We start from the raw sequence: 71,235 nt of genomic DNA, 5'->3' as shown, positions 1-71,235 counted from the left end.
TCAGTATCATTATAGGAGGGAAGCGAAGATATGACAACTAAGCTAATCTTAGCTGCACTGCTTTAAAGACATTATTATCGACCGTGTCTTCAGTATTTATGGACTCATGTCATAAAGTAGTAGTGTCCACTGTATGATTCTATAATCATATCCAAATCTCGTTATTAAAGCAAACAGATATAAACAAATTAATACATGTTTTCTAATTCAAACAACATCTTCTTTGATATTGAACTTCCTTTTAATTATGTGGTTCAAAAGTAAAATTTTTTTCCAATATTGAACTTCATTTTGCTTGTGATTCAATTCTTATTTTGAAAAACTTCATAAACATTATAGTTTTTTGCATGTTGCACTAAACAAAATTATTAAGTCCATAATTGTGTTGATTATCATATGGGGGTACTTAATTATGCTTACCCATATCAGATTTGGATGTGCTAGCTAGTATATATGGCCAAAACACAGGGAAAGAAATTTGGTCCACAAATCGTGAACACTGAATCAGAACCAGATAAGAGTAGCAGGTAGTTAGTCCCTACTAGTCCACCACCATATTAATGAAAGTGTGTCTTAGGCCACAATGTTCTTCCAACCTAGCTCCACGTATCTTGGGTTGGGATTGATCCAAATTAAAGTATCTCAATCACCTTTATTATTACTATCTTCATTGATTGTATTTAATTGAGCAGCATGGAAGGCGAACTGTTCCATATATATCAATCACTATATGATGTGGGGAACCTATAAGGTAGGTGGGGATATAAACTAAAATTAGCAAAGTCCAAAGAATAGTTTTAGTAACCCTGATATACAAAATCATGAATTTATTGATCATCTGGAATCTTCTTGCAACCTCATCACTTTAATATGCAGATACACATGTTGAAACTCTTACTTTAATGCATTATTAATAACTCTACATCAGTATTTTTTTTTTCTTAACTTTGTCGATTTATGAAATGAATCCTAATTAATCTAAAATTTAATCAAAATTAAATAAAATTTAATCAATAATTATTTTCGTCACGTATAAATATAAAAGATATGATTGTATTCGTGCTATATCGTTGTACAAAAGCAATGTACACTATAACTTGAGTGCAGTATCATATGAGTAAAAACTGTTATATGACTAGATTCCCATATTTTTGTGAACAATGGTAGGTAACACATGTTTTACTATCAATTTACTGGTTAAATTGATTATAAAAAAAACAAACATTATTTATTGCAAAATCTATTTCAAAAGTGTATATAATTAACATATTAGTTCATTTGGTTATTTTAGGACAGAACATAATTAGTTACTTATAAATTTACAAATCCATTTAAAATCAATTATAATAGTGATTTATTAGGAGACCAATTGACTTTTTCTATTAATTTTTTAAGATAATGTGCTATTAGAATTTATCTTTTTTTCAAAATTAATTGTTTAGCAATCAAATAAATTTTGTTTTTAATATAGAAATCCCTAAATCAACAAGGTTTTAAAGTATGTTTGACAAGATATTTTAATTAATTTTTAGTTTTTTTTGCTAGCTAAAACATTATATAATTATTTGATAAACAAATTTTTTTAATAGTTTTTAGTATTTTTAAAACACTACTTGAAGTAAAATTTTTTAAACTGTTAGCTTCTAGCTTTTATATTTATTCTCCTTTTGTGCTTGAAAATTTATTAGATTTTATTTTTAATATTTTCTATTTAAGGTTACATTTTATGTCTACTTATGTAATTTTATATTTTTTTTTTAACTATTTTAATAAATAATTTTATCAAACATTTATGATTTAATAAGATGAATTTTCAATTTTCAACTATCTTTAGCTACCTGGTAGCTTCTCAATTTTTAGTTAATTTTTTAACTAATTTGGTCAAATATAGTTTTATTATAGCCTTATGTCTCTCTCTCTCGTGTTTTATGTAACTTGTATTAAATAATTTTTTATAAATTTATTATTATTATATTATAAGACTTAAGTAAGATTTGGTCCCTATAATTTAACATTTTTTCAATTTTTATACGTTAATTTTTTTCTCAAAATTGTTCCAATAAGTTCAAATGTTCTATTTTTAGAACCTATTCTGTTACCATTAAATTGCTAACATCATCATGCACCGCATAAAAAAAATGATGCCATGATAATTTCAGCATATGTCATATAAACATAATGTCAAATCATCAAGGTCACATCACTATTAGAAAAAAGACATTTAATATCGATTTTTGATAAAATCGATGTTAACGAAAGGACGGTAACATAATTGTAAATAAAATGAGTTTGTTAATATTGATTTTTTCAAAAATCGATGTTAACATCGTTTCATTAACATCAGTTTTTTGAAAACCAATGTTAACGTGGTGACATTAACATCGATTTTTGAAAAACTAATGTTAACGAAGTGATGTTAACATCGATTTTAAAAGAAAACTAATGTTAATGAAAGCCGTTAACATCGGTTTTTGTAAAATCGATGTTAACGTGGAGATTTTAACATCGGTTTTTTCAATAAACTGATGTTAATGCTTTTATGTTAACATTTGTTTTTATGAATAACCGACATTGTTTTTCTTATATATAAATACCCTCCTCTTACATCCACTGTAACGATCCGCCTCGTCGATACGATATCACTACTCTAAATTGTGTAAATTTAAATTTTTAAATGAAAACTCTATTAATTTGCTTATGAAAAATGAGAGAATTTTTTTTTTGCGATAAACATTCACCAAACAACGCACAATTACTTACAAGTGAAACATGGAAGAAGAACATTATACACTTAGTGTCAATGTTTTCTGAAACCTTATCACCTTTACCGACGATTAAAAAAAGCTTTTAATGGAAGTCAAGAGCATGAAAGTGAGTTGATACCATTAACTGGTCAGCAGGTTCTTGAGCGGATTGAGGACATTAATACTATATTTGGAAAGACCCAAAAGAAGAAAAAAAAAGTAAAACTTACATATGGAAGAAGAGGTCGATATTGTTTGATCTTCCATACTAGTTTGATCTAGATGTCAGACATTGTATTGATGTTATGCATGTGGAGGAAAATTTGTGTGATAGTGTCATAGACACACTTCTTAAGATTCAAGACAAGACAAATGATGGTTTGAATACTCGTCAAGATCTAACTGAGATGGGTATACGAGACCAATTACATCCAAGGTCTAATGGTAAGAAAATATACTTGCCTCTAGCTTGTCATACTTTGTCCAGAAAGGAGAAGTTAAGTTTTTGTTAATCTCTACATCGTGTCAAAGTGCCACAAGGATACTTTTCAAACATTAAGAGTCTTATGTAGTTCAAAGATCTAAGTTAGTTGGCTTAAAGTCTCATGATTTCCATGTCTTGATGCAACAACTGTTAGTCGTGGCGATACAAGACATTTTGCCTAACAAAGTGAGGCATGCCATAACTCGTCTGTGCTTTTTCCTCAATGCCATATGTAGCAAAGTCATTGATCCTGTCAAGTTAGATGAACTGGAAAATGAGGCTACTATTATCTTGTGTCAATTGGAGATGTATTTTCCTCCTTCATTTTCCGACATCATGGTTCACTTAATTGTTCATCTGGTAAGGGAAATTAAATTATGTGGTACCCAGTTGAGCGATACATGAAGATCTTAAAAAGATATACAAAGAATCTACACTGTCCTGAAGCATATATTGTTGAAAAGTATATTGCAGAAAAAACTATTGAGTTTTTTTTAGAGTACATTGAAAAGGCAAAACTTGTTGGCCTTCCCGAGTCTCGGCATAACAAAACAGTGGGAGGTAAGGGTTCAAGAGGACTGCATGTTATCACTCTAAGTCTAGAAGATTTGCAACAAGCTCATTTGTATATACTAAATAACCGTAATGAAGTTCTATCATACATAGTTCTTCACGAAGCTTTAGTTAAGGAAAGTAACCCAAAAATGACCAAGAATAGGGTGTTAAAAGAGCATAACAAGACTTTCCTAAATTGGTTTAAAGATACAATCTTTGGTGGCAATAATGATTCTGAAACATTAAGGAAGTTAGCAGATGGACTTAAAAGAAATGTTATAACTTGGCAAGAGTATTTGTTCTACATGAAATTACAAGATGACAAGAGTACAATGCAAAATAGTAAGGTTCGTCTAAGGGTTGAATCTCAACACTTTGCTATTGTACATGATGACAATCTTCGTCTAGCTTCCATGCCTTACTTTGGAGTCATTGAAGAAATATGAGAGCTTAATTATGTCAAATTCATTGTCTATGTTTTCAAGTTTAAGTGGGTTGATATCAATATCGATGTGCAAACCAATGATTTCAGATTTATTTTGGTTGATCTGCAAAAGCTCGCATATCAAAATGAGTCTTTCCTCATGACAGAACAAGCTAAACAGGTGTTTTATGTTCAAGATCCTTGTGATGAAAGGTGACCAGTGATTTTACATGGAAAAACAATTGGTGTCAATGTTGAAGATGATGACTCAACCGTTGACACTTGTCTCAGTCCTTTCTCCACACAAATGCTGACTAACGTCAATAGAGAAGAAGTGGACGACGTCCATGCAAATCATAATGATCATGATGAAGGAGAATTAATTAACATCGTATTATGTAATTTATTTTATATTTGCTTGCTTTCATAATTTTAATTACATAACTTAATATAGTTTTCATACATTGTTTAATTAATGTTGTTTTTTAACAGGCACATGGCTACACCACCCAGCTCCCCTCCTCCTCATCCTGAGTCAGCAAAACCTTCGTCGTCTACGTCGAAGAAGACAAGAAAAGAAACACGGCTTAAATCATTGGCTACTAGACTAGTTGGGGCAGAGAGACCAATGGTTCATGTGGATCCTGCCATTGGGAAAGTTGATGGTCCCCACAGAAAGAAATTAAGAACATATATGGGGATCGTCGCTCGGCGGATGTTACATATGATAATTGGAAACAAGTCCATGTAGCTCAAAAGGATTTGATATGTGAGGATATTTAGGTATTTCAATAAAATTTTGCATGTTGTTGTAATTGGTTGTACTAAAAATCTTAAATTGTAATTGACTAACTATAAAATGTATTTATTGTATCACAGACTGAATTTGATATTCTTGAAGCATCCAATTTGTGGATAAAGAAAAAAATACTTTAAACGATTGAAAAGCGGTGGAGGTAGTTTAGGTCAGATTTGACCTTCAAATGGGCTCTGGCAGACGACAAAGAGGACGAGGACGATAAAGTATGTGAAAAGTATGACATAAGTAGGGAGAAGTGGAACTAATTTTGTTAGAGCCATAGAAACCCTTCATGGGAGGTTAGTTGATTTTCATTGTTTTAAACTTTATATTTATGCATTATTGTCAAATGTATTAAGTTAGGCTAATGTGTAATTGTTATAGGATGTTTGAAAGAAGGTGCAAGCCATTTAGAAACAAAACATTGCCCCTCACGTGTTGTCTTGTGGAGGTTATGATTATCTAGAAGAAAAGTTGATGGAGGACAAGAAAAAGAAACGACTGGAGGAAGCAACCCGATCTGGCAGCACTCACACAATCGTTGATCCTCCATCTCTCATTAGACAACATGTGAAGTGGATGGCCCGCACGAAAAAATCTGGTCAAATGACGACTGAGGCAACAAAGAAAATTGCATATAAAATTGTAAGTGACTCTTATTTTTCCGTGATCATTTTTAATAATAATTGTTGGATGAGTAAACCAAATTTGTTTCATCTGTTGACTACAGGATTCCCGAAAGAGTAGGCCTCAAAGGGAAGCTTTGTCGCTCAAGGACGTCAGGATGTACTGACGGTTGCCATTGGGTGACCAGAACACACTGGTCGTGTTCGTATTATTGGAGTTGATGTCACGATCAAACAATACTTTGAACTGGCATCAAGGAGCTCTCACACATCTACTTCCATGGCTCTCGAAGACCTAGAGCAGTTGACACAAAAAATCAGGGACCAGCTAGAGAAGTCGGTCATAGAAAAAGTGACTCGACAACTAATGTTATCCTTCAGCCAAATTTAGTCCCAATTGTAGTCATAGATGCAATCACAGGGACTCACACTACCTCCTGAGTCTGAGGTTGGTCCTTCTACTAATGTGTTAGCACAAAGGAAAGTTTTGTCGATTCCTTGGAATAAGACCAGACATGGGTGACTCAGAGAAATGTGGGTTGTATGTCGATGAAAATTCTCCCCGCCTAATGAGTTTTTCAAAACAAGTATTTCATTTTGTTGTTTTTAAGAATTATTAATAAGGGATTTGTTACAAATAAAGTGTTGATTGTCATTCACTTATGTTTATTAACTGTGTAGGATAAATAGGGAGCTGAGGGACCAGCGAAACCTGCAGATAGGACAGATCCTGATGTCGATCCTCTATACCTAATGACATTGACCATCCCGCAGCTTTTCCTCAAGCCTTTGCAAGTGTTGTGGGATGCTATCGTGTTTGGGGTCTGTAAAGAAAACTTTCTCTTGTATATAATATTAGCAATTTTCGGTCATACATACATACATACATACATATATATATATATATATATATATATATATATATATATATATATATATATATATATATATATATATATATATATCACATAATTGAATGAGTTAGGGACATTATTTTATTAGCCAAAATATTAAAGTGGTCTAATCAATATAAAATTATGGCTAAGGACATATATGTCATGAAAGGCTAATTGTATAGATATCATTAGTGATATTATAATTTGATGAGGGACCAAATTATAATTATCAAATTTGGGATAACTGATGGTAGTTACCAATATAAGAGGTTATGGTCCCCATTTGTAGAGAGAAGCAACAAAACGTACAATTTTGCTTTCTTTTCTCTTTATCCCCATCAAAAGAGAAAATTAAGATAAGAACATAAAGCTCTCTACATTTGGAAAATCATAAAACCAATCTTGATCCTCATCAACCTTTCATCATTCCATTATGGCTAATCCAGGTAAGCTTTCGCATTTAGTCTTTATCATGATTTTGAGTATAGGAACACAATGGGGTTTTATTCATCTTTATGCAATAATTTCTCTCTATATGGATAGAAAGCATGTGACTAGGATTGATGATTGTCTGTTAGAATTAAATCAGGTTGATTGATTGAATCCCTACAATTTGGTATCAGAGCCACTCATACTTGATTCATGTATGATTTTAGAAATTTTATTTATTCAGGCTACTGACATATTCTAAATTTTAAATGAATTTAGATATTTTACACATTGTTTCTTGATCTTACCTTATATTCTAAACTTTGTGTTTGTTCTTACTTTTAGAGGTCGCTGCGTAAATTAAAGTAACAATCACAGGCTTCTAAAATTTAAAATAAATAAATAAAGTTAAAATAATTTACTCTAGAAATATTTTAATTTTGGATTTGGTGCATCAATGTTCAAAATTTAGCTATGGTATATCATTTTAATTGTTTAGCATTTAAATGAGCTAATTGAATCAATATATCACCAAAGTGACATCTCTTGAGTAGATTGTTTATGAGAAATGTTAACATGTGTGATTATTTATATGAATGGTGATTGACCCAAAGGAAAGTTACCATTTAACTAATTTACATACACACCTTTGACGCTAAACGTATGATAATTATAAGGTTTTGCATGTGAATGATAAATCACATCAAAAGATGGGTTTGTTATTTGATATGCTTTTACTATCAATGTTTGAACATTACAACAAGAATATCCCTAGCAATTAATACCAATGTCCAAAGACTTGATATTAATGGTACTCTAGATATCTTGAGATGGATTATACCATTATTTAAATGCATTGATGACTGTTTTGTGAGCTTATTGTATTATTTGTTTTGATCTTTCAAGTTGTTGCTTCTATATCTGCTAATCTGAATTCGGTTTCGGTTCTTAATGCTACAAATTTTAAGGACTGGAAAGAGAACATGTAAATTGTTCTTGGCTGCATGGATCTATACCTTGCATTAAGGATTGAGAAATCCCTTTCTCCTACGAATTCCAGTACCTCTGAACAAAGTAAACTTCATGAGAAGTAGGATCACTCAAATCACATAAGTCTTATAATCATTAAGTGTGGCATTCCTAAGGTCTTTAATGATACTATTTCAGATGATATAACTAGTACCAAAGAATTCCTTGCTGAAATGGAAAAGCGATTTGCAAAAAGTGATAAGGCGAAAAACAAGTACTCTTCTTCAGAACTTAATTTCCGTGAAGTATCAAGGCAAAGGAAATGTTAGGGAATACATTATGGGAATGTCAAATATTGCTTCAAAATTAAGGGCACTAAAGCTTGAGCTATCAGAAGACATGCTTATTCATTTAGTGCTAATTTCTCTACCTTCACAATTTAGTTAGTTTAAGATCTCTTATAACTGTCAGAATGAAAAATGGTCATGATTTCATTTCATACTGTGTGCAAGAAGAGGAAAGGCTAAAGCAAGAAAGAACTGGAAGTGCTTATGTTGTAAGTAACTCTAAAGAAAAGAAAAGGGCAAAAGAAAAAGAACTGAGGAGCCCAAGAATAAAGTTGCTAAAGGTCCAACACAAAAAAAAAAAACAAAATCAAGGTGACAATTGTTTCTTTTGTAGTAAGCTTGGACATGTAAAGAAGAAATGTACCAAATATCATGCTTGGCGTGCAAAGAAAGGTATGTTTATTACTTTAGTCTATTCTGAGGTTAATTTAGCTTCAGTACCTAGAAACACTTGGTGGAGATTCTAGTGTCAATACTAACGTCAGTGTTTCAATAAGGGTAGCCTAAGCTACCGGAAGCCAATTGATTCTGAAAGATGGATATATGTTGGAGATGGTAAATCGATAGAGGTGGAAGCTATAGGGCACTTTAGATTATTATTATTATGCACTGGTTTTTATTTGGATTTGAAAGACACTTTTGTTGTACCATCATTTAGACAAAATTTGGTTTCAATTTCTTATTTGGACAAATTAGGTTATTTGTGTTCATTTGGAAACAATGTAATTAGGTTGTCTTTCAATTCAGATATTGTTGGAACTGGGTCACTCATGGCTTATGATAATCTATATTTACTTGATATTGTAGCTTCTTATGGTGAATCCTTTAATGCAGAACTGCATGGTCCTAAGCGTAGAATTGATAATACAAACTCATGAGCATTATGGCATAAGCGCTTAGGTTACATTTCTAAGAACATAATTGAATGACTTGTGTCAAACAAAATCTTGGATACCATTGATTTCACAAGCTTTGATGTTTGTGTTGAATGCATTAAAGGTAAACAAACCAAAAGTAAGAAATTAGGTGCATATAGAGCTACAGACGTCTTGGAATTGATACATACGGACATTTGTGGGCCATTTCATACACCTTCATGGAATGGTCAGCAATATTTTATATCATTCATAAACGATTACTCCAGATATGCATATCTGTTTCTTATACATGAAAAGTCGCAACCTCTGGATATGTACAAAACATTTAAAGTTAAAGTTGAAAATCAACTCAACAAAAGAATCAAGAGTGTCAGATCTAACCATGGTGGTGAATCCTATGGTAGATATGACGGTTCAGGTGAACAACACCCAGGGCCTTTTGCTAGGCACCTAGAGGAATGTGGAATCATCCCATAGTACACCATGCCGAGGTCACCTAGCATGAATGGTGTGGCTGAAAGATGAAACAAAACTCTTAAGGATATAGTAAGGATCATGATTTGTCATTCTAACTTACTAGAGTCACTTTGGGGAGAGACACTAAAGACTGTGTTGGATCGAGTGGCCTCAGAATAATTAAGAAGGGGGGGGGTTGAATTAATTATTCCTAAACCTTTACTAATTAAAAATTACTCTTCTAAGGCTTTTACTAAATTGTTAAGAGAATGAGGAGTAGAAGAGAAACTTAACAGAAAGTAAAAGCAGAAATTAAATGCACAGCGGGAAGTAAAAGAGTAGGGAAGAAGGAAACAAATACACAAGAGTTTTTATACTGGTTCGGCACCAACCCGTGCCTACATCCAGTCCCCAAGCGACCTGCGGTCCTTGAGATTTCTTTCAACCTTGTAAAAATCCTTTTACAAGCAAAGATCCACAAGGGATATACCCTCCATTGTTCTCTTTGAACCTAGTGGATGTACCCTCCACTAGAACTGATCCACAAGAGATGTACCCTCTCTTGTTCTCAGTCAAACCCAAGTAGATGTACCCTCTACTTGTACCACAAAGGATGTACCCTCCAATATGTTGAGACAAAGATCTCAGGCTGTTAAACCTTTGATACTTTGTGAATGGGGATACAAAAGAATTCTCAGGCGGTTATTCCTTTGAACACTTATGTATTAGGGAAAGAGAAGAATCAAAAGAATTCTCAGACTGTGTCATTTTGAATTCTTTGACAAGGGAGAAGAGAGACATAAAAGAATTCAGGCGGTTAGTCCTTCGTTCTTTTGGAAAAGGGAGAAGAGAGACACAAAAAGAATTCAGGCGGTTAGTCCTTGGAGAATTCTTTTTCGCAGAGGGAGAAGAGAATGAAAAGATGAATAGCACAAGTTTTCAAGGTTTGGAAAACCATAAAACTTCATAAAGCTTTTGGTACAAAGAAGAAGAAGAAATTCAAAGAGATTCAAGGCTTGTAGAGGATTGATTGAATGAATGTGAAAAGTGTAAGTGTGAAAGAATGAATTGATTCAAAATGCAAAACAAAACCTTGCTTTTATAGACTCTTCATGTCTGGTCAAGAAGACCATTTAGAAGAGTTATAACTTTTAGAAAAACTTAAAACCAATTTTGAAAAAGTCAAAACCTTTTTGAAGAGTTACATCTTTTGATTTATCAGAAACAGTCACTGTTAATCGATTACCAAATAAGTGTAATCGATTACACTAAGCTTTTGTGTGAAAGGATGTGACTCTTCACATTTGAATTTGAATTTCAACGTTCAAAGGCACTGGTAATCGATTACCAAAACATTGTAATCGATTACCGCTTTTTAAAAATAATTGGAACATTGTAAATTCAATTTGAAAACTTTTTCAAAACAATTTTGCTACTGGTAATCGATTACATCAATATGGTAATCGATTACCAGAGAGTAAAAAGTAAAGGGCTTTGTCAAAAACTCATGTGATATTCAAAGTTTTGAAAAACTTTTTAATACTTATCTTGATTGAGTCTTCTCTTCATTCTTGAATCTTGAGTCTTGAATCTTGATCTTGATTCTTGAGATCTTGAACCTTGAATCTTGATTCTTGACTCTAGACTTTCTTCTTGAGTCTTGAATTCTTCTTGATTCTTATCTTGAATTCTTGAATTGTTCTTGATTCACTTGAGTTGTTCTTTGATTGATCTTTGAGCTTTTTGTCATCACCTTTGTCATCATCTTTTGTTATCATCATTGTTATCATCAAAACACCTTTGAATCACCTTTGATTCACCATGAAGTTTTGCTTCTACAGACTGCAGCTTACATTCTCAATAGAGTTCCAACCAAGGCAGTTGCCAAAACACCTTATGAGCTTTGGGTTGGGCGAAAGCCTAGTCTAAAACATTTTCATGTATGGGGATGTCCAGCTGAGACAAGGCCTTATAAGCCAAATGAAAGGAAATTGGACTCCCGAATAGTAAGCAACTACTTTATTGGTTATTCTGAAAGATCTAGGGGCTATAAATTTTATGATCCCAAATTAAGGACAATTTTTTAGACGAGAACTGCTACATTCTTTGAGGATATTGAGTTTGGGGGGAAGAATAAGGTTAGAGACTTTGTCTTAGAGGAAGAATCAGTAACAATTCCAGAACTAATTCATACAGTTGCTTTTGATAAAGAAAATTCGAAACCTCTACAAGATATTGGTATTGAATCTCCCACTCAAGATAATTTGTTCGTTCATGAAGAACAAACTCAACATCCTTAAGAACCTATGCTTCATGAGCCAGTACCTTTACGAAGATCTACAAGAGAAAGGAGAAGTGTTATTCCAGATGATTATGTGGTATTTGTCCAGGAACATGAGGAAAATATTGGTATGATGAAAGATGACCCAATCAACTTTCATCAAGCCATGCAAGATTCCAACTCAGAAAAGTGGATTGAAGCGATGAATGAGGAGTATAAGTACATGCAAGATAACAAGGTTTGGGAACTTGTCCCATTACCAGAAGGTGTGAAACTCATTGGTTGCAAATGGATATTTAAGACCAAGCAGGATTCCAAAGGTAATGTGGAGAGGTATAAGGCTCGTCTTGTAGCGAAGGGCTATACCCAAAAGGAATGGATTAACTTTAAAGAGACTTTCTATCCAACTTCATTGAAATACTCTTTTAGGACAATCATGGCTCTTGTTGCACATTATGATTTGGAGCTTCATCAAATGGATGTCAAGATGACATTTCTCAATGGCAACATTGATGAGACAATTTATATGGTACAACCAGAAAACTGTGTCAGGAGACCCGAAGAATATGGTTTGCAAACTAACAAAATCCATTTACGGGCTAAAACAGACATCTCGTCAATGGTACCACAAATTTCATCAAGTAATTCTCTCATTTGGTTTCGAGATGAATCTTGTTGATGATTGTGTGTATCACAAATTCAGTGGGAGCAAGTACATTTTCCTAGTCTTATATGTTGTTGATATACTGTTTGCCACTAATGATATAGGCATGTTGCATGAAACCAAGAGATTTCTATCAGGAAACTTTGAAATGAAAGATCTTGATGACGATTAGGAATTCAGATACACCGTGATCGATCTTGGGGTATTCTAGGATTATCACAAAGGAGCTATATCGAAAAAGTACTTAAAAGGTTTAGCATGCATGAATGTAAATCTGGGGATACTCCAGTTGCTAAGGAAGACAAGTTCAGTCTCAAACAATGCCCAAAAGGAAATTTGGAAATTCAAGAAATGCAAAAGATTCCCTATGCATCAGCTATAGGGAGTTTGATGTATGTCCAAGTATGTACACGTTCGAATATACTATACATAGTTGGGGTATTAGGCATATATTTAAGCAATCTAGGAATGGATCGTTGGAAAGCAACCAAAAGAGTTATGAGGTATTTGAAGAGAACAAAGTATTATATGCTCACATACAAGTGGTCAGATCGATCAGTTGGAGATCACTGGATATTCTGACTCAGATTTTGCAGGATGCCTAGATAGTTTGAGATTCACTTCAGGTTACATTTTCATGTTAGCTGGTGGTGCAGTTTCTTGGCACAGTGCCAAGCAAACCCTTACTATTTCATCCACTATGGCGGCAGAATTTGTGGCATGCTATGAGGAATTAAATCATGGAATATGGCTGTGAAATTTTGTCACGGGGCTGCAAATTATGGAAGGAATTGAAAGACCACTTAATTTATATTGTGACAATTCAGTTGTATTGTATTATAACAACAATAGGAGCTTGACCAAATTGAAGCATATTGACATCAAGTTCTTAGTTGTTAAGGAAAGGGTATAGAGTGGACAAATTTTCATAGAACACTTAGGGACAAATTTCATAATAGCAGATCCTCTTACTTAGGGACTTTCACCCAAGGTCTTTCATAAGCATGTTGCTCACATGGGTATTTTACAGTTTGAGAAATCTTTGGTTTAGTAGGAGTTAGTCACTTTTATGTATTTTATGTTCTGTTAGATTTTATGTATGCATACATTGACTTTTGGATATATATATATATATATATATGTGTGTGTGTGTGTGTGTGTGTGTGTGTGTGTGTGTGTGTGTGTGTGTGTGTGTGTGTGTGTGTGTGTGTGTGTGTGTGTGTGTGTGTGTTTTATTATTCAATTATTACACTTTGTAAATTAAGGTTATTAAATGATCTCATTGAGGTAAAGTAAGACCAGCTGAAAATAGACGTGTACAGGCCACCTTCACGTAATTTTCATGCTACACATTTCATGATGAGTCTATGTCATTTGATTCTGTTAGCATTAGTGATTATTGATGGGTTTAGTTGTGATTGATACAATGAAAACTGCTTTGGTTCTACGTGTGAATGTAATCAATGGACAAGATTTTTGGAATATGCTCAAGACATGTAATGACAAATTTTAAACTCATAAAGTATAACACATTCATAAGGATTGTAAGGATATATATATATATTTGTGACCGGTGGGAGATTGTTAGCATTTTTGGGTCATACATACATACATACATACATATATATATATATATATATATATATATATATATATATCACATAATTGAATGAGTTAGGTCCATTATTTTATCAGCCAAAATATTAAAGTGGTCTAATCAATATAAAATTATGGCTAAGGGCATATATGTCATGAAATGCTAATTGTGTAAACACCATTAGTGATATTATAATTTGATGAGACGCCAAATTATAATTATCAAATTTGGGGTAACTGATGGCAGTTACCAATACAAGAGGTTATGGTTCCCATTTGTAGAGAGAAGCGACAGAACGTACAATTTTGCTTTGAATGGGTAAGTTAAATTGAACAAATCAATTTAAATAATGTATGCACTATAATAACTTAAATGTTCTCCAATGCAGTGTACATTGGCAAATGGTCATTACATGTCCTAAGGACAATGTTGTCATCTGGTTTTGTTCCTTACACAATATGCCCGACAACTACTTGAAAGAAATTATTAACAGATCAGTTGTATTTTGTAATACATTTACTTTATGATTAGTACTTAACATCAATATTTTAATGGTACACTACGCATGCATGTTTCTCTTAATCAGTCTTTGAAGGAATTCAACGATAGTTAAGGAAGTAAATCCAAGGCTGCTGCTAGATAGATTGCAGTTAAAGTAAGTCATTTAAACAATGTTTGTTACCCTAAAAATAAAATTTTATTACTATGTACACTAATTTTTTATTAACTTTGAATATCTAAATATCCTACTCAATTTATTGTAATAAGCAAAAAGGAAGCACTGAGTGCGAGTACTACGTAATGCATAGGATGTCAATGATAATCTTAGGAGGTTTCAAGGATAATTGGGAAACAGTAATTGTTTACTTCAAAACTAATTCATTTTTTTATAATTGTTTATTATTTATACTTATTAACTTATTATCCTTTCTCTTTATGCTTTTACAAAAACATTAATTTTAAGGTACTTGCTTTGGACACTCAATATTTTTGCTGGGACATCCAGCAACACAAGTGAAAGAGGTAAAATGTCCTTCACCTTTTCTTTAAATACGGATCGATGATCCGTATGACTCATACGGATTGACGATCCATATGACTTATACTGATTGACGATCATTCGTATGAGTTTTTTTTAATTTTTAAAAAAAATTGAAAAAAAAAACTCATACGGATCAACAATCTGTATGAATTTCTTTTAAATAAATTTAAAATCCATATTTATAAAATTGCTAAAACTGTTACCAAAAAAAATTATACTACAAAACAAATTAAAAATTTTAAAAAAAGTCATACGAATCAGCATTCCGTATGAAATATATGGATAAACAATTCGTAAGGTCATACGGATCAGCAATCCGTATGAACCATACGGATTGCTAATCCATATGTTTTTTTTAAAAAATATATGCACTTCTTTTTCTCTGACGATGAAAAATTACCTAACTTCATCGTATATTCATAAATAGCACACGTATACCGCCAGAGACAACAAATGCTCAAAATAGGAGGCTAATGGAAACTAACGAAAGAAAATTACACTTAGAGAGTGAGATTTTTACAAAAAAAAGTAGGAACTACAGAAATAAAAAATAAAACCTGCTATTTATAACTGAAAATAAGGGTATTTTTAGTGTTTTGAAAATCTATTGGGTGTCTTAGCAAAATGCTGGGTTCAGATGCCTAATTTTAATCTTTATTTGGGCCTCCGAGAGTTTGTCAAAGACTATGCATTATAATGAACAACGATGCTGGTTGACAATATGAAAAGAAAATGCTGAAGCAAAACTGACCAAAACAATGCTGAATGGAGAGATCAATACTTATCACTCGATATTTCCTTGGAGTTCACATGAATTGAGTTTGGTTTTAAAAACAGAAACTTAACCAATAATCAACTTAATGAAGTTTCCAGATAGGAATTCAGGAACAGAAATGCTAGCAAGACTGTACTATTGAATCCAACTCATATTATATTGGAGTTAAATAGGGTAAAATAACTGGTTGTATTTAAAAAATAATTATAAAACAAAATAAAAGGACAGATTTTTTTGGTTTTTATATATAATTTTATAATTTGCATAATTTATTTTAGTAAAAGTGTCAACAAAAAATTAACATAAAATCAAAAGTATATTTTATCATTTCTAATCCTAGGTTGTCTTCACTTTCCTTCTTATTATTTATTTCCATCTTAATTAAAAAAAAATAGAAGCTTTAATTAACCAATCACATATTAATCAAACAACGCAATTTCTCACATCAACTTTCATGATAGCAGATGAAAGAGTTTAGTTAAGAACTAAGTGCTAAATTATAAAATTTGGAGTTATAAAGAATCTGTTCTTATTGGAGTTGAAGCAGCAAGAGGTAACGATTCCCAGCCCCTTTGCTTTAGTTAGCATTTCTCTTATCATGAGTTTTTTCTCTTAGCCTTTCCCAATATTGAAACACGATAAATTTCTATTAGTTAGGTGTACTTGTCTTGCTATTTTATAGATGCTGAGAAAAGTTCAACGTTGATGCCTTCTGTGCTTTGTAAACGATATATGATCAGTAGGACAATAAAACGGTACGTACTAAATATATATTTAATCATCCAAAAGTTTTTTACTGAAATTTTCAACATTATATTTTAATTAAAAGAATAAAGACGTGCAAATAAAAGTCATATGTGCCAGTGATACTTGTTAATTATTATAATTTTGGATTCCATCTGTTTTGGGGAGATAGAACGGTCAGATCTTTGATATATAAACAATACTATTTGTTTAAAATCTTTCCTTGACTACAAATAAATATCTTCCGCTTTCATTATAAATCTAACTACTTTCTTATTGCCATCTAAGCCTTCTCAAAGCCCTTCCAACTTAATTTTTATATTCTTTTGTACAAATGGTAATTTAGATTTTCAATACCATGCATCCATCATACAAGTTCTTCAAAGAAATGTAGCCGGTCATGGCTCCCTTTTTTGAAGAAGAATAGAAATGGAATACTATCTTCAAACTAATCCATTTTATGCCCACAGATTTGTGGTTGAACATTAATAAGACACAACAATTAATTTGTTGGGGTTAATTTAAGGATTCTATTTTGCGTATATGCTAGTCCTTAGAAGAAAATTAGAATGTTAGAAGGATAAAACAACTAAAAGACTATAGGTATAGTCTCTTCCCTGGAGAAAAGCTACAATAGATGGAAAGGTTGTTATACAAAAAGTAGTTAAAGAACCAATAAGGATTGTTTCATTGCTTCTACAATTTTTAGTAAGGTTTTGGTACAAATTAAAGTCTTTCTAGAATTTAAAGTATAATATAGTTTGCACATCCATTTGTATTTGGTCTGCTTGCTTCGCATTCTTTCCCAGATTCCCTTTAAATTCTATATATCTCATTATGCAATATATATATATATATATATATATATATATATTCAGATTTTTACTTGCAACATCATTTTATGGCTAGCCAATGTCTATTTTTGTATATATGAGAAAATTCAATCTATACGTCCTTGTGATTTGATTTGTGTGGTGTTCAACATATTTTACATATATAGCTACACAAATGTATTTCTGCATTGTTCTTTTAGACATATCAAGCAATTACCTATTTGGGGTTTGTTGTCTTTGTGAAGTAGAGGGAGGGTACCATGTTGTTGGAAAATCGAGGAATGATTAAATACCTAATAGTGTGTTTGGATGGAGTAACTTAGCTGGAGAATTTATTTTTTCAAGGAATTTAAAAGGATTCATGATAAAATAGTTTGTTTGAATAGAATATTTGAAAGAAAATTTAATTTTTGGTATTTTTATGAATCATTTTGATTGACTAAAACAGTAGGATTTCAAATTCTCTCAAAAAATAAAGAATTTGAAATTCTTTTTTCGGAGATGTTCACTCTATCTCATGTTCTTGCTCACAACTTTTTCTTGCTCAACACTCGCAACTACGGGTGACCAATGTTTTTACGGCCGACATCGACATAAGTTATTTTTCACTGACGTTGGTTGAGGTTTTTTCGGTCAGAATTTTTTTGTATGTCAACCAAAGCTATTTTTTGCCGATATCGACTAAGATTTTTTTAGATAATGTTAGTTAGGGTTATTTTCTCATTGACGTCAATCATGGGAATTTTTTGCTAATGTCGGCCAAGGATATTTTTTGGTCGTTGTCATCCAGGTTTTTCAGTTGATGTTGACCAATGATTTTTTTTTGCCAACATCGGCTAGATTTTTTCTACTGACACCGATCATGACTAACTTTTGAGTAGACATCAGCTAGATTTTTTTGACCAATGAGTTTTTTCGATCGACATCGATCATAACTATTTTTTAGTCAACATCAGCCAAGGTTATTTTATAGTCGATGTTAGCTAGGGTTTTTTGTCTGACATTGATCAGGGCTATTTTTTAGCCAACTTAGATTAGGGATTTTTCTGTCAACGTTGACCAATGATGTTTTTCAGTCCTGGTCAAGTAAGTTCTATTAGTCGACATCGACCAAGCTATTTTTTAGCCGATGTTGAGTAGAGTTTTTTTGTCAACGCCTACTAAGATTTTTAAGGCTGATGTTGGTTAGTAAGGGCTATTTATCGACTGAAAAATTCCCAGAAAACATCGACCAAAAAATCCCAAGCCGACGTTGGCTAAAAATAACCTTGGTCAATGTCGTTCAAAAAGGCCTTAGTTGATGTCGGTCAATCAAACCCTAGGTGACGTTGGTAAAAAAAACCTAACCAACATTGACAGAAAAATAGACTCAACTAACGTTAGTCAAAAAATAGCCTCGACTAATATCAACTGACAAATATTTTTGATATACTTTGATAAAAATAAACCCTATTTGATGTCAACCGAAAAATAGTCTTGGTTGATATCAATTGAAAAACATCACTGGTTGTGGTAAGACAAAACAATCCTAGTGAAAATTATTAATATTTTATTTTTAAATTATTAAAAACAGAAAAATATTTTTTAATTTTTATTTTAACATTAGATCATGTTTTTTTTCTATAAAGTTTAATATTAAAATTTCATCTATTTAAAATATATAATTAAAATTCTGCATATGGAGAAAATTGAATTGCCTTATCCAAACAAAGAATTTAAAATTCAAGAAATTTGAATTGATTTATCCAAACAAAACTCAAGAATGAAGGAAATTAAAATCAAAGCGATTCAAATTCCAACCATTTCAAATTTTCTAAAATTTTAAAATTCCTGATCCAAACTCAAAGTGAGAGATTTTTATCAATGGATGAACAACCACATAAATGAATTGGACATGGTATTATAATTCAAAACCTTAAAATTTAAATATTTTTATTTATATGTTATTTAAATTTCTTATTATTATCTAATATGAGACTTCAAGTTGTATTCCACCACATTTAAACTTGTGATACCTGCAAAATATATATTCATGTGTTAAAGCTTTATTATCAGATCTTGTTTTCGGAGATTTTTAGTGGCAAGAAACCAATTTGGATAATGATACCGTTTAATGGGTGACACATGTCTTCAATCATATAGTATATATTAAAAGTTTAAAGGGAAATTTCAATTTGTAGCAACTAAAATTTGTGATTGTTATAGTCAGATGCACGGATCAATGAAGTGCCCTGGCGGTGGAAGTAGCTAATGAAGCGTAGTATCTATGGAAGAGAAGAAAGGATATTCCAAGTTTTGGGCTACCAGAATGGAGAAGAATAAAATGACGAGAATGATAGGGACTAAAGGATAATTGCTTCATGTTCATGAAAATGATATGTGGATAATATTTGACATCATACTAAGGTTATAAACTATTCATAAGGAGTATCTTATTTATGTATCGGAAGAAGACAAAGTGTAATTGACTTTTAATCGTGACCCTATAATATACTCTTTTTTTTATATAAGAATATACTTTGGCTTTCGTAGGAGCCGAAAGCCATTGTTTTCATAATTAAAGAATTACTAATGTACATCATGTTTCATATTTTCATAACGTGGGTTGGTTAGCAAGTTGGCCGTGTGTTTTAGGTCTGGTTTGGATTGCCTCTAATATTTCTTTATTATTCTCCCTGATTGCATAGGTTATAAAAATATTAGAAAAAAAAATACGATTAATTACTTCCTTTAGTATGTTGTGCACTGAAGTGCAGTACCCCAACATATAATTATTGAGGCAAAGTCTTCGTTCACTTTAGTTCCCATGTACACTATTGACAAATACCTCTTCAAGAAGTTAGAATGTAATTAATTAGTTATACTATATTTTTACATAATTGATTAATATTATTACATATTTGAGTACTATCATTCTCATTTCATATTTTTACAGCAATTTGTATCGATAAAGGCAATACAAATTATTGTTGATTTTTACTTTTATTTATCTATTTTACCCTCAAATGTTTTTGAATGTTTAAAATAAAAATAACAACAACCATGTATTCAATTATGGTTGCTTCTAGATTTTTCTCTCCCAAATCATACTAATTATTGTAATATATTATTTTTTTTATAAATAGCACAATAAAGATATAAACACAAAGACGTAACAGTATATAATTTTCCGCTGGTAATAATAGAAGAGATAACACAGACAAAAATATAAGATAAATTAATAATGGATATGATGTGAAAAGATAAAAAAATATCACAACATTATGAAATAATTAATTAAAAATAATATCATTCTTCATAGTATTAGAATCTTAATCATTAGTTAATATTTAATTCTTGTTATTTCATTCTTAGTAAAAAAAAATTGAATATTAATGTAAAAAAGTTGTTACAATATTTATGTTTGTATCATTTTTTTTAGTATGAAGACATTATCAATTAACACCATAAATATTTGGGAAAAAAATCGTTGAGCTCATTTGTTTCATTAAGTTTAATGTAAGGATATTGTAATAATTTATAATTTAATTTTAAAATAATCATTTTTCTTTCTTTTTTCATCTTTACCCGTGTTAACTCTTCGAACACTTTCACCTTTTCCCTCTCAAACATTAAATTATCAGTCACTCTCTTCCCTCTCATCTATCATCATAAATATAAATGTATTATGAAAAAATTTTATTATAAAAATAAATATATTAATTTATAGTATTTTTATAATTTCCGGAAAATAATAAGTGTGAATAAATTAAATTAATATGAAATGGTTAATTTTTATATAATATACAATAAATATGCAATTTATTATAAAGAAACACAAAAAAATAATAACGTAAATTGTTTTAGAAAATGATTACTTTTATAAACAAAGTAATAAAAAATAATTATTTTATTAAAATTACAAAAACATTCTTCATAAAAAAAATCATTATGATAAAAGAACATTATAAATTATTTCATTAACATTACAAAAACAACATAATTTATCATTAATTTTTATTATAAATTGGTTTTAGAAAAAAGTTATTTTTCAAATTCATTTAAATAGAACAAATATTATTATTTTTTAAATAAATCTGAATCAGTGATACTTATTATTTTTTAAATAAATATATAGTCTAATTTAATGTTTATGAGAGAAAAAAAATGAAGATGTCTAAAAATTTAATTTGGTTGAGATGAAAGAGGGGAGATAAATGATTATTTTGAATTGAATCATAAATTACTATAATATCCTTCCATTAAACTTGGCATAAAGAAGTTTAATGATTTTTTTCCCAACATTTATGGTGTTGGTTGCTAATACACATTGTTGATTGTAAGTTCTTTGACATAGATCACATATGAAAATTTTCATATTAATCTAAAATCATTTGTTATCTCTTTGGTATAAATTAAAATCAATATAATATAAATATTTCAAAATATACTAAAATATAGATCATTTGATTATCTTCTTATTATTATTCAATTTTGATAAAATTTGACCGAAATAATTTTGACAATATATAGATAATTAAGTTATACCAATCTAATTTGATCTCTCTTCTCTATATATATGATCAAATAATTTTGGATTAATATGAAATTATATATATATATATATATATATATATATATATATATATATAATCTATGTAAAAGAAACATTCAATCCAAAAATAAATTTTAAAAAAATATTACCCAATTAAAAATTATTAAATAATATAATAATTAAGCAAAATTATATTGATATAATTTTATCCTCATTTATATATATATTATTACACTTTGTTAATATTTTGTCAGATCACTTTTTTCTCATCTCAGTTATCACCTTATATAATATGCGGTGGCGAAATTATAATACAGACAATTTTTTTTAGGCAATTATAATATAGACATAATATAATTTTATTGACTACTTTACATAACATAACACAGTATATGTGTGTGTGAATAATATTTAAAATAGAATAAGAAAAACAAAACAAAATTTTAAGCTTAACGGTTACTTATTCAATTCCATAATATGAACGGGCTACAGCTAATAGTGCTTGATTAAGACATTTTTGTCAAAAAAAATTACTTAGTTACACCCAACATGGAATCCATCTCGATGAATCAATTTTTAGCCGTTGATCAAAAGTGGAGATGGCAGTGACAGCGTCACATCCATCGATTAAAATTATCCAAATCAAGTTCTAATTGTCCACAATTTATCTAACGACATGTAATTTAGAATAATTGGTCATCTATTGTTAAAATAAAAGCTCGCAAGGGAGTTAATTTATTTGCTTATCTCATCAGTGTAATATAAAAAATGAGTGACATTTCCAATGAAAAAGGAAGCTTAACGAAAGCTAGCAAACAAAAGCCTAGGCCATAATTTAAGGCATATAATATACACAAAATTTGCTAGCGTTTCCACCATTATATTAACCTTGACTTCCAAGGTAGCCCCTATGTCGATACCATAACCCCTTTTTGTTTCTTCATTGCATTTGCCGGTTTACTTTGGCTTCTTTCTTGCAGCATTTCATCCTATATTTTTTATTTTCTTCTTGAATCCCTCAAACCCTTCCAACTTTTTCTTCTTCTGTCAACGTGAACTAAGATTCTACAGATTCTTCCTTTGAAAGAATGAACTTGAAACAATACTGTTGTTTCCTCAAAGATGAAGGTCTAAACAAAATACAGTATGGTTTTCATCAAACTTATGTCTGCTTAATTTAATTTCAATGCCCTCAAAATCGTGAATTATCGTTATTAATTTTATTTTTTTTCCTTGTGATACTTGTGTTTGTGTTTTAATTTTTATTCTCTTATACTAGGGTTTCCAACAAGAAGAACAGTAGGGACTATCCATGGGAAATGTACACTTTGAAGGAGTTGCTTCGTGCAACAAACAACTTTCATCAAGATAATAAGATTGGAGAGGGTGGATTTGGAAGTGTTTATTTTGGTCGAACAAGTAAAAGCGTTCAGGCAATTATATATTCAATATATCTTTTATAGTTCCCAATTTGAATTTATTTTTAATTTGTCATAAAGTTTAAGCATGTGCCACATTTTTATTTTTTTTTGCATGCACAATTTGTTAGATTCACATGCGTATAATAAATGGAATTTGCAGATTGCAGTGAAGCGATTGAAGACAATGACTGCAAAGGCAGAGATGGAGTTTGCAGTGGAAGTGGAAGTGTTAGGAAGAGTGAGGCACCAGAATTTGTTGGGATTGAGGGGATTCTATGCAGGAGGAGATGAAAGGTTGATTGTGTATGATTACATGCCTAACCATAGCTTGTTAACTCATTTGCATGGTCCACTTGCTAAGGAATGTCAGCTAGATTGGCCTAGAAGAATGAGCATAGCAATTGGAGCTGCTGAAGGTTTAGCGTAAGTGTATCTTCCCCTCTATATTTAATTTCCTCAAAAATCCACATATTCTTTTCACTTCCTAATAGTTTCATGTTATGGTTGAAAATTCCCCAATGAAAACACATGATATATGTAAGAAATCAGATGACAATATCCATTGAACAGTTTACTTAGTTTTTTTTAAAAAAAATTATGGTTTAACCGTAGTTATGGTTGCATATATAACGATTAGCAAAATGGCAGGCAAATACAAATACCTTATGGACCACAATTTAAAACTGAGTTTGAGAAAAAATTATTAGGTGGTATATATGGCCTATTTTAATCTCCATAGGACACACAGTTGAGTTTTTTTTTTTTTTTTTGACGGAAAAATTTGAGTACATGCATGTCACAAAGATTGATCGTGCATGTTCGGTAGCTAGTTGATGATTTGAGAATGGGCCAATTCAAGTCTTCTAACATTGAAGTGAGTTAGTATTTTTAGTTTTAGATTGAGAATTGCACATTTGTCCAAAAAGTCTAAGGCTCTATGTACTAATGCGCTCCAAATTATGTATGAACCTAACCTTTCTTTTTTAGTCCATGTGAGACTTCTTTATTTTATAATAACAATAGGCTTGTGTTTAAGCATTATTTCTAGACCAAAAACAACTGCTTCTAAACAGTGCAAAAAATATCTAAAGAATTGTATTTGATTTTCTCCCTAAAAATATTCCATTTTTGGTTGCATCATTAAGATTAATATTTAAATTATTAAACTTTTGTCAATCTATTTTTCTTTTGGACAAGGTATCTGCACCATGAATCAACTCCTCACATCATACACAGAGATATAAAGGCAAGCAATGTTCTTCTAGACCCTGAATTCCAAGCCAAGGTTGCTGATTTTGGTTTTGCAAAGCTGGTACCGGATGGTGTGACCCATCTTACCACAAAAGTTAAGGGCACCCTAGGATATTTGGCACCAGAATACGCCATGTGGGGGAAGGTTTCTGAGAGCTGTGATGTTTACAGCTTTGGAATTTTACTTTTGGAGATTATTAGTGCCAAGAAACCAATTGAGAAATTCCCAGGAGGAGTGAAAAGGGACATTGTTCAATGGGTCACTCCATATGTCAACAAAGGTCTCTTCAACAACATTGCGGATCCAAAGTTGAAGGGGAAATTTGATTTGGAGCAATTGAAAAATGTTACCACCATAGCTCTTAGATGCACCGATAGTAGTGCGGATAAGAGGCCTAGCATGAAAGAGGTGGTGGATTGGCTCAAGAATGGTGTAGGGAGCACTTGGGGAGAAGAGAATATTCCAACTTTAAGTATCAAGAATGGAGACGAAGGAAATGACAAAGATGACAAATTAAAAAATAACTAGTGATATGTATAAAGTGATATCAATTTGTTTGTTTTTTATTTTGGTTTATTTGTGAAATGAGACTGACGTTTATTTATATTTCAGAAAAATTAAGGTATCTTTACGGCAGTAATGACCTTTTTGATGTTGTTCTATATATGTAGCTACCAGTAAAATCATACGAATAGGTCTTCTAGTATAGAGCTATTGGGGCTATAAGTCTATATTCGCAGTTCTATAGATGACCTTTTTTATGTCGTTAGGGGCCACAACTCATTTATTTCTACCGGAATGGATCTTCTTGAGCATTTTTATTTATTTAATATTTTATTTGGAGAAAGGGGTACGAGAGAGAAAGAAAAAAAAAATTCTTGTGTGTTTTGTATAAGGGATAGGGTGCATTGAACTTAAGACTGTAACTCCATAGATGCCTAGTACATAATGCTTGAAGAGATCCCTAGTACCTTCATTAGTCTTCGAGTTGAAAAATGTTTTGTGAATAATAAAATAGGACAATAGAAAGGTTGCTAGAAGTAGGGGTTAAGTTTTTGCAATGGGCCAGAGATAATGGCCCATAACTAGATCAGTTTAATTTAGTGGCCCACCAGCTCAAATATACATTAAAAAAGGGCTTTCTTTGACAAAGTCTTCTGCTAAAACTTGAACTAGCTTAATTAGGAGTAGGTATCCAGATCCAAGTTCACAGACCGATCCATTAAATCCGTGGATCGGATAGATAATGGACCTTTTTTAAATTTTAATATTATTTTTTAGTCTAACTTGTTAAGCTCATGGATCTAGCGGGTTTTATCTGTGAATTCATGAACTATCCGTTGACCTCGCCTATGTCTAGTTTTGTTAATTTGTTATGTTAAGATTTTGATCTTTGATTTAGATTTTTATTGTTAATTTCTTATGTTTAAAATATTAGTATATTTTAGTGTGATAAATTTAGCTAAAAAATGAAGTCAAATTTTTTTATTTTAATTTTATACATTTTTCACTTATTTAAAAAATATCTTTTTTAGAAAATACTTTTTTTCAAATTAATATTTGGGTCCATAGGCCGGTCCGTTTATGTGCATATTTTTGCAAGCCAAATATGAACCTTAAAAAAATCATTTATTTCTCAGATCGAACTTATCCAACCTGTTTGAAATACAGACTTCACGGATCGAGCCTTAAACGAGCCACATTAATCTGGATAGTTACCCCTAATCTAAGGTGACATTATGTGTCGTCTAAATAATTTTTTCACAGTACAAGAATAGCAGTCACTAATAAAATGTAAAATTAAGGACTGGATTTATTAGTTTTTAATATCAAAAACCAAAGTGACTATCACTCTCAAATTTAGGACAAGATAATGTTTAACTTGTAACAATATAAACTAAGAGAATGAAGTTAAATTAAAAATAACAAAAATTTTATCATCTCAAATCCCAACATATGAGTGATACAATGATGCTTAATCAAATAAAATCTATAAATAACATGAGTATTGTTTAACTAGAAAATTGAGTCACCCTAATATCCATTGTCTGTATAGTCATTATTGTAACAAAAAAAAACTTTTCAATTTAAAAAATCAGAAGAAGGAATAGACATTTTTTTATCCTAGGTTAGACATCATGGGTGCCCTCCAACTCGATAGATCAGAAAGCACTCGCGATGCGTGATTGCCATTGGCCCAAGAAAATTTTTCTCATGGTGCGAATCAAACACGGAGTCTCACTAGAAAGATGATTCTCACTTATGTAAACATAACAGGACCTTATACCATTATGCTAATCCTTTGGATTAAGGAATTGACTAATAAATTTATTTAGGCAAAAGAATAATGAATTTGCATAATGAATTTTTTTTATTTTTTTTCTTCTAATTTAGCATATTTATTATTTTCTCTAATATTGGTTTTAATCTCTACTATTAAATAATAGTGTTAAGATGACAAAATAATAAGATTTAAATCCTCTTCATTTCTTTTCTTACTAAGCTATTGAGAAAATAAATATTACTTCCCATAAAATATTTATCATCTTTATTTTATTATTTTCCCAAAAGCTTATAAAATGAAAAAAATGGGGATGAATCATTAATTTCCATAACAACAACTTTAGTAATACATTGATTTATCATGTTACCAAAATCGTAAACACATATAACTTTTTTAATAAATTATATTTTTATATTTCTCATTGTTTTCTTACATATAAGGATTAAAATACAGTTTTCAAAAAAATTATATATAAGTATCACGTTAAACTCCTTAATAATATTAAAAGTTAATGAGTTGAATGTCGTTTTTACTTCATCATTTACTATTTGTCAACAAACACTAAAATATTATAAAACTAACATAAAAATAAAAATCTTTAAATGAGTAATTAAAAGACTCCTCTATTTTACAAGAATCAAAATGATTATTCAAAATGGAACAATTACACATAAGAAATAAGAAATGATGATATATATATAAAGGGAAAAGTATCTCTCCGTGACTGTCTCTGTCTCTGCGTACATATATACTATCATTATCAAAGAGTAGGCACAGAGAGAGGGCGTAGATGAAGACGAAGCAGCCGGCCTAAGAAGGGTAGGTCTTAGGAGTAAAGAGAGAGAGAGAGAGAGTTTGTGAATTCTCATATGCCATTCATTTCATTCTGTGATTTCTATAGCTAACGGTTTTAGAAATTCAAGGAGAGAAACAAGAAAAAGTGGAGTATTGGGTCAGAGATTGTTTAGTTTACATTTGTACTTATGTTACTTGTATGAATGTGCATGGGTCTGAGCATGCATGATGTAGATGGCATACAGCTCCACGGTTTGCAGCAGCTTTATGGCAAACTAGAAAGGGAGAGATGGGATATAGCAGTCACGAGTTGCTGCTCCTAGTGCTACTACTACTGGATGCTAATAGGGATGGATCAAAACCCGAAATTCATGTTGATTCAGTGACTACAATAACACCATGTCCATGCAACAGAATTTGATGTAACTTGTCGGGGCTAGCTAGCTTAAAGTGCCTCAATTGCATTTATATTATACCTCCTCCATCACCCTGCCTCTTTATTTTTTTACTACATAAAATAATAATTACTTTTTTTAAGATTTAAATGAAGATAATTATTTTCTTTCCTTTTAAAAAATATTGCACAGGCTTTTTCTTTCTTTCAAAAACTACGTATATCTTTTACAAGACTACTATATATATCCTTTGTTGTTTCTGCAACATCGTATTCTCTGCAGCCATGATATGGACCATTAATCACATTTTCTTTTTTTTTTTAATTATTTTGCATTAACCAATTAATGCTTGACAAATTTTGTTTCATATTGGCTGCACAAAAATTTGTTAGAGAGGACTTAAATATTTCACAAAAAAAAGTCCCTACTATTTTTTTTCTTGAAATAGAAACTTACTACTTGTAGTACATAGGTTATCATAATTTTACAAAATTTTCATCTTAAGCTTTAATTTTATGAAATGTGTTAATACCTTTGGACATAAGTCAAACTAATAAGTGTAGTTTAATTGTCAACATTCATTATCAATCTAAATTGAAATGAGTTTATGAGAAATAAAACAAGTTTGATGCCGGCAAAATAAATCATTGGATAGGGACGAGAAATTTTAAATGTAATAAAATCTCAAATCGATAATTAATTTTATAATCGATCTAAATTGTCAAAACTTGTAAAAATATTTGGAATCCTACCCAAGAGTCAAAGACTCTAATCATTGTAGTTACCAAACTTTTTGAGATAAAGTAATAGCTAAATTTCATATAATTGAGAATTAAAGTCACCGCACATTATAATCTCAAACATAAACGGGTGTAACCTGTAACTCCGTTGCATTAAGCTTAGCTACATTTCTTAATTTTATGCACGACATGCATCCTATATATGATGTCTCTCTCAACATAGAGCTTATCATTAGGAACGCCAGCTATATATGTGAATGAGCAAAGCTAGAGTGGCTCATGACTACATATATAACTACAATACACTGTGCAAAATCTTTGTAAAGATTGTACGATAAAAGGAACAAACACATCATGAATGTCCAGCCTTTCAGGAATGGACACTCTCATCTTTTACCTACCATCAACTTTCATCGGGTCAACTTTGGCTTGTGGACATTCTATACCTATAGCTCTTTTACTGAACCGGAATTTTTCTTAGATGTGGTCCTTGTTTGAAGTATAGCAAGTCTTTTTCGATATAAAGTTGGTTTAATAAATCAAATTCGGTCTTCACTAGCTATTACGATCTTATATATGTACAGGACTAACTTCACATATGGTGTGTGATTCTGATCTGAAAATTGATGCATACTAGTATCTTTTCATTGCTCAACTTGTGAAGGTTGATACTACATTTTAGCAATAACGAATCTGATTACCCTGTTATCAATCACTATAAAACAATATGGAGTGGGTGTTTTTATGGTATAAACTACAGGTATGTATACCTTTCAGTGTAGGTAATTATGTTTAAGTCGGATAAGAGTATCATGAGTGATGAAATTCTTTCTTTGATTACTTAGTGTACGAGTTAATTCATGCACTCAGTGATATTTGATAACACGTGGAGGATCCACATTTATTGTAAAATCGCGTTCAAAACAATACGAAATACAATTATTTATTACTCCAAGGATCAAATATGAGTGTAAGTCAATGTTACCAAACACACTAGGATATTAGACACGAACTGTGTGGGAGACGGGGGGGACGTACTTCTGTAAGGTGAATTCATCTGTAAAATAAGAACTTGGATATCCATGAAGCATAAGAACTTATCAGAGTCATTTACATCATCTTCACCCTATTAACCGCCTCATATTGTTTGTATGATCATATCCACTAAGTCAATTTAGTGGCGAGTTTAGATAGTTTACATGAGGTCTTAAGATCAAATTTCATTGTCACTATTGTACACAAGAATCTTCTTATTCATTATATCACCAGAGTTGTGTATGCTTCCATTACTTTCTTTCTTTTTCAACTTGTTTTTAAATTTTATCTTGGTATGTGAACAAATGGCTTTGTAGCAACTAATCCATTCTATTGCATCTCATTCGAACCAACTTTTTTTTCTTGTGAAGTTTGTAGAGTCTTTTGATTTGAACTATCTCTTCATCTTTACTCATTTGTACTCCTTCATTATCTTCCTTTTGGTACGATGTTGATGTTGCTTTGAGAGTGAATCTTTTCGTTATTGATTTTTCACCCTGCACTAAAACAAAAGTTGACTTATATAAAGATTACCTCTCAAATCAAAAAAGGAGATGGAGTTAAGTACCTATCCTTTTTGGATTGAAGCCACCTTTAATTTTAATGTTTTCATGAAGCTTCTTAAGATTCTCCTTACTAAATCTCTATCTGTGTACACCTTTCTAAGGGCATCAAGTGTATTAGCTATGTTTTAGAACCTCTCAAACAATTTAATCAGTATTTTTTCTTCTTTCACGGTGAAAATGTCTTATATACCAGCATATCAGTTTTTTTTCTTTTACTTCACCGGTGCCTTCTTATTTTATTTCTAACTTGTCCCGCGTTAGCTTGATTGTTTGGCACCTTGAAATTTTTAGCATAATAAAAGATACTATTTGCTTTTGCATTTTGTATCATTTTTCATATCGTGATTAGTTAAATTCCTTTTTGGACTTATCCATCACTTTTCCACTAACTATATTCTTTGGAATGTTTGTCTATTATTGATCACAAACCAAAGTTTCTAATCTGTATGTTGTCTTGATGTCCATTATTTTTGGTATTCAAACTCCAGAAAATCAAAACAAGCTGATCATAATAGAAAGGGGAAGCAGAGAAGACTAAAAAGAACATGCAAGAATGTTAATTACCATTGAGTGGAGGGCCCTCAGCTTTAATTTGATTATTACTACTATTACCCTTCTCATGAACCTCACTGTAGGTCTCGTATTGAAGTTCCATCTTTCAATGGTATAATGAAAAAGGCCACGAGTTAACCTCATTATAACAAGGACCACCCTCTACAACTTGCCAAAATGTGTACGAGAATCAAAACTAGTTAAACAGAGTTCTCACCACAAATAACACATCTTCGAATCATAATATCATAAAACTAGACACAACCCGAGTTAACCAAACTTGAATAAAAAAAGAAAAGACAACTTAATTGATATGGTTGAACTGTACTAACAGCAGCTAGATAGAAGTCACGAATCAATGAAAGAATTGAGATTTGAGAGTGACCAACTTGATTAAGAGAAGTAGAAACTAACGTTTGCAAAAGATACAATGTGTTAATTTAAATACCTAAAACAAACTGTCCTATTAATAAGAGTTGACACATTTGGTTGAGTCTTCTGATCATAAAAACTATGAATTGAGTTCGACTATGATATTTCTAATTCGGTAAACGATATGTAAATACCACTAAATTCTCAGTAAAGTTGGTGGTCTTCCTTGACTTTGCAAAGGGGCATGTATTCCCCTAATCTAATTAAGAAAAACTGTCGAACCAAATTTGGCCATTTGTGTTAGACTAATGTGAGGCATCCTCAACCTACAAATAAAAGATTTACAAAAATAATGATAAGAACTAAAACATACTATAGAAGAGTGTGTGCACGAGACCAGAGTTTAAAACCAGAGGTAGCCTTCTATACAGAACACAACCAGCAACACAGAAAAACGGAAATGTGCACCTGATTCACTTTAGTCATCCTCTGCTGTTAATCCATTAAAAATAATTTTGCCTATCATAATAAGGGGTCCAGCCACATTTCATATATATGTATCATTTCCTTATTCAATTGGATTAATGATGATGAATCAACCGGTGCAGCAGCAATGTCTTTCATATATCATTGACACATGAGCGTAGAATTATTGGTCAAGCAATTTTAGTTCACATGGAAGTGATTTTATCTTGTAATACCTAACTCTCTGGTTATAGTGTCTGTAGTTTGAAGTGGTCGATTTTATGGTTCTGTCAAGACTAAAGAACATTTACTTGGGTCTTTTTATGGTGGGGGTAATGAAGTTGGACCTAATGCATCCTATTTTGTATGGATTTATGTGAGGGGTGTTCTGTTTCAATTGTTATTTTGTAATACTCTTGTACCAACACTATTTGTATATTCAAATTTCATCTCTAAATAATGACAAAACATGTTTTCATCTCTAATTTTAACAACTTCAATTGAAATATTTTATCACTATTTCCTTCTCTAACTTTCAAAGTATTTTAATTCACCATTTTATTTTTATTTTTATTTTTATTTTTGCGATCTTAAACATAATTAGTAAATGCAAATTTCAATGCAATTGATATTAAAATAGAAGTACACCTTTTATTAATACTGAGAGCAAAGTAATGCAATCATAATACACAACAAAATATTTTCTAATTACATGTACAGTACAAAGTGCCAAGTGATTTATCCATAAATATTTGTTTCTGATACAAATATGTAAATTAAACTAATCAAATATTTTTTTTGTCTTCCCATCGTCATTGTCATCCTAATACATTTCCTATTTAGTAAACATTAACCCATCTGATAGCTAAAGAAACCATGAAGCTCTGTAATCTAAAAAATATACGTAAAGGGTTTCTAGCTAGTAAATTGGGTGGAAGAAGCACTCAACCATGCAAATTAATGATTAATGTATATATACTTGTGGGCTAGCCTTCGAGAATCTAGCTTGTCCATCAAAGATGTATACTATTATATTTTATACTGGTTTCCCTTCCTTTATGATCAATCCTATAATTAGGAGCAACAAGTTATTCTGATCCTAATCAAATCACTTTGATAATAAAAGAAGTAAAGTATGGTTGGATTACACTCTTAATTGATTTTAGAAGTAGAGACTACACATGAAACATTTTCTCAATTGAGAAATTAAAAAGAAACAATTATTTTAGAAGCTAATTATATTACGCTCCCTAAAGAACACTGAAATCCATTTTTTAAAATAACAAGTCTTGTTCCAAAAATTTCATAATGTCACGAATTTAGTCTCAATTTTTTTTCACCAATATTGTCTTTCAATTTACCAAATATCCTGAATTTTGTCCTTTTAAGTAGAAAAAAAAAGCCACAATTAGGATATTTTATGACAATTTTTCTTTTAAACAATCACAATTAATATAATTTTGTGATGATTTTTCATTACCTGTAACAAAATTCACGATATTTTGTAAATTGAGAGGAAAAATTCAAAAACAAAATGAAAACAAAATTTGTAACGTTATCAAACTTTAGGAGCAGAAAGTACATTATGCCAAATAACAAATATTTTGAGAAAAATCAAAACACTCATGAATTAAATAAACATGCATGTAATAAGAAACAGATGGTACATATAAAAATATTCACAAAAGTAATGATTATTGATTAATGGTGGAAAAAGGTGTCTATAGCCTCTGGCGAGGCTCTCGTATTTAAGCTTTTGCAGTTCAAAGGCAGGCAGGGGCAAAATTCAGGATCCAAGAACAGTAATTGACTAATTAGTGAATACATATTTCACTTTTGAGTTCATGCCTTACTCCTCTCCAATGGGTTTAATGTCACTGAAATAACCCATAACCCATTGTCTGTGAAGTACATGACAAATACTTCTTCATAACTAGGGCCCCTACACATACAACTGATACAAGCAGAAAGAGAGAGATTCGTAGGTGGTGGTGAGTGATGAAGGGCCAATTGTGATTTTTTTTTATTTTTTTTTGCAATGGTTTTGGTGTTCTAATTATGCATTAGCTCTGCGCCGGCCTGCCAATGGTTGGTAATTTAGACCCAATTAACTTCCTTTTCTATTGGCTTTAATTTTGAATTGAGAAAGAGAAATGGCAATTATGGCACCAACAATGTTAATTAAAATAATAATGCACAATATAGTTAATAGCATATATTTCAACTTTCACATGTGCTGCATCCTTATTTGCTAGTGTTAGCCTCCTCGGCTATAACTTAATGAGTCGTATAGATGCAATAATTCAGTAGAGAAATCCGTAGAAAGCTCCTACCTAGTATATATTGTACTGCCAACAATCATGAAGTTGTTTTGATGCTGCTGGGTTTTAATTCTTCAACTCTTCTAATTTTTATTCCTTTTTACTCAGAAACTATGACAAAAAGAAAAAGAAAAAGTGGGTATTGTCTCCTAACTATGTGCCTTTGTTTGTGTAAATTTATAAACGACAATATGCTTGTTCATCTGTTTGGGTGCAGTGCAAGTCTTGAATCAAAAGAGTATGGCAATACAAAGAAGTAGTGCAGCCATTAAATGAACAAAAGTTTATTGTCACGAGTGTTTTTTGAAAAATAAAAGTATAGATGAGTTTGGGTTCTAAAAATTTACTAGTGTGAGGACATGAGTAGATTCAGAAAATTTGTTTAGTGGGATAAGAAAATAGAATATATTATTTTTATAAAAGAAAAATATTTTAAACTTTTACAAATATATAAACATATTATTAAATTTTATAGTGCAGCAAAGACATCTGAAAGGTCTCTTAAAAACCAATTTATAAGAAGATGATCTATCCAGTTATATAAGCACTCATCAAGTTTGTTAAACATCCAATATGAAACTCTCAACACATATGATAAAAAAAAACTCAATCATTTAAGATTTTATAAATTACAAATGGATTATGGTGTGTGTTTGTGTCATTAACTTACTGTTTGGGGTTTAATATTTGAGGAGTGAAACACTAAAAAATTAGAACAATGATAAAATCAATATCAATTTATTTTCATTTTTATTTTTTTATAACTTTCTGGGTTCAATTAAAAAAGTTGTCTTATGGGAAACCACTTATTTTTTATGAGAAAAAACTTTTTTTTTTTATCAAATGTATATAAATAAAAAATTATTTTGTGAGCGCAAATATTACTCCCACACCCTTTAACCTACAAACTAAATATTTAGGTAAATTAAACATAAGTAATTAATTACTCTTGTGTGCAGTGTTGCGCACGTTAACAAAACCATTATTAAAGTTGTGTAGTTAAATATTAAAGGGTTAACCAAAATTAAGTTTTAAATATATTGAATTTTTATTTTTATTATTATAAAAAAATGAATTTGCATGTGTATTCAATAAACTAAATATTTGCTTTGCTTAATTTACATGTGTATCCAATCGATTTTTCTTATAATTGTTAAAAAATATAAAGTTAATTATCTTTGTAGTTAAATAATTTGAATTATAATATAAATTAAATAAATTGAAAATATAGTTTAATTTTTATTTTTAAGATTTTTGTTAATTATTGAATTTTATATATTATTTGAATTAAAATTTAGTTAATAGATAACTTATTTTCAATATATATATATATATATATATATATAGAAAAAAATTTAAAAAATTATATTAAATTTAAATTATTTCATTACTATTTTTACTAAACTTGTCTCGTCTTTAATAAAATAGAATGGAGGATCAAACCTGATTGTGACTCGTCTCATTTTGATATCTATCTCATTAGTTTTTTTTAACTCAGCAAATCAAATTTATAAAAATAGGACAGGGTACCGTAGAATGCATCATATATCTATCTCATTAGTGGATCTTGCTAGTCCAAGTATACTTTAGAAAATATAGCATACTCGTAATTATTAATTAGAAAATTAACAATTAAGAACTATGATAAAATCTCTCTCACACATACATATAAAATAAAAAAATTAATTTATCTATCTTAATCATTAATTTGTTTACTAATAATAACAATTATTATTATATTTTATCCTCTAAAATACATGCTTACCTGCACTAAATCCATTTCATGAGTCATAATAGATTCGTAAATCACTTGTCTCAAAAAAAAAAAAAAATATTGCCAAGGTTAACATGTAGATCACAAATTGTATTTGTATTAGTAAAACACTAAAGTAACCAAAATATGAAACACCTGAAGAGAAAATGACAAATTAACAAAAAAAGTGACAAGCACTTGTTCTTATTCTTACTTATTATTATTAAAAATCTTGGAAAGAGACAGACAAGTCTAAATCATTGTGCTATATCTCAAAGTAATTACACGATAAAATCAATCACAAAGAGCCCTAAGGAGAAATTCCGTTGCAATCATGTGGCAGCTAGGGGAAATACATATATTACACATGATCATATATAAACACATTTTTCAACTGCTATCAAATGCAACAAACCCCTCATCTGCGATTTTTGCTGCCGAGGGGAAATGAAATTCTGTAGCTTTTGCAAGGTCAATTTGCCACCACTATTTCGTTTAAGAAATAAACCTCACAAAAAAGGAAAAGTAAAAAGAAGATAAAACTTGAAAAAAAAGAAAGTTGCAGCAAAAATATAGAAAGTTATTTAATAATTTAAATAAATTTAATACTTTTCACACCATATGATATAATAAAAAAAACTATAACTTTTTTTTTGAGGATTCTGTTAAGTGGGGAAAGATAAAGTTTCACCTCTTGGAATGACAAGAAAAGAAAGAAATTACCCTTGGGATATAGGCAGCCTAGCAGGTAAAACTCAACTCACTATGACTTGGGCATGGGTTTTTAATTTGACACCTGCGGGCAAAGTAGCAAAATTCTGTTTTAGCCATTTATAAACAAGACAAGCGTGAGTATTAGGGTAGTAACACTCGTAGGTACTCGATAAGCAAGGGAATTTTATTAACGTCTATTGAACTTATGATGCTAAATTTGTTTTAAGCATATGTTTTTGAAATATATTGAATGTATTTATTTTACACCCTTTTTATTTTCTAAAGCATGCTCAACACCAAATTTTTTAACGGGAAATTGATATAACTTTCTTCTTGTATTAGATATTTTAGTGTAATCAAGAAACTTGTTATTTGTTTTGGGATCAGTCCATTAGTTTTTTTTGTTTTGTTTTTTTAATAATTCAAAAACAATTGGTGTTTTAAAATTTCAAATATAATTATTTTTCCCAATTATACCCCGGGTATAATAGGTACTATAGTTGAGATAAATAAGAATTTGTAATGTAATTTATTATTACTAATGCATTATTAAGTAATAAAAAATTTAGTCTAAATTTGTATCTATTTTTAGAAAGGAGGTAATGTTGAATATGAGCGCTTTCGTGTGTGTGTGTTTATTGATATATTTGACAAGTAATATAGTAGATTTAAGCGTTGTTTAGAAGGATATTCAATTAGGATTTAAAAATAAGTTAAAATTTTTTGAGATATTCAGTGAAGATTTTTAAATAATAAAAACAAATTTTATGATATTTAATTAAAAATATTAACATTTTTAATAAAGTATGTTGGTATTTAACTAAGATTTTTTACAACTTAAAAAAATGTTCTAATATTTAAAGGTATATAAATTTTGATGGATCTTTTCTTAAGATAAATTTTAATGAATTTTATGAGATTTTTTACAAGAAAATATACATTAAATAACCTCATCCAAACAGTTGAGATTTTAGAAGACTTTTTTTTTTAAGATTAACATGTTTTTCTTTTCTGGTCACACATAATTTCCTATCTCTTTGTTAAAAGCGGTAGATATTTATAATATCTTTTACTTTTTCAACCAATGGTCAAAATGCCTTGGATTGTGTGATATGAGAGATTTTTTTAATTCTTTGAATTTGAAAGACATCTTGACAACATGCTTACACATATAAATGAACATGAATATATATGGATACGAAAAATATATCGTTTTAATGAATGTGAGAAGTTAATTTATGTATAAGTGAATAAATATATAAATATGATCTGAAAGGAAAATAACTATAAGTATTTATACTAGTGACAAACATTGTGATATATAGTTTTTATATAATAAACATGATTGATGTTTGAAGAAAAATGAATCTATTGTGCTTGTAAATATGTTAGGAAAAATTGATTTGTTATGTAATAGATTTAGGGTCCTTGGTATAAGATGAGTTTTATTTAAATTGTTATGTGTACAAAATTCATAAATCTTTATTAATAATTTTGAATGTTTTAAAAGAAATTACGAAACTCTTTAAAATCTTAAAAATTCATAATTTACCTTCAAATCTTATGAATTGATATTTTGTAAATTTATTAAAATCTGAACTACAAAATTTTAATTATGAAAGACTTTAAAAAAAATTAAAAGTCATTATATTCTTACAAATTTTTTTAAAATTCACAAGATTTTTTTATATCAAAATATTTTTTTAAAATCCTAATTCAATACAACCCAAATATAAGTTTTTAAAAAGTACTATTTCCATACTTCCAAGTCTCAGCTCTCAACTTAAATTTTATTTTAATAAAGATTTTTTATTTATAAATGTACATAAACAGTTTATTTTATTGAAATACCTCGTAAATATTAAATGTGTGGAATGAGTAAAGAAATAGAAAAAAGGGGTAATGAAAAATATATAATACTCCAACTGTTTCTTAACCCTTTGATAATTTCAATTAAGTGAAGTGTAATTTTTTTATGTCATTCTTGTCAAGTTGGAGAGATAGAGAGAGAGAGAGAGAGAGCTATAGTTGAATATATCTTTTCTCGCAATACCTCGCAATTTCTAACTTCAAATAAGAATATAAGAAAAAAAAATGCATATGAATATATCAAAACGCATTCTTGGAAGATATTTGACCACTAAAATTTGTAGTAGAAGTGAGGTGTAAAAAAGGACATGCCCGTGCAATAGTTGAAGTTAGAAATTGACAAAGTGTGCTAATAAGTGGGGTTTGAACCTATAATTCCGTACTCAAACACCCACACAATTAATACTAGGACAATTGACTTCTTTCAAAATTGAAATTGTTGAAGCCAAACTCCATTTTTGTGTGATGTATAAAATCGAAAGAAATGGTGATGAATCTCCACAAAATCCTTTTTTGTATATTCCATAAAATGTCCACAAATTCATATAAATTCATCTAAATTCAGAATTTCTAGTAGGGTGGCGAGCTAGGTTTGTGCTTAGTTATTCAATCGATGTCTTCCTGTCATTGTTTTTTTTTCGGTCATTTCATTAGGAGCGTTTATTTGAACAAGCAAAAGCCCAAAATGATACCCAAAAAGTAGCAAGGCAGCAGTACTTGCTTGAAAATAAAGAAAGGCCTAAAAATAGAAGTGAGACAGGTGGGAAGGCAAGGACTTGCCAAGGCCAACGAAAAAAAGAAGAGAAAAAATTTATTTAAAGAAAGAAAAAAAATGGAAGAAAAATAGGACAGAGCCAAAATTGTCATAAGCAAAGTCTCTCATTGGGGCAGAGCCATCGATTCGTGAAGTCTCCATCTCACTCTCAAACCCCGAAAACAAACAACCCTCACTAATTAATCCCATCTTTCCAAAAAACCTCACTCACACACTCTCAGTCTCCACGCCCTCGCTCTGCGCTGGAACATGCTTCTCTCTCTCAAACTTTTTCTCACTTCTCAAACATCACAAAACATAACAAACAAACACATTCACTAATGAAGTTACTTAACTAATAACTCCACCCCCAAAACAGCAAATAAATGTAAGAGTCCAAAAGGAAACAAAAAAAGAAAAACAAAAAATTCTTAGAGCCGCGTTTTTCAGAAGTGGTACAATCATGACACCCCCTCTCTAATCATGCACTTACACTACACTGCACCCCTCTCTCTTTATCTCTCCAACTTGACAAGAATGACACATCAAAAAAATTACACTTCACTTAATTGAAATTATCAAAGGGTTAATAAAAATTATAATAATAAATAATAAAAGAAAAAACACAAAGCGAACCGTCTCATTCACGGCAGTTCCAACACACTCTCTTGACTTTTTAGTTTTTTCTCCTTTCTGTTGCTACTTTTCATCGTTTCGGATGTTTGCTTTTGCTTGCTGCGATTCTCTCTACTTTGTGACTTACCCTTTTGAAGATTATGGCAGAAGTGCCATCATCCATCTATCAAGCCAACAAGCGCATTCAAAACCCTTTTGAGCCCATCATCCATCTATCAAGCCAACAAGCGCATTCAAAACCCTTTTGAGCCACAACCCCAACAAATAGAAAAAACAAACACCCCCCAATTAATTTAAAACCTCTAAGCCCAACAACAAACAACACTACCTAGTTCAACTCCGATGCAAACATAGCTTACCTTACCTCCTTGTTAGTTGTTACCACTATTACTACTACTACACTTGTTCCGGTTCCTAACTTCCCTTCCTTGTGTCTGTCTCATTCTCTCATCAAAAACCCTTCTTTGAATAGGGCCCATTACTCCATAATGGGCGACAAGGGAGGCACAACCAAGAAACAACAACTGCAACAACCTCAACCGAAGCAACCTCAATCTCACCACCACCATCAACAGCAACAACAACAAGCACAGCAAATTTCATCTTCTCCCAAAGCCTCACATGAGGAACCCATCACAGAAGTTATTAGGCCAATCCACCACCACCATCAACAACAACTGTCACCAGTTGTGGTTGCAACTGGAGCACCCCCTTTCATTCCAAGTCCTTTATATGTTTCAAGTGGTGCAAGTTGCTCACCCTTTGAGCCTCAGTTTGAGACACTGAACCCAAAGAGACCCAGATACAGTGGACAATGGAAGCAGCTTCTACCTTCCCCTCCTGCACAACAACAACAGTCCCAAATGGCCATGTTTCCCACCTCAGAATCAAGCCCTTCACCCACCACACACACTTCATCAAATCCACTACAACAACAACCCCAAACACAAACAGCTTCTTCATCAGACACTTCCTCATCTCCAACACACTCTCTCCCATTACTCTCAGGAGAAGGGACCAATCAAGAGGGAGAGCAAGTTCACCAGCAACTCAGAAAAGGGAAATACGTGAGCCCAGTTTGGAAGCCCAACGAGATGCTGTGGCTTGCAAGAGCTTGGAAGGAACAATACCAAGGTGGTGGTGGTGGATCTGATTCTTCTTCAAGAGCAGAACAACAACAACAAGCTGAATTGGGAATCACAAGAGGGAAAACTAGGGCTGATAAAGATAAAGAAGTGGCTGAGTTTCTAAAGAGACATGGGGTGAATAGGGATGCTAAAACTGCAGGTACTAAATGGGATAACATGTTGGGAGAGTTTCGGAAAGTGTACGAATGGGAAAGAGGGGGTGAAAGAGAACAAATTGGGAAGAGTTATTTCAGGCTTTCACCTTATGAGAGAAAGTTGCATAGACTTCCAGCTTCTTTTGATGAAGATGTTTTTGACGAGCTTGCACAGTTCATGGGGTCCAGAATGAGATCCTCTCATGGCAGAGCTGTTTCCACTTTTGTGTCAAGAGATGAAGCTAGAACAGCTCTTGCTTCTACAAGAGCTCTTCCACCACCTCCTCGACCTTTCAAAGATGATGAAACCCCTCTTTCAGGTTTGTTGTTGAAGCATGAAAATGGGAAAACATATGATACGATCTTACTTTTTGTTGAACTCCCCAACTTTCTCACTTTCCCTTCATGTTACCTAATCTTCAATGCACTTGGCTAACGTAATTCCAGACACAGTGAAGTTTCTGTTTTTAATATCTTCTTTTAATTTTTTCACTTTCCTTTTAATGGAATGCACAATAGTTTTGATACATTCATGAAGAAGGGTTCAAAGGAGCAGTATAATTTACTGGGATTCTCTGACCGTTATAACTATAACCACTGTTACTATAACCACTGATTCTCATCCTTCTAGGGAAGAATAATGCATTAGAAAGTGAGAAATGAAAACGTACTCAAATCCCAAACTTTTTTTTTTATGTTTAAATTTTAAACGTGTAATTATTTGTCATTGTTGCAGCGAGGACAAAGCAATTGACTTTAGCAAGTGGGGGTGAACCTTTCTTTCATGGCTCAAGAGGGGGTTTATTAGGGTTAGACTCTCTCTTAGACGTTTCGGGTTCTTCATCATCATCCAAAGAACTCCGAAGAATTGGGAAGATAAGAATGACATGGGAGGAATCAGTGACTTTGTGGGCAGAAGAAGGTGAAGTTCATAGAGGGAGAGTGAAGCTTCAATCTTCAAGCCTTCTGAACGCAGATGAGCTCACTTGTTTTGATGATGCCATGGTGCCATGCCCCATGGAATATTTCGAAGATGGTCCACTGAAGGGTTTCTCTGTGGACAGATTCGTTTCGGGTCAGCAAGTCAAAGTATTTGGCAGAAGAAAGTCTTCTCCCGCCTCAGATTCTTCTTCTTCTGCTGGTGCATGCCAAACCAAACCTACCTGTTTCCTTAAACTATGTTGCCTTGTTTTACATGTTCTAGGATTCTATCTCAGTGTATCATTGTCTCTCTTTCCCAGGTTTTGCTGAAAGAGTCCAACTTCCCTCCAAAGCACTTCCCATAAGATGTGAGTGCTCTTTGTGACAGTGGTCACTGCCCTCGTTCTTTTATATGAGCTAGTATATCGATGTGTTGAACTTGGCAAAAACATTTCAGTATTTAACTTAGTATTATCAATCAAACATTTCAATCAGTATTTAAAAAAATATTGAACATATTCTACGTTCTTAAGATATTAAATAAACTTTCTTCTTACTTAATATTTGTTTCATAAGTTTATTAAAAAGATTAATATAAAATGTAGAAAGTTACATTATTTTTTTTCGCTCGGCTATATTTATTGTACTCATTCAAATTTTAATTATTTTATTTTTAATTCTCCTTGTTGATCTATTATTATTGAATAAATAATAATGCATGCATTTCCTTTTTAATCACAATTTGTTGTTATATTTATGATAAATGATAAATTACAAAATTGTTATATAAATGATAAGCTACAAATTAGATGAGTTTTATAATTTAGCATTTGGATTGTTTGTTTCTGCACTCAGTTCTTCACACATTCAACAATTAAGAAGCTTCAAATGAAGATTGATAAGTCAAACTTAAAAACATACTTTCAAAACATGAGTTGTCTAACTTAATTATTGTTTTTCACCAAATGTGGAGTATAATTTTACACTAATGACGGACTTTTATTAACTTAATTGATTCATTGATAATCTAGTTGATAATTTAAAATTTTAATTAAATAAAAGCAACACCAAACATATTGAAGTAGCTAGCTAGTACTTATAATGTAATCCTGTATTATTGTTGTGCTAAACATGGGAGAATTATTGATGCAGGCATTGGTACATTGAATTTCCGAGACCCAACGGATTACTACATGGAATGCCTCTTACGTGCATCCCCGCAAACCCTCCCAAGCCTCTTGGAGCTAAAGCGCCACTTAAAAGAACCCCCACCCGAAGACCTACGATTCCCTCTCCGAAGAGACATGTACGAGGATCTCCCCCAAGGGAAGGAACTCTTCTTCACGACAACACCCGAACCCTTGGACTGCAGAAACATCATGTACGACGTTGTGGGCCCCATCATCCGCCCCACCACCATCTCCCTTGCCACTTCATCGAGCCGCGACTCCTTCATCCCCCTCTGGGACGATTGCATCAACAGAATCATCCAAAAATTCTGCCCCGAACAACTCACCCTAATCCGAAAACCCACGTCACCACCACCTCAATCCGAATCCGAATCCACGAATAATTCACAATTACAAGATCAATGGCCCAACGTAACAGGTTTTGTTAACAACTATTGCTTATGGAGAGGCGAAGAAACGCACCAGTTAAAAGATTCGCAACCCAACCCATCAACCACTCTAGTCGCTAAATTACTATGGACCTACATGGATATACCTTACATACTGGGTTACTACGCAGTCGCCAATACGGTGACGTTTTGCGCGATGAGTAGGTCGCAGGATGGAATAATCAACCGCACCGATTTACTAGATCTTAATTTAAGCACCCCAACGGAAAGGTTAAAAGTTTTAGTTCCGTGTTTCCGGATCGCCTTGTTGTTACCGTTGCTGAGTAAGCGTTGTATGAGTAATATAAGTAACTGCAAGGGGTTTACTTACAGTGATTTTGAGAGGGTTTGTTACGGTAATGGGGTGGTGACGGAGGTGACGCCGAACACGTGCACGCGGGTGTTTTCGGAAAAACGGAAATGGATGGCGGTTAAGGAGGTTTATGAGATTTTGGATCATAGGATTCCTCATGCGGAGGTTCTTGTTGGGGTTTCGGAGAGGGAATTGGGGTTGTCGTTTAAGCCGAGGGGGTGTCGTGTGAGACCTGGGAACTGGGAGGAGCTTGTGGAGGCGTTGAAGTACGTGACGAAGGCGCTTGTGGCGCTGCACGACTTGTCGTTTATGCATAGGGATTTGAAGTGGGAGAAGGTGATGAGGAGGATGGACAGGGAGGAGGAGTGGTTCGTGTGTGGCTTCGATGAGGCGGCGGGGGCGCCGGAGCTGAAGGGGTGGCGCGTGGTGGGTGCGCGTGAGGGGCACGCGCCGGAGATGGAGAGAGGGTTGCATGGGGTGAAGGTGGATGTGTGGGGTGTTGGGAACTTGATAAGGACGTGTGGGTTGGGAGGGGTGCCGAAGATGCTCAGGGAGTTGCAGAGTCGGTGCATGGAGCAGAACCCGGAGCAGAGGCCCACGGCGGCAGACTGCTACCACCACCTGCTACAGCTGCAGTCGTCGCTGTCAGCTGCCGCCGCCGCCGCCGCCGGGGGTGTCACCGTGCTGTGATTGGTGATGGATGGATGAGTCGTTGAGACTTGAGAATAATGCTGGGGTTTTTTCTATGTTACATTTGGCATTGGATATTATTGAATTAATGGGGGTAAATGTGATTTTTTCAAAATAATGTTATATTTGGTATTTGGATAATTTTTGTTCGGGAGGTTTTATTTATTTTTTTAATTCTTCTAAGTTTATTTCTTTACGGTTAAATTTAGAGGAATAGTTACTTTCTAGGATTATTATTATGTAATTTTTTTTGGTTAAAAGTTATGTTTAACTAAAATAGTTATTTTGATTATTGATAATTTCTTTGAAAGAAACATCTAAATTGAATTTAGAGATAGATGGTGATAGTAAAAGAAAAAAAATGGTTTGAAATAGTTAGAAAAAGGAAATTAATTTGTAAGACTAGTGTATAACATTTTAAATTTAATGAAAAGAAAAACTGTTAAAAAGATGTATGAAAGACTGAGTAGAGTAAAATTTCTTGTAAGCAAATTTTCTAAATAAACTGATACTCAATTACTATTGGATGCATGAGTGAAGTATTTTAATATTTGTAAAAAGTATATTAATTTTACGAGAATATAGTAATATTTGTTCTTGTTTAGATGTCAATGTGAAGAGTTATTAAGGTAGAGGCCAGAAAACACAAGGGGTCCTGATCCCTGATATAAGACATTGGAGTTGGGAGTGGAGAATTGGCGGCTGATGGGTGCCTGTGAGCTAAGTTTCATCAAATCAAATCCTGGAATTTGAAAACTCTGATATGTGTGCAGTGCAGCAGTGTTTTTCAGTTTCGGATTGGTACGTCTCGAAACTGAGGTGAGGCAAGCCTTGTTTGCTAGCATGACAGCTTGTGTTCTTCAATTATTATTGAGGTTTGTTAGGTGAGAAGAACCTTGATCATTCATGAATTGAACCTTATTTTGTTTTATCCGCCTTATATAATAATTTTCATCTAGTTTTTTTGTTTTTTTTTTTTTTTTACAATACCAGTAATGAAAACGGAACTTATTAGGATTTTGGGTTTTGGCCTTTTGGGTTTTTGGGTTTTCTTTTTATAAGGTGAACTAACCTTGATTATAGTTGATTTCTAGAAATGCACTATTATTTTAATTAAATTTTTTTAATTGTTGAAATTTACTTATGATCTTTTGCAACATAACACTTTTTTGAACATTTAGGAAAAACAGTTTGATGGCAAAATTAAGTTAAACAAGAATGTTTGATATGTTTTCAATATTTAACTAAATTAAATGTCTTGAAAATTATTACTCAGAGTCAAAATAAAGTTACTACTTTATGACAAATAATACACCTAGATACGAGCAAATTTATTATTGCTAAAACAAGAGATTAAACTTTTAAACTTTTAAAAAGAAGATACAAACTTATTTATCGATTTAACCGTATTTATAACTTAACAATAATAAAGTTGTGGCTAAATTTCCTGTTGTCCGGTCGATGAAACTTTGTACCTTGAAAGTCGAAAGCAAAGTACATTTCTAAAGCTTTTATTAATGATCTATAAAAGAGAATGATTGTTGGCTTGGCTCATCAATTAAAGCCGAAAAAGATATATACTTTTCGATAAAAATAGTACTTCATAAGTTAGTGCAATTGATACTGCTTCATATCTTGTTTAATGTTGAAGCACACATTAATATATAGAGTAAATTTTGGATTCGATTCTTGGATGTGTTATTATTTTTGTCATATTTTTTTTTATTAAAATATGTATTTTAAAAAATATTGGTTTGACAATAATGGTTCAACCAGAAAGGTTCATCGTGTCAATGACATATGCAGTCTAATGGTTCAGACCAGTTAGACCATAAGTTTTCACAATGGGTCAGACGGGCCAATCTGAACCGATTTTTACAATTATGATTATAGTATAATTGTTAAATAGAGATACAAATATATAAATATATAAAATAAAATGATTAGAATCTAAATTTATAAAATATTAATTTCTTCTTGTCACATCATTTATCTTATACTACTATTCTTTTAGTTGTTCAAAATTAATCCACAAAGATTTAAAAAAATATAATGGAAGTAAAAAAATTGTTGTTTTTAGAAATATCCTTATTTAATATATTTATCTTTGATGTTTACATTATTATTACTAGTGGATACAAATTATCAGGGTATATTTCAGGAAAAAAATATTAATTAAATTTTGAAATTCTAAAACTAATTATTTTGGGAGTAAAATAGAAGACTAAAACAACTAAGAATTTGGGATGGAGGTAGCATTATATTTATATATTCTCTATGGTTTAAATAAGTTTTTGGATTCTTATATAACTTTTGGTAAATTTCATTTTTAATTCTTAAACAAAATTCTTAACATTTTTTATTTATATTTTTTTTTCTCTATTAACAGTTTTAATTTTTATTGTCAAATAACAATATTAACTAATGACGTAACAATCATGTTGGAACCTAATGACTTTTCCATAAAAAATTCTTTTTTTTTTTGCAAAAATACTTTTAATCTCAAAAGTCATTTTCCACCTTATCTCCAAACATGCTCTTAATAATATTGATAATTTTAGGTTCAAAACTCTATTGAAATACAATGGGCTAATAAAAGGATTCAGATCAAATTATAATTAAAATTCAAAAAGCAAGGTGTTAGTGTTTGAGTTGGTCACGATCATGAGGTAGACTGTCAAGGTGTAAAAATAAAGGATAGAGTGGCTCAGATCCAACTTGATTTATGTATGGAAACTTTAGGTGTGCTCCCTTATTTAGTCCCAGGTTATAGCTTCTGTTGCATTTGTTTAACTTAAAAGATGTTCTTACCTAGATATGTATCATGCATAATGCGATTATATGGAATCTCTTAACTATGTTATGGTCATGACATGTTTTATTTAAGAAGGATGTTTCTTTTTTCTTCTATTACCACAAAAATAGAATACGACATGGGGTATCCTGAGTATTAATTTTAATCAAATATGAAGAAAACTTGTAAAATAAAGTCTGAAAAAAAGTAAAGATTTCATATAATTTCGACGACAAGAATTCGAACCTATTTAAAAATAATTACACTTCTGAATAAAGACAATCTCAATAAAGGGTTTCATAATGAGACTAATAACCTTATTTGGGACGGATTAGAATTGTGGCAGCGATTTTTAATTCAATTTTTGTTGTTCTGGATTATGTTTTCAAGCGACAGTGTTATTAAATTATTCCATAATTTATCAAAACTAGCTAGTATGTTAGAGACCTCAGAGATGGCCGAAAGAAGAAACAATAAATAAAAAAAGAAACATTAAAGCTACTTTGGGAGTGGAAGAGTATTAATGGCCGAAATCGTTTTTATAGGGATTGCACGCGGTCTTAATTAAAGATATCAGTTCGTTTCTTTTAAGCTTTCATACAAAGATGAAAGTAATGAGATCAACGTGAAAGTAAGAAAGTTGTATCTTGTATGTTTTGATACTTGAATCTGTCTTTACTGATTGATTTAACTTTTCTATCCATTCTCAACAAATTATTACAAGTTTAAAGACAAACCTTTTTATTATTATTATTAGTGTTAAGTTTAAAGACATAAATTTTGACCTTTGGACGCGAGATAGTGCATGTGTCTTTCTCCTGCAATAACTAAAGGAAGTAGGGAATCGTTGTCGTTCAGAAATAGAAAAGGGAAAAATGATTGATGATGTATGAATTTTATATCCTACAAAGTTATATTAACGGTATGTTTGGAAAATTATAATAATGTGCATGTTTTAAACGACATACAAAATCATTATTGGGAATAAATTTGTATATTCATTATCTAAGTCATGAGGAATCAACGGGAGAATAAAGATTTTTTTATTTTATTTGGACTTCTTTTAAAAGATTAAATCTTTCCTTCAATTTTGAACAATTTGTTATTAATTCTTTTATTTTCAAATTGTTGGATATTAATTTAATGGAAAAACGCTGCATTAGGATATGTGATATCAAAGAGGTATGCGTTTCAAGCACTGTATGTCGTTCAATTATTTGAGAGAAATTTTTTTTATATGCTATGTGCGTAATTATATAATTGTTATATATCTAAATGATAAATATGTTTGTCATCTGATTTCAATCCTCTTGACGCATAAGACTCATTTTTATTTTAAAAGATTACTGGAGTATAGGTCAATGAATCTATATCAACTAAGTAAAAACAAAAGACGAAAAATAAAAGTTTGTAAGTTAGTTTCAGTCGTAGGAATTATTTTGTATTGTTTTGTTAATCACGCATATCAGAATTCCTTGCTCAAAAATAAAATATTCATTTGTACGTTTATCATAAAAAAAATTATATGTGTTTCACATATATATTTCAAAACTTTGACTTGTAATTATGATAAGAAATTTTTGAAAATAAAAAGAAAATGCCAATTTAGTTGTTAAAGAATAAATTGAATATAAACTGAATAAAACACAGAAGTTACATATTAAATTGTTTAATCATAAGGAACGACCTGATTACAAGGGAACTTATAGAAGAAGAAAAAGATAAATTGAGACATATGATGTAATTCTTTTTTTAATGATTAATAATAAGGAACGACTTGATGAACAAGAGACTTATAATTAATATTTTTTTCTCGCATAAGATGCATGTTTTTGAAATTAATTATACACTGAGCGCCTAGACAACCTAGGGATGTATTAAAATTAATTTATTGATATCAATAGGATTGGCTTGACAACCAGGAACTTGTGTGATATGATATTTCTTATTTTAATTTGAAAATGTATATGATACATTGTCTTAGAATGTGTATGAGAAATGACTTAATAACCAAGTGGCTCGCTTACAATTTTTAAGAGGCTTTATGTGATCCACTTAAAAGAAATAAGTATTTCTTACATTACTATATTATTAGAAATATCATTAATATTTTTATATTTTTTAAAAGGTTTGAAAAATTATGTTCTGACATAACTATATTTTGTTGTGTGCTTAATCAACGGTATGTCTTCTCTATCGCTTCGTGGTATTCTTGAATCTGGAAAATTAGTCGGAGCCAATTATGATGATTGGTACCGCAATTGGAGAGTTGTTCTCATGCATGAGAAGCTTATTGACACTATTGATAAGTCTCCCATGGAAGCACCTGATCTGAGTGATGCTGAAGCAACCAAGGTTTTTCAAAAGTACCTAGATGAGTGCCTTACTGCTAAGTGCATTATCTTGGCATCAATGAGTTCAAAACTCCAGAGGCAACATCAAGACATGGACCCATATGAGATCGTCGAACATCTTAAGAAGATGTACGATGGTCAAAGCAGGACGGCTAGATTCCAGTTATCTAAGGCTCTGTTTAGATCCTCACTTGCTGCAAATGAAAAGGTTGGACCCCATGTTCTTAAGATGATTGATCTCATAGAACAACTTGAGAAGTTGGGTGCACTCTTGGGAAAGAGCTTTCTCAAGATTTGATTATGCAATCACGTTCTGATTCATTTTCATAATTTATTATGAATTTCAACATGAATAAGATGACTTGTGACTTGCATGAGATGCTTAATCTGCTAATTGATTATGAGAATCAAATTTCTTCTGAGAAGAAGAAAGGAACTGTCATGGTAGTTGGCAAGAGCTCCAGGGAAAAAGGAAAAGTACCAAAACTGAAGCATCTTGGACCTAAGGGTGGTATGGCCCAACCCAAGAACAAAATGAACAAGATTGACCAAACTGATGCTGAATGTTTCTTCTGTAAGGAGAAAGGTCACTGGAAGAGAAATTGCAAGTATCTTGATTCTTTGAAAAACAAGAAACAAGGTAAGACATTAATGAAAAATGTTTTCATGATTTCTTTAACTGTCACTGATTCTTCAATGTGGGTATTAGATACAGGCAGTAGTTTTAATATTTGCAATACGTTGCAGGGACTACAGATAACTAGATGGTTGAAGAAAGGAGAAATAAATCTACAAGTAGGGAATGAAGCAAATGTTGTTGCCTTAACTTTAAGATCAGTTTCTTTAATAATGCCTACTAGCAAAGTAGTAGTATTGGAAGATTATTATTATGTTTCGAAATTTGTTTCAAACATTATTTCAATTTCCATGTTGGACAAGCAAGGTTTTCGCTTTATCTTTAATACTAACATTTGCTTAATTTATCATGATGATGATTTATATGTGAATGATTATCTCCAACGCGGCATTTATGTCTTACTCGATGTGAATCATAACTCGATTATGCATGTTTCTTCTAGTTTCAAAAGAAAAAGAGATAATCAAGTAAATAAAACATATCTTTGGCATTGTAAGCTAGGTCACATTGGCGAGAAAAGAATTAACAAGTTGCACAAGGAAGGTTACCTTGATAATTATGATTATGAATCATATGAAACTTGTGAATCTTTTCTCAAAGGAAAAATGACTAAATCTCCATTTATTGGAAGCAGAGAAAAAGCTTCTTTGTTATTGGGACTAATTCATACAGATATTTGTGGGCCCATGAAGATTCAAGCAAAAGAAGGATATTCTTATTTTATCACCTTCACTGACAATATGTCTAGATATGGATTTTTGTATCTTATGAAACATAAATCTGAATCATTTAAAATGTTTAAAAGATTTCGTAGTGAAGTTGAAAAGCAAATTGGTAAGAGTATCAAAATGTTTAGATCTGATAGAAGAGGAGAATATCTTAGTGATAACTATATTGACTGTCTAAAGGAGAATGAGATTCTCTCTCAAGGGACACCTCCGGGAACACCACAACACAATGGTGTATCTGAAAGAAGAAATCGAACCTTGCTAGATATGGTTAGATCCATGATGGGGTTCACCGATCTTCCATTAAACTTATGGGGATATGCTTTAGAAGTAGCAACCTACTTGCTAAATAAAGTTCCTACAAAAGCAGTCTCTACAACTCCATATGAGATATGGAATGGAAAGAAACCAAGTCTTAAACACATCAAGGTCTGGGGTTGCCCTGCTTATGTTAAAAGATTGCAAACAGATAAACTTGAGGCAAGGTCTGATAAGTGTAGATTCATTGGTTATCCTAAAGAAACAATGGGATATTATTTCTACCAACCTTCTAACCATAAAGTGTTTGTGGCAAGAGGAGCAACCTTTTTAGAAAGAGAGTTTCTTGTAGAAGGAAACCATGGTAAAGAAATTGAACTTGATGAGACTCAAGTCACCAATGATAACATAACTCAAGAACATGAGATGGAAACTGAGAGGCCTTTCTTTTATGTTTTGAAATTAGGACAAAGCTCTTCAACTCAAATGATTATGGCTCAAGAGCCAGCTACTGTTCAAGAACAAGTCGTTGTTCAAGAAGAATTTAATGAACCAATCTTAGAACAATTGCAGAAACCTTTGAACCCAATCCAAGAACCTCTTAGAAGATCTACTCGAATGCATCGTGCACCTGTTAAATTAAACTTAATGGTGCAAGATGACATGTCAAATGAGGTTTATCATAATGATGATGACCTTAAGAGCTATGAAGAGGCCATGAGAAGCTCGGATTGCAACAAATGGAAAAAAGCCATGGAATCTGAAATAGAATCAATGAAGATCAACAAAGTATGGACTTTAGTTGAATCTTCAAAGGATATAAAACCAATTGGTTGTAAATGGGTTTACAAGAAAAAGATTGGAGTAGATGGAAAGGTTGAGACCTATAAAGCTCGCCTTGTTGCTAAAGGATATCGTCAACAAGAAGGAATAGATTATGGTGAAACATTTTCTCCTGTGGCAATGCTCAAATCAATTCGGATTCTACTTGCCATAACAGCATACTATGATTATGAGATATTGCAAATGGATGTGAAAACAACTTTCTTTAATGGTGAATTGAAATAGGAAGTGTACATGACACAACCTGAAGGATTCACATCATTGGCTGGTTGTAATGAAATTTGCAAGTTGCAACGATCTATATATGGATTGAAACAAACTTCTAGAAGTTGGAACATTCATTTTAATAAGACAATCGAAAAGCTCAAGTTTGTTAAATGTGAGGAAGAGCCATGTGTTTACAAAAAGGTCAGTGGGAGTGCAATTATTTTCTTAGTGTTATATGTAGATGACATATTACTAATTGGAAATGACATACCCACATTGCAAGGCTCAAAGATTTGGTTATCAGAACAATTATCCATGAAGGATTTGGGAGAAGCAATATATATTCTAGGTATAAAGATTTATAGAGATAGATCTAAAAGGTTGCTTGGACTCTCCCAATCTATGTACATTGATACTATCTTAAAGAGATATAACATGGATAATTCCAAACGAGGCTATTTGCTTGTAGGTGTTGGAATTACTCTTGGTAGGGAGAATTGTCCAACAACTCCTGAAGATAGAGAACACATGAGTAGAGTACCATATGCTAGTGTAGTGGGAGCTATCATGTACACCATGACTTATACATGTCTTGATGTCGCTTATGCACTAGGTGTAACTAGTCGATATCAAGCAAACCCTGGTGAGGAACATTGGAAAGTGGTTAAGACCATACTTAAGTACTTAAGAAGAACTAAAGACAAATTCCTCATTTATGGAGACTCTGAATTGAAACTGAAGGGTCACACTGATGCAAGCTTTGCATCAGGCAAAGATAATAGCAAATCTATTTTAGGACATGTTTTCACTTTAAATGGTGGTGCAGTAAGTTGGAAAAGTTCCAAGCAAGCTACGGTAGTAGATTCAACTACTGAAGCAGAATATATAACAACAAGTGAAGTCGCTAAAGAAGCTGTTTGGATGAAAAAGTTCATATTTAAACTTGGTGTTGTTCCTTCAATAGAAAAGTCGGTTCCATTATTGTGCGACAATAATGGGGCTATTGCTCAAGCAAAGAAACCAAGATCACACCAGAAGTCCAAACATATTTTGTGAAGGTATCACTTGATTAGAGAGATAATAGAACGTGGTGACATTAAGATTGAAAAGGTAGATGGAAAGGGGAATGCAACAGATCCCTTCACCCAGACGCTTGGCAAAAAGGAGTTTGACAAGCACAAATGGGAATTAGGAATGAAGTTCATGAATGATATGCTCTAGGCAAGTGGGAGATTGTTGGGAATAAATTTGTATGCCCACAATCCAAGTCATCATGTAATCAATTCTAATTTTAATAATAAAGTATTATTTTATTTTCATTGTCATATTTCATTATTTGACCAAATGGTCCATTTACTAATGTCCTTGATTAAAATTAAAGACTTGTCATTATAATAGAGATTATGATAATGAGAAACAAGTTTGTTCTAATTTTAATCTAAATTATTCTTGATCATAGGATTATTGTAAATAGGATATCAATAATCTTGATAGATTAATATATATGTGATAGTATTTATTGAATAAATATTAATAGATCTCATTTATTAATTTACATATATAGATGAGTCACATGTTGGTGTGATCATTGAACCGACTCAATTGAAATTTTCTAATGATTAAAATTTAGCATAAACTGTCAATAGAAAATTCTCAAGAAGAGCTATAATAGCTTTCTTTGACCTGAGATTGTCATAGTAATTAACAAGTTATTTGTTGTATTTTGATTCCGAACACCTAATGCTTTAGAGCACTTGTTGAATGGATAGCGGATATGTTTAAATACCTATAGAATTAATGATTAATCAAGAAGGAATTCATCAACTCTTGGTAATGAGTTTGAGCTCTAAGAATAAAATTATATCGTGGCCAGGAAAATTAAATGAAACAAGAAATAAGTTTCTTAAGTCATTATGAGTTAACTCAAAGAGTTTGACAGTAATACCATACTCTAGAGTTAATCGAGAGCTGTAAAGATGGAAGAAATTATTACACTACTATTCTAATGGTTCTTGAAAGTAAAATGATACTTCATGCTATTCAGACGTTAAGGAGTGTTGCTAGGCATCTACCTTGATTAGTATATTAATTTGATTAATATATTACCGGCTTAGTATTGAACCTACGAGGTCACACACAAACGAGTGTTCTAATCTCTGTTAAAGAAATTATTTTAATATTTGATGATTAATTAAATTAGAGAATTTAATATGATTAATTGATTTCAAAAAGGTGAAATATTATTATATTTTTGCTAGCACTGAAAATATAAATAATATGAAAGATTTGGTGAAAGAAGAGAAACAAACGTGTATGATTTTGTATTTGGAATTTGGGTTGAAAAGACAGCTAGATACAAGTTTGACTTGGTCAATTATTATTTCAATTTTAATTGCTAAATGGTTAGCAATAAAAGGTAACAAGAAATAATATAACTTAAAAATAGGATATTATCAATAATGATTTTGATTTGATCAGAAATTTGGTATCCTTAGCGTGCTATAAATAGAGCCTTAGGCTGCACGTTGAACTGATCCCAAAAATTACTTTTCTATTCTTATTTTTTCACTTGTCAAAGTTATTGATGAATATAGGTTAGTCTCGGTGTAGATACATGTAGAGTCTTCACACCATTAAAGAATTTTTATACTTCAAGAGTTCATGAACATGTACATTTTTTAATATGTCATCTGTTTATAATATAATTTAAATATAAAATAGATCATTTTATTCTGTAATATGTGTTTTTGAACACCCTTTTTCTATCAATCATTATATAAAAACTGTTTAGTACATTTTAAAAAAAAAATAAAAAATATCATTATGACTTCTTCTTTTTCTTTTTTATATATAAAAAAGAACTGTATATCACACAATCACTTCTTTGTATGTTTAAACAAACAATCCTTAAAATATTCTTAAAAAATAATATAATATAGTTTGTAATTAGTACAAAAAGTTTCATTTTAATTTCAGGGTCCCTATATAAAATAAACGTGCTTCTAGATCGAGTATGAAGTCTTATTCATCATCGAGACATCCATTAATATTCATCAAAATATTACTAAATTATAATTGATGATATTATACCACGAGCTAGCTATGATGACAGTGTGGTCAAAGTCAAATCTGAGTAAGGATCAATTCCATACTTCAACAAAGGTAACACCTTGTGGTTTAAAGAAGAAAGGAGGAGAAAAGATCAAAAAGAAGAAATTTAATTATGATGATATGGTGGTAACCATATCAATGGAAGTACTGATGATAGACCTATTCTTATCGAATGAAATTGACATTCTGCATTAACGTTATGTAAACACTTGCTCTCTCTGTACATTTTATTAATTAATTAACACATTTTTTTCAAATAAATTACATTATCACTACTAGAATGATTATATTTTACGACGTAGTATCTAAGTCGGTTATCCAGAACCGCCTTAGATAGTGGCGCGGTGGCAAACTTGTAATTATCAAAGCTGAGAATAATTTTTTACAACGTAAATTCTAAGGCGGTTATAAATAACCGTCTTAGTAACTCGCTGGGTGGCTTTTTTGTAAATATAGAAAGAAGTTCAACGACGGGTTTGGACCAAAACCGCCTTCGTTTTATTTCCCTCAAATTAGGGATTTTACAGCCATCCCTTTCCACTCTTCACCCAGCATCCCCTTTCGTCTTCACCAGCATCCCCTGTCTTCACCAAGTGTTGAAAGAGAAATTTGTGACCCATCATCACTAAGCCCTGTCGAAGAGAAGTCTGTGACCCATCACTAAGCCTTGTTCAAGGTGTGTCGTGCCGCAGTCCGATTGTATGAACTGGTAAGTGCCCATGCCCTAGTGTTGCTTGCTTGAAAATGTGTACTGAATGGCATTGTCAAGACACGGTTTTTGTTTCGCTGGTAGGTAGGGGCTTTTATTTTGCCTTTCTCGATTAGCAACACACGGACGAAGGGCAACTTGCTTGCGGCTTCAAAATTTGAAAGGTGAGTTTATCCTGATCCCTGAACCCTTTCTTCGTGTTGCTAGTGATTTTACTCTTTTTATCTAATAGAAAAACTTGAGGCTTGTGCTCATGTGCCTTATTTCTTCCTATTTAGATTGTTGTGTGTTTTGTATCAAGTAATTCAAATTTTCTTCCTATAGTTAACACTCTACCTCGCGTCGTCAAGCACTCTCTCCTTGAAACCTCTCCGTGAAGCAGTGGACCTCAAACCCCTCTCTCCTTGAAACCTCGGCGTGAAGCAGTGGAGCTCGCGTCGTGAAGACTGTCTCCCTCATACTAACCTCGCGCCGTTTGCCCGTGGAAAGCGCGTCTTAGGTCGTCGTACATGTAAGTCATTAAACCCGCTTAATGAATGCTTACATGCATATGTCCACCTGATGGATTTGATTTTGTTGTTGTTGGTCATTCGTATATAAATAGAGCCTTTGAGGAAGGCCTTGATTTCTGCTCTGACTGAACACTGATAGGAATAGACCCTAATCTAGCAAGGTCCAAACGATGGCACACTGTGTGTGAAAAATTTGTCCTCCTAATCCAAGAATTACCATCTTCCCCCATGTTATTCTCAACTTTCCTTTTCTATAAAAACCTTATTATTAAGATCATGCACTTGCAAAACTGAAACTCCGTCACCTCTGGCAGTAAACAGGTCTCAAAAGTAGATTGATTTCACGAGACCCATCAACAACAATGATCGGAGGAATCACAAAAAACCAGTGTTTTCATATGGAAAAAAAGGGTAGGATTGGTTCAATTAAAAGTTGCAGATAAAGGCAACACAAACACTGTTCAACAATGAACTTGGCCCTCCATAAACTCAACAGCCAAACACCCTGCTAGTCAAAATCCCACCTTCTGTAAAAGCCAGGAAAATCCCACACAGATATGTCAATAAATTAATCCACCAAACAAAATAATAAAATGAACATAAACAATAAAATATACACAAAAATAAAGACTAATTTTTGTGTTGATGATGAAGAAACACCCATGATTATGTCCCTAATGGACACCGAGGTAAAAATAAGACCAATTATTGTATTAAAAGAATCACAAACACATTAAACTATTAGCAGATAAGGGTAATCTAGATTTTAAAAAGAAAAAAAATGATGCATGCAAAATACTAATAAAGCATGCATTACCTTGTGGGTCACAAGGCTTTCACCAAGGTGGAGAGATCAAATCCCTATGCTAGAAAGGGTGTTTGTGTTTGGCAATACCTGTCTTCTGTCAATTTTGTGTGTGTGAGTTTGTTTTTCTGTGTCTGGACAATGAGAAGGAGTACTGAATATGGATGTTTGATTAACTGATTGTGGTTCATGCTTAGTAAAACACTGCCTGTCAAGTAACAATTTAGGCTATAACTCAAAACCATACCCCAAGCTTCATATTAACATGGTGCTTTGTTTCCTTCACATTTCAATGTGAATATTTACTTAAGATAGATAGAGTCCAAAATTTGACAAGATAGAAACTAGCTAGTAGCAAATGCTATTTCCTGCTTCATGTCTCCAACATGAAGGTCCAAGTAGTAAGTATTTGAGAACTCATCAACTTCTTCCTGCAACTTCTTTGTCAGTCCAGATAGAAAAAGGAAGTACCTTTAAAAGGAAATATTGAAATCAATATACAATCACAAAACCTTCTATAGGATTCAAATAAGTTTATATTCAGTCATATAAGTCACTTAGGCTGTCAGCAGACAAGCTTCTTTTGTTCATAGCATTCTAACACCCAAGAGTAATAAATGATATCACCATGATGCTTTGCAGCTTCAAATTTAAACCCTACAGTACAGAAAACAATCTTTTATTAGATCTTAAGACAGTAAATTTCTCCTTTTAAGGCACAACATTTGCACAAATGCATAAACACTAGGTTCCCATTTGGAGCTATGGTCTCTTTTTATCATGTCTTCATAATATCTACAGCTGAACACCCTTTACTCGGTATCTCACAAAATTATACACATGTATATATGCTAGTGCAAGTGTGTTCATACTCCATACTTACATTAGTCTGCAGCAGGTTCCTTTGTTCATTGTTTGTAGATAGGAATACGATATCCGATATCATCCATTATCATTGAACAGATTTTGCGTAAGTTTTAAATTTTTAATTGAAAGTAAAGGGGACTTTATCAGAGGCTAAATTTTTAATTGAAAGCAGGGTAAACAATGACAGGAGTAGGACTGGTCCAGTCTTCTGAGGGTAAATTTCCTATTAAATATGTGATCACAGTATCACTAAACTATGGACAAATAGGTTCCATAAATATGTCAAAAATTTGTTCTTAGAAAATAAGTTTTTTCTTTCTTTCTTTGGTTGAGTGCATTCAAATAGTGGGATTTGAATGGTCTGAAGAACTGAGGATTGTTGATTGATTAGAGAGTATATGCTTTTCCCCATATCTTTACTCCTAGAAAACCACAGATGAATGGTCTACTTGAAGTGCTCCTGAGCATGTTGATTTATTTACCTTTGAATCATATTCTTTTGCATTTGTTATTCATTTGAGGTTGCATATGAACAGTCATAAATTAGATTTACCCTTTAATTGTTTTACTTTTTCTTATCTCTAAACCCATTTAACAGTAGAAGTGTGATCTTTGAGAAATGCAAAATCCAGTACTAGTATTCTTGACAGAAGAAAATGGGTTTTCAGAAGATGTCTAGTCTGATTTCTGTGGGATCTTATTACAATTTTTTTTAACTCAATACTGTAAGCTGTAAAAATTAATGTAAGGATGGTGTAATGGTTATCTTTGATAGAAATCCGTGAGGAGCAGTCTTGTTGATTGAGTATGTGGGAAGTTGATATGTTGCATAATTTAAGATATGCGTGTCTTCCAATGTTTTGTTTATAAAACCTCTTGTGATTGTATTCTTAATGAGTTATTTGTTCTTTTTCCGTGTATTCATTATTCATGTTCTACTACTTTGGCTTGCTAAGTTAGGCGTGCGTTGCATCTAAATCTATATTTTACCTAAATTAGTATATAATTTAATTTTGTTTTGAGATTGTGTGAATAAAGTAGTATTCGTACTTATTAACTGTCTTGTTCTTGGTCTTGACTTGACGGTAAATTTAGTTCCACTATCTACTCTTGATCTCATCTTCTCCAAATGAAATTTTGAAGGCTGACAGTGGTAAACCTGGGGATTCTGATTCTTCTGTTTTGAGGTCTAGCGAAGAGGAAATGGATGATGAAGGCTTCTTGGGGCGTGTTCCAGATTCATCCTGGATAGTTCCTCACATCCCTTCCCCTCCTACTAGTATTATAAAGAAAATTCTTCCACTTGGTTGGTGACCCTTTTTAATATATTCTCATGCTTACCATAAACATGTAGGTAGTGCTGATTAGTTAGTGTCCACCAAAGACAGGATTAGCCGCATATGCTCAAATTTGATAAGCATTCATAGCAATGCCTTTTTCGATGTACAAATTACTGTCAAACACATGTTCATGATTCCAACTTATTGGAGAGCTTGCCTTGTAAGCTTTCTATAATGTTTAACTAATTTTTCCGTGATGAACCCACTTTGCTATCAGAGTTGAATTTTGCTACCAAACTAATATTAGTCAGACAACAATGATACTTGCACGATTGGGCGTGATGAACCCACTTTGCTATTCAATCCTTTTTGAAGTCTCAAAATTCGATTCCATGTCATGTGGCAGAGTATGACCTTGCATCTCTATCCTTATCCTTGCTCTCCCGTGGCTGTAGTCTAGTCCAATTATTTTCGATTATGATTTTTTTATATATATAAAAAGAGTGAAGTAACAAAGAGAAGGTCAAGTTGCAATCCAGTTAGATCGAGGATCCAAAGAATTAGAATTAAATTTATATAGAAAGGAAAAGAAAAGAAAAAGATAATGAAAATTACTCGGATTGATTGAATTCGTAGAACATATAGCCCCCTTGTTATCAAGAACCATATCTTCAGAAGTAGATACCCCAAAGGCCCTATTAATTTCTTTCGGGTTGAAGTCCAACAACTCATGAAAGAGTTTGTTGAGCACCAATCTAAAGTGGAAAGAATATTCAAATGGAATTTCCTTTGATTATTCAAGCGGAATTCTAATGGTATACTTGTAGAGACTTTCAACGCTTAAAGTAGTGTTTGCCAAGATTGTAAGGGTGAAAAAAATATACCTAATACCTTCATAGTCTATTTACAATATTTTCTTATAGGCAAAAAGTAGTAATTCTCAAGTAATTAGGTATGAAAATTTTCTCTAAATGTGAATCCTATTATTGGTGCTAGACATTGTTAGCAGATTACGTGTTAGATCTCATGCTTTTTAGTTTGCAATTGAATGTGAGTTGGTATAGAATCAAAAGTTTCTGACAAAAAAATATTTATGTTATTTTGGACTTGTATTTAGGCTTAGAGAAATTGGACCAGCATATTGGTTTTATGATGGTTGTTTCCTATACTTTCCAAGTTGTTTCTGCACTCTTTTTGGAATGTTTTTTTTACCTTTCAAATTGAACAGTCAGGAAGTAAAAAGAGGGAGTGCATTCTCATTGTCCTTTTTGCTAATTCTCTCTCCCTCCTGTGTTCATCAATGAGTCCATCAAGATCCTGAGAGCTGATATACTTGTGCTGACAGAAATTGCAAGGGAAGACTCGTGGAATGGTTGGTGCTGTAGTTTGAGAGGCGGGTTCATTGCTTGAGAATGAAAATCCTATTGAATCTCTTTCCCCTGGCTCACTATTCATGGAGTTGAGAGTTGAGTCAAGTGAAATAGCTTCTGAATTAGGATGAATCCCTATTGGATTTGTGATGTTGGAAATGTTAATGAGGTTGTCACAACAAGAATCATTACAGGCTTCTTGAATAGATACTTTGGAAGAAACCTCAGATTCATCTTCTGCATTAGCCTCCACTTCAGGATCAAAGTTTGGTTTCATGTTTTAGCTGTGCTTAAGTTAGAAAGCTAATTTACAAAATACAATTGGAAATTATTAGCCAATAACCACCACAGTGTTTAGAATAAGATATTAAGATCTGTTTCTAAGCTTGCACTGGGATGTTTATTTTATCCTGCATTTTGGGTAAGCCATGAAAATCAATAAGCTCATGTTTGGCAATCCTAAGAAAAAATAAAACAAATAAATAATCTTAAGGCAATATTGATACTGTGAAAGATTACTAGATACACATCATCCAAGTACCATGTTTGTGATTCATGTATTTTTCACTGCTTGAAAAAAATTTCTACTTGGTGCTTGTTTGTTTGATGATATGTTTGGCCAGCCAAAGGTAAAAGAAACAAACACTAAAAAGTAGGGTGACTCTGTTCGAAGACAAAAATAGGCTCTATATGCAATAAAATCTATATATTAGTAACACAGTATATCTAATTTGAAATCAATGTTGAATCTGCTACGGAGATTCTTTCTGATTATATATTTCCAAGGAGTCATTGACTTAGAAGGTTAAACGTCATAAGTGCATCTCAATCTCTTGATGAGAGAGAGAGAGAGAGAACATAGCAACCAGGTAAAAACTGAAGTCCATCAATTTGTAAGTGCAAATCAAAGTTTAGAGACGAAAAGACCACCATTCAACACACAAGGCAGAAATACAAAAACATTAATATGGAGATCCAACAACATCAAAAAACAAAAAATTGCATGAAGATGTTTGTTTCATCTTCATCCCTCCAAAATTTAGAACTAAATCTACCTGGATTTCGATTCTGTATAATAAGCACACAGTTTAGCAACAAAGAAAGGCCTACTTTGTGATAGTTTAGAGAGGAAAATTACTTTGGAGCCTTGGCTAGCGAGGCAGAGTTTGGTGGTGGCAAAACGGGGCACTGATAGCATGATATGAAGTTTGAAGGTAAAATCCACAAACTATTTGCTTTATTCAGTGATTCAGACTTATCTAAAACTCAAGAAAGAGTTGAGAAAAGCTAAAGTGGAAAAGTAAAATAACACAACCAGTGCTTACTTAAGAGGACCCGTTATTAATTTCACACCACACCTACTGAATTTGAGTTGATAGGAACTGCCAACGTTGCTTGTGTTGCTAAATTGAGGCTTGAGGAAATTTGGATCTGAACTTAAAATTTTGGCTTTGTATTGTTAACTCATCTCATAATGTGGCTTTGTGTTTCATTTTTATTTGTTATAAAACTGTACTCCTAGTGTGGTTGTAAATTATTTTTATGTTTTTAGGTTGTACTGTTAAATGTTGCATAGTCTGTTGAGGATAGAAGTAGACAAGTAGTTGCTGGACTGAAGTTACACTCATTTATTCATCTGCAGCAGTGTCACCGCAAGCAAAGGTTTAGTTAGTAGCCTATTTCGAGGTATGTATGTGATTCTGAAACTTATGTCCTCATTTATTACGTTGTTGCTTGATATGTAGCCTAGAGATTCCTAAATATTAGCAGTTAGTTACTAGTTAGAGAGTATGGAAAGACGGGTATAGCTTAAATAGGAGGTTAAATAGGGAGTGGGATTCAACTTTGTTAGAAAAAGGTGTAGTGGCTTGGTTGTAAATAGGCGATATATATATATATATATATATATATATATATATATATATATATATATATATATATATATATATATATATATATAGGCGATATATATATATATATATATATATATATATATATATATATATATATATATATATATATATATATATATATATATATATATATATATATATATAAACTTTACAACAGATAACAAACACTCTTTCTTAACAATAAGAACATGTGGGTCGAGCTCATATACCGAAGAGTAAATCTTATTGACTTCCATGATAGTAAGTTGACTCTCAACACTTTGAAAACAAGTGGTTTAGTGAGATAGTTATCAATTTTTTTAGTATCATAGAAATGACATAGAAGAACTTGGTAGAAAATGATGGCATAATAAGTTATTTTAAGAATTTCTATTTTACAAACAATAGAGAAAATAATTTATGAATTTAGATGAAATCATCAAAGTGCTTCTAATTCTGACTACAACAGTGTACCTGCCATCTCTTTTTCATACTTGAGATTCTTCATCCTAGTTAGCTCATCAAGTGACCTTTCTGCCTCCTTCTTCAATAAATCAATTTCACTCAAAAAATTAATTTAATATATATTATAATTTAATATATATTATACTTAAAAATTAATTTTAACATGCATTTTAGTTATATTTAATTATTTAAAAGTAATTTATTATATTAATTTGGTTAATATATTAAAATAGATTGTTCAAAACCTAAAGTAATTTGAGTTTATTAATATTATATTAATTTTGTTATTATTTAAATTACTTCTAATTGTTCAAAACCTGAAGAAATTTTCTATTTATTTATTTTTACTTAATTTTGTTCACTTAACTTAGATTCATAGATTGTATATGATTTTAGTCATTTGAGTTTTTTTTTAACTAGTTGTCTCACAATAGTTTTTGATTTAATATATTAAAACCATGGGATTGATATCATTGATTGCTGACCTGATATTTAACAGTTTATTAAAATTATGATTCAACACCCAACTAATTTAACTTGGTGAGGATTCCTGAAAAGTTGAAACCTAATTATTTCTTGATAATGACGTAATTTGTTGATTGTTTGTTTATATAGAAATGAAGTGGAAAGAAATAAGAAGCAGAAAGATAGGATAAAAATATTAAATTTTTACCATTTGTTTGAAAAAAAAAAGGAAAGGAGTTATTTTCATGACATGGGATCTATTACGTTCAATACGTTTCTATTTTTGAATCCTACAGAAAAAAAAAACTTCTTAATTTTTGAACTTTAAAAAATAAAAAGATATCATGTATAATAAGAACAAATTCCAGGGGATGATCCATGTAATTTATTCTTTTTTAAACTGAATTTTATTATAATTTTATCTTGAAACTCATTATAAAATAAAAGTAAAGATAGACTTTATACTTATAATTGATTTTGCAAAATGAATTTCATCCAAATAAGAGGATGGAATTTATTTTATAACACATATTATCCATTTAAGAAAAATGATTTTCTTTCTCTTCAGCTAAATAAGAGGAGAAGTTATTACTTGGGCCATTGCCTAACACCCAGTTGAGTGAGCTTGGACTCAGGAGGGTTCCTCTCAATCTTAATTGGGCATATGCCCAATTTTTCTATGACAGTAGTCATGGTCTTTGCTTTTGTTGTTGCTAAGTGCACTCTCCTCCTTGTTGGAGCACCTGATCTACTTGCAGGAACAGCTGAGTGTTTGGTTTGTGTGAAGTGATTGGGTAATACCATTGAGCTATACCTTGCTTTGTTGGAACACCAGTTTAGTTAGATTCCTCACAATTTCTATAAATTTGTCTTTTGTTTTCGTTCACTAATTTTTTTATCTTCTGCATTTTCTACGCAATCCAAAATTCTAAAAGGAAACTAAATAGAGCAATTTCATTATTTGATAACACCATATGCTTATTGTATTTATATTTCACTTTAACCAAGTGATGAGATATAAGTGATTAATATATTCAACTTAAGTTTGAATTTTTAAATAATATTTGACTTTAATCCTATAACAAAATAATTTTTTATTAGACTTTACTTATTTTCCAATCAAACAGGATCTCTTTTCCTGATAAATAGAAGAGTTAAGAAAAAAATATTAATATAATTTAAAACTATTGTGTAACATAAAACTAAAAAATTAAAAATTTAACTATATAATTTACCATTCAACTATCATGATTTCACAAAGTTCACCATCTTTTTTTTTCAAATTTTACACCATTTTTTTTATACATTTTACCATCCAATTTATTTTGGTAAATTTTATTATCTGATTTTTTTTAATCATACAACTCAAAATTTTAATTTTATGTGAAGGTATTTTTTAATAGGTTAATTATATACTGAATATGTCACTATAGAGTATAGATATGGGGCAGCATTTTTTTATTTTTCTGCTCTTGTTTCAATTCAGCTTGATTTTGTAATGTTCATCTCAATGATAGTTTTCTGTTATCCTTGGTTTTTTTAGTCAAGTGATCCAGCAGATAAAGATGTACGTCTAGTATGTTTTTAGGGGATCAATCTAAATGTAATATGTAGTCTTATTTAATTAATTGAGAACTTCACTTATTGTTTCCGTTTCTATTAACTATACTGCAGGTAGGAAAAATTCTTCTCAATGCCCTGTTGTATGTCTAGTATGTTTTTAGGGGATCAATCTAAATGTAATTTGTAGTCTTAGTTATTTAATTGAGAACTTCACTTATTGTTTTCGTTTCTGTTAACTATACTGCAGGTAGGAAAAATTCTTCTCAATGCCCTGTTGTATCCAGGAATCAAGACAAATCTGTAGAACAACTCTCTTGTCGCAATATTCCATACTTCGGTAAGGCATTAAAATATTGCAATTTAGCTAAATACCTTTGGACAGCTTGCATGCAGATAGTAAAAAGAAGTTTAATATCGCTATAATAGAAAAACCATTGTATAGAATTAACAATGCCTTCAATGTTTTGAGAATAGAAAGGAAACGTGAAAGGTATGACTAGCATGCAGTTTTTCTACAATAACTGAAAGGGATGATTTCCAATGTCATTAGGTGTTCTAGGCTTCTAGCCCATTGGCTAATCTGTTCCTAAGTTCACTCCTATGTCAATGAAATGGTTTTAATTCTGCCACTAGTTGTATAGATCTAATTTTATTTGCTAGTCAAAGTATCATGTATTTATGCAAATGAACTGCATATACCTGTGTAATGAACTGCTTGCAAATGAAGTGTGAGAGGTGAATGCTTTTACAAAAATAGGTTGATTGATGAATTTCTGTTACCATTTAGTGAAATCTATCAAAGCATCATGTACTTATGCTCACAATTTTTTTAAATGTATTTTGATTTTTAAACATTTTATGTAACTAATCTTTTCTTGCTGGTGTTGAGAAGAATATAAAATTGTTTGTTCTAGCATTTTAGAAATAAGTGATCTTTATTTTATTTTTATCTGATAAACACTCGGTGATCCTTATATCAACTTTTAATCAATGTCCTTGTTTTTGTTCAGGGATTTATTGCATTTGTCCTTAATTATGGACTCATTACATGGTGAGGGAGGTTTCAGCACTGCTTGTAATTTGTGGATAACTTAAAATTGAAGTTAGCAATGTTAAATATTCCATAATAATTTTAAATTCTTGCAAAACTATATATTATCATTAATTATGTAAATTCTTTTATTATATGATTAAACGATTTTACAATTCTTCAACATGATGTAAATTCTTTCTTTAATTATGTAAATTCTTTTATTATGTAAATTCTTTTACTTCAAATCAATGTATAGAATAATTAAAACACCACCTAAAAATTAAAGCTGCACCAAAAAAAAAAAAAAAATTAACTATTCTAAGACGGTTGTTGGAAAACCTTCTTAGTATGTCTAACTTTCTAAGACGGTTTTATGAATAACCGCCTTAGAAAGTGTTACAAATAAAGGACATACTAAGACGGTCTCACACTAAACCGTCTTAGTAGGTCTCACTTTTTAAGACGGTTCTAGTAAAAACCGTCGTAAAAAATTGGCCTATTATAACGGTTAGTAGTTGATAACCGCCTTATATAAACAATATATTTTAAGACGGTTATTCTCAGAATCGTCTTAGAAACACCAATCTTTAAAGACGGTTCAAAAACCATCGTTGTAGAGGTTGGCCCATTTTATGACACTGGTGCTATGACGGTTCAAAACCGTCGTAAAATATCCTTCAGAACCGACTTAAAAAGCTTTATTTGTAGTAGTGTATCTATCATATTTATATTTCTCTTTCTTTTATCTTTATAATGAGATATCAAATTAAATCGATGTAAATTCAACAATTATTACACCTAACTACTTGATAATTTGATATAAAATATTTATCGATCTAATCATTGTCCAAATGATTTGAGTCAAAATTTATCAAAATTGATAAGTAGGTAATCAAATGAAATATATTTTAAAAAATTTATATTACACTAATTTTAATCTATATGAATAAGATAATAAATAATTTTAAATTAATATAAAATTTTATATGTATAATCTATATGAAAACAACTTTTGATCTAATGGTAAAGTTTAAAAAATTATTAAATGGTGTAATAATTATTAAAAATTATATTAATATAATTTGATTTCTTTATATATATATATTCATTCGGCAAGCACCGAGTTGATTTCTACTTTTTTTTATCTTGGTTGGAGAATTTTTTTTAAAATACTTTATTTTTTTCGAAGGGATACGATTTCCACATTGCCTATAATTGCAAGGATAGATATTTTACTTACCAATCATTTTTTAAATCATTTTACTTACCAATTAATCATGTGATGATATATCCTGAATAAATTTGTGTCAAACTTGTGGAAAGCTAGCTAGTTGTGTGTATACTACTATAGAGGACACACATTTTGCTTTTTTTGGTGTTCAACTACTCAAACTAATTTTTAGTAAAAGAATCCTGACGTTTGCTGTCGACATTGCAGTTGCGAACCGTCTTTTTTCTAATTTCTCATTTTACCGAATTCCCATAACCTTGTGCTTCAATGCAAACTTAATTTCATTGACTTCAAGGTTTTTTTTTTTTTTTTTTTTCTTGAAAGCAAGATATCTCTAAGTGGGTCATGAGATTAATCTATGAGAATGTAGAATATCAATTAATAAACAACTTCTCTTCCCACAAATGCTACTCTATTCACAAATGTTACTCTCCCCACAAATTCAGTTCAAGGTTTCATTGACTTAGATAATCTGATTTCGATCCGTTCCAGGCAGCAAGCTAAATTTCTCCTTGAAGCTTCCATTGCACCCTCTAAATTGAATTTGTCATAAAAAAAAAATGTAGATTGAACTAAAATTGGTGTTAATCAATACAATTCATTGCATAGCATTTTAATATGGTTATTCTTTTCCCTAAATGGGATTATTATTGAACTTTTCAGTAGTTTTTTTATATATTGACTAAACGAGAGAAAGAAAAGAACGTGTATAATGGATCCTGGGAGTTCCTAGTAGCCTCAGAGCATATCTTGTCGATATTCGTTCTTAACTTATTCCACCTGGGCTGAACATAGATCTGCAGAATATATAAAAAATTACAGAAGGAAATTATCATGAAATTCGGCACCTCGGTGTGGACAAATTACGAGTGAAACAAAGAGCCTATTGATGAGTTGGATCCGTATATTCTTCACATTCTTTCCACATTTTAGATATTAAAATAACTTAGTCTAAGAAGATCTTCTTATTCAAGATTCTATTGTAGATATAGATTACTCGATCTCTTATCTCTTTTTCCTGCATTTCTGACAAAGATATCTCACCATCCCTTTCCCTTTTTAATTCTATGCTTTTGCATCTCTTTTTTTTCATCAACACTATGCCACTTTCCCCTTTCATCACATATTTATTTATATTCATGTCAAACTGGTCCTATCATACTTAGCCCCACGAGTCTCATGCATCTTTAAGTCATTATGATCAGTTATCTCACTGCCACTGATTTAAAGCAACCCTATATATGCCTTAACTTGCTTCTAAAAGACCACACATTGAAAGCCACTGTCTCAGTCCAGCTAGCGTGGTCCTAACAAATATATATGCATTCCTATAGTTCCAGTATGTGAGATAACAAACCCTGGCATAAGCATTAACCTAACTTGTGGGGCAACTATGTCTCCCTTAAGGTGACAAATGCTCAAAAGTTAACCTCAACCATTTTCTCAATCTTGTATTAAATTTTCTTTCCAACTTGGATCCTTTCGGTTTGTTATAAGTTATAAGCCAGCAAAATTATCAGTCACCATTCCAATAAATCAATCTTATTTTTGGCAGATACAGTTAAATTAATCAAGGTTTTGAATTGCGGTTATAATTATAATTGCACTCTAGTTGAGAGTCTTGACATTGTCCAAGATTATACATAAATATGACCAATGTGATTGCAATTACGTCATGATACTGTTGTGTTTAGTAAAAACAAAAAACTTATGTTGCCATCAAAATTGCAGTTGTAAACCGTTTTTGAAACCCTTGGTAATAATGTTCTCTGATTAATTAAAGTTATGGTTCTGCAGTTTGGTGATTGAGGTTTTGTCGTCTAATGGGTTTTCATGGATTATATATACACACACTTTGCAAAATACGGATTGGAGAGCATCATACTTGATACTTGTTGAGAAGCATGAGCCAAATGGTTGTAAACAATTTAATTAAACTCTTTATTTACAAAAATTGATTAGATGAAGGCTTATCGCAAACACTTGATCAATATATAAGTTTTTTCATAGCATCTAGAATCATATTTTGTAAAGTATTTATATAAGAATTTAATATCTATATGCATTAATATTGTAAAATAATTTTATATTATCATATAATTATAAATTACTGTTTGAATTATTTTAAAAATCAAAAAAATTATCATAAATATTAGGTTTTGATTTGATATCTAAGAAACTCAAATATAACATTTTTTCTCTTTATACATTTGATGAGTTTGTTTGCTCTTATTTTAAATATGTTTGTTTTTTTTTATAATTTAAACAAACTTATTTAATATTTCATTAAAAGGACTGGTAAGAAGTTTAGTATACCAGGGACGTATATGATTTCCCCACCTGATGAGAAATTCAATTAATTCAAATAAGTAAAAGGATCATAAGGTTTGATTTTCATATGGTTGTTTAATTTTAATTTTTTTATTAAAAAAAAATTTAAGTGAATTGAGTCTTAACGATTCATTAAGATTCAAACATGTGTCAAACTTAAAGAATATGAGAGATATACAGTATTTATCAACAAGATTCTTAGACAATGAAATTTGATTCGGTAACATTTTCATACCGTGTTTCACCACTAAAAGTGCAGGGTGGTACTTATTAGATGTGTTGGATATGCTTGACCTTGCGTCTTCAATTTCTTCACACCCACTTCGATTGGCACAAATCAAGTTCAAGCAACAAAAAAGCCACAAGACACTAACTAAACCATTAACAAGCCACATCCCAAACAACATGTCATTTGAAACAAAAGAATACAAGTTAACACCAAATCACATGCATCTAAGTAGAAACTAATAATAATTGCATTCCTTTAATGCTTAAATAAAAGAACAAACCACCGAGACAACCAACATCCCAACCTCTTTTCAGTTTACGGGAGCAAAGCAAATCCACTGCTAATAGACGTGTAAGATACGTGAATTTCTTAACGTAAATTCCACACACACTTAAACCATGATCTACTCTCGTAGCAAACAAAACCATCATCCCAATTCACTTGCAGGGACGTAAAATCCATAATCTAAAACCATCCATACTAAGTAAAAAATATATATTCAAAACAAGCTAATCATCGAATTACCTTTAAAACAAAAGAGCAAAAATATTGAGACTTGCATTTAGCTTGCGTTTTCCCGTGAACAAAATCGTCGCCACCAGTGATCCCCACCTTGAAGCCTGAGCTAATTACATTGGTCTTTGCAACACCATCTCATTCCATCCATTATTTCTGCCTACAACAAAGCCCCGTATCCTGTGAGCCAATGTGGTCCCATTACCAAAC

General features: G+C 31.5%; 5 protein-coding genes and 1 long non-coding RNA gene across 6 annotated transcripts; 5 read left to right on the top strand and 1 right to left on the bottom strand.

Annotated features, from left to right (window-relative positions):
* The first annotated feature begins 12,810 nt into the window (after positions 1–12,810).
* On the top strand, positions 12,811–13,309 carry LOC121172846 (secreted RxLR effector protein 161-like). The gene is made up of 2 exons (XM_041005488.1): positions 12,811–12,954; positions 13,103–13,309. Exons 1-2 carry the CDS (start codon positions 12,811–12,813, stop codon positions 13,307–13,309), a joined length of 351 nt encoding a protein of 116 aa, XP_040861422.1.
* A 3,648-nt stretch (positions 13,310–16,957) lies between these two features.
* Positions 16,958–20,018, top strand: LOC121172764 (uncharacterized). Its single transcript, XR_005886370.1, has 2 exons — positions 16,958–17,047; positions 19,749–20,018. It is a non-coding gene; the product is annotated as an uncharacterized lncRNA (long non-coding RNA).
* Positions 20,019–22,869: 2,851 nt separating this feature from the next.
* LOC100800710 (PTI1-like tyrosine-protein kinase At3g15890) lies at positions 22,870–25,386 on the top strand. Its single transcript, XM_026123926.2, has 4 exons — positions 22,870–23,221; positions 23,357–23,510; positions 23,659–23,921; positions 24,696–25,386. Exons 1-4 carry the CDS (start codon positions 23,166–23,168, stop codon positions 25,276–25,278), a joined length of 1,056 nt encoding a protein of 351 aa, XP_025979711.2. The 5' UTR covers positions 22,870–23,165; the 3' UTR covers positions 25,279–25,386.
* Positions 25,387–38,991: 13,605 nt separating this feature from the next.
* LOC100800179 (uncharacterized) lies at positions 38,992–45,028 on the top strand. Its single transcript, XM_003533194.5, has 4 exons — positions 38,992–41,603; positions 42,020–42,424; positions 42,525–42,572; positions 43,357–45,028. The coding sequence occupies exons 1-4, from the start codon at positions 40,490–40,492 to the stop codon at positions 44,823–44,825; spliced, it is 3,036 nt and encodes a 1,011-aa protein (XP_003533242.1). The 5' UTR covers positions 38,992–40,489; the 3' UTR covers positions 44,826–45,028.
* A 4,775-nt stretch (positions 45,029–49,803) lies between these two features.
* LOC112997891 (uncharacterized) lies at positions 49,804–50,271 on the top strand. Its single transcript, XM_026123925.1, has one exon. It carries the CDS (start codon positions 49,804–49,806, stop codon positions 50,269–50,271), a length of 468 nt encoding a protein of 155 aa, XP_025979710.1.
* Positions 50,272–61,145: 10,874 nt separating this feature from the next.
* Positions 61,146–61,645, bottom strand: LOC100799122 (zinc finger protein 4-like). The gene has a single exon (XM_003533193.5). The coding sequence runs from the start codon at positions 61,575–61,577 to the stop codon at positions 61,146–61,148; it is 432 nt and encodes a 143-aa protein (XP_003533241.1). The 5' UTR covers positions 61,578–61,645.
* Positions 61,646–71,235: the final 9,590 nt, after the last annotated feature.

The sequence above is a fragment of the Glycine max genome, chromosome 9 (assembly GCF_000004515.6).
Source record: "Glycine max cultivar Williams 82 chromosome 9, Glycine_max_v4.0, whole genome shotgun sequence".
NCBI classification, from domain to species: domain Eukaryota; kingdom Viridiplantae; phylum Streptophyta; class Magnoliopsida; order Fabales; family Fabaceae; genus Glycine; species Glycine max.
The sequence above is the reverse complement of the archived record's forward strand: the minus strand, read 5'-3'. Positions and strand labels throughout refer to the sequence as shown.

Coding starts and splice junctions, on each gene's coding strand:
- LOC100800710 (XM_026123926.2), top strand. CDS start 23,166: ATGAACTTGAAACAATACTGTTGTTTCCTCAAAGATGAAGGTCTAAAC. Junction 23,511..23,658: donor GAACAAGTAAAAGCGTTCAG/GCAATTATATAT, acceptor TGGAATTTGCAG/ATTGCAGTGAAGCGATTGAA. Junction 23,922..24,695: donor GGAGCTGCTGAAGGTTTAGC/GTAAGTGTATCT, acceptor CTTTTGGACAAG/GTATCTGCACCATGAATCAA.
- LOC112997891 (XM_026123925.1), top strand. CDS start 49,804: ATGTCTTCTCTATCGCTTCGTGGTATTCTTGAATCTGGAAAATTAGTC.
- LOC100800179 (XM_003533194.5), top strand. CDS start 40,490: ATGGGCGACAAGGGAGGCACAACCAAGAAACAACAACTGCAACAACCT. Junction 41,604..42,019: donor TGATGAAACCCCTCTTTCAG/GTTTGTTGTTGA, acceptor TCATTGTTGCAG/CGAGGACAAAGCAATTGACT. Junction 42,573..43,356: donor CAAAGCACTTCCCATAAGAT/GTGAGTGCTCTT, acceptor TTATTGATGCAG/GCATTGGTACATTGAATTTC.
- LOC100799122 (XM_003533193.5), bottom strand. CDS start 61,577: ATGAAACCAAACTTTGATCCTGAAGTGGAGGCTAATGCAGAAGATGAA.
- LOC121172846 (XM_041005488.1), top strand. CDS start 12,811: ATGCATGAATGTAAATCTGGGGATACTCCAGTTGCTAAGGAAGACAAG. Junction 12,955..13,102: donor GGAGTTTGATGTATGTCCAA/GTATGTACACGT, acceptor ACAAGTGGTCAG/ATCGATCAGTTGGAGATCAC.